The sequence below is a fragment of the Vitis riparia genome, chromosome 10 (assembly GCF_004353265.1).
Source record: "Vitis riparia cultivar Riparia Gloire de Montpellier isolate 1030 chromosome 10, EGFV_Vit.rip_1.0, whole genome shotgun sequence".
Classification (NCBI taxonomy): Eukaryota; Viridiplantae; Streptophyta; class Magnoliopsida; order Vitales; family Vitaceae; genus Vitis; species Vitis riparia.
Genome location: NC_048440.1, coordinates 19,160,955 through 19,231,849, shown reverse-complemented (window position 1 = coordinate 19,231,849; position 70,895 = coordinate 19,160,955). Strand labels below are relative to the sequence as shown.

The 70,895-nt window shown below is 38.1% G+C and overlaps 7 protein-coding genes and 1 pseudogene across 10 annotated transcripts; all 8 read right to left on the bottom strand.

Moving 5' to 3' along the window:
* Positions 1-11,023: 11,023 nt before the first annotated feature.
* Positions 11,024-14,264, bottom strand: LOC117922876 (G-type lectin S-receptor-like serine/threonine-protein kinase At1g11330). 2 transcript variants are annotated; one of them, XM_034841072.1, is made up of 8 exons: positions 14,073-14,264; positions 12,971-14,039; positions 12,661-12,774; positions 12,375-12,583; positions 12,089-12,299; positions 11,710-11,947; positions 11,474-11,624; positions 11,024-11,393 (listed from the first exon to the last, which is right to left on the bottom strand). In XM_034841072.1, exons 1-8 carry the CDS (start codon positions 14,247-14,249, stop codon positions 11,085-11,087), a joined length of 2,478 nt encoding a protein of 825 aa, XP_034696963.1. In that variant the 5' UTR covers positions 14,250-14,264; the 3' UTR covers positions 11,024-11,084. The 2 variants fall into 2 exon arrangements, with proteins under 2 accessions (XP_034696963.1, XP_034696961.1); XM_034841070.1 differs by having other exon boundaries at positions 12,971-14,264.
* A 415-nt stretch (positions 14,265-14,679) lies between these two features.
* LOC117923761 (G-type lectin S-receptor-like serine/threonine-protein kinase SD1-13) lies at positions 14,680-18,467 on the bottom strand. Its single transcript, XM_034842201.1, is given in 8 exon segments — positions 14,680-15,132; positions 15,135-15,252; positions 15,367-15,517; positions 15,598-15,835; positions 15,973-16,183; positions 16,258-16,466; positions 16,555-16,662; positions 16,779-18,467. Coding segments are annotated over 8 exon segments (2,571 nt in total). The 5' UTR covers positions 18,127-18,467; the 3' UTR covers positions 14,680-14,944.
* A 3,991-nt stretch (positions 18,468-22,458) lies between these two features.
* On the bottom strand, positions 22,459-26,394 carry LOC117923760 (G-type lectin S-receptor-like serine/threonine-protein kinase At1g11330). Of its 3 annotated transcripts, XM_034842198.1 has the most exons (9): positions 26,305-26,394; positions 25,935-26,027; positions 24,437-25,811; positions 24,200-24,307; positions 23,930-24,111; positions 23,645-23,855; positions 23,275-23,512; positions 23,038-23,188; positions 22,459-22,941 (listed from the first exon to the last, which is right to left on the bottom strand). In XM_034842198.1, exons 2-9 carry the CDS (start codon positions 26,019-26,021, stop codon positions 22,633-22,635), a joined length of 2,661 nt encoding a protein of 886 aa, XP_034698089.1. In that variant the 5' UTR covers positions 26,022-26,027; positions 26,305-26,394; the 3' UTR covers positions 22,459-22,632. The 3 variants fall into 3 exon arrangements, with proteins under 3 accessions (XP_034698089.1, XP_034698090.1, XP_034698091.1); XM_034842199.1 differs by lacking the exon at positions 26,305-26,394 and having other exon boundaries at positions 24,437-25,815; positions 25,935-26,014; XM_034842200.1 differs by lacking the exons at positions 25,935-26,027; positions 26,305-26,394 and having other exon boundaries at positions 24,437-25,304; positions 25,418-25,489.
* Positions 26,395-29,472: 3,078 nt separating this feature from the next.
* LOC117923763 (G-type lectin S-receptor-like serine/threonine-protein kinase At1g11300) lies at positions 29,473-30,677 on the bottom strand. The gene has a single exon (XM_034842203.1). The coding sequence runs from the start codon at positions 30,658-30,660 to the stop codon at positions 30,181-30,183; it is 480 nt and encodes a 159-aa protein (XP_034698094.1). The 5' UTR covers positions 30,661-30,677; the 3' UTR covers positions 29,473-30,180.
* Positions 29,517-34,534, bottom strand: LOC117923762 (G-type lectin S-receptor-like serine/threonine-protein kinase At1g11330). The gene is made up of 7 exons (XM_034842202.1): positions 33,095-34,534; positions 32,812-32,919; positions 32,521-32,723; positions 32,235-32,445; positions 31,841-32,078; positions 31,608-31,758; positions 29,517-31,504 (listed from the first exon to the last, which is right to left on the bottom strand). The coding sequence occupies exons 1-7, from the start codon at positions 34,371-34,373 to the stop codon at positions 31,220-31,222; spliced, it is 2,475 nt and encodes an 824-aa protein (XP_034698093.1). The 5' UTR covers positions 34,374-34,534; the 3' UTR covers positions 29,517-31,219.
* Positions 34,535-36,213: 1,679 nt separating this feature from the next.
* Positions 36,214-42,241, bottom strand: LOC117923175 (putative inactive G-type lectin S-receptor-like serine/threonine-protein kinase SRK). The gene is made up of 5 exons (XM_034841410.1): positions 42,070-42,241; positions 39,980-40,176; positions 37,338-37,434; positions 37,149-37,213; positions 36,214-36,294 (listed from the first exon to the last, which is right to left on the bottom strand). The coding sequence occupies exons 1-5, from the start codon at positions 42,239-42,241 to the stop codon at positions 36,214-36,216; spliced, it is 612 nt and encodes a 203-aa protein (XP_034697301.1).
* Positions 42,242-43,129: 888 nt separating this feature from the next.
* On the bottom strand, positions 43,130-50,289 carry LOC117923174. Its single transcript, XM_034841409.1, has 16 exons — positions 48,884-50,289; positions 48,600-48,707; positions 48,302-48,504; positions 48,015-48,225; positions 47,624-47,861; positions 47,391-47,541; positions 46,980-47,287; positions 46,840-46,845; positions 46,604-46,694; positions 45,114-46,434; positions 44,902-45,009; positions 44,599-44,813; positions 44,312-44,522; positions 43,965-44,202; positions 43,738-43,888; positions 43,130-43,633 (listed from the first exon to the last, which is right to left on the bottom strand). Exons 1-16 carry the CDS (start codon positions 50,244-50,246, stop codon positions 43,328-43,330), a joined length of 5,229 nt encoding a protein of 1,742 aa, XP_034697300.1. The 5' UTR covers positions 50,247-50,289; the 3' UTR covers positions 43,130-43,327.
* Positions 50,290-53,263: 2,974 nt separating this feature from the next.
* On the bottom strand, positions 53,264-60,797 carry LOC117923173 (annotated as a pseudogene).
* Between the last annotated feature and the right edge of the window lie 10,098 nt (positions 60,798-70,895).

Below are 70,895 nucleotides of genomic sequence, written 5' to 3'. Positions count from 1 at the left end.
GTCCATCATGAGATCCCTAAGCCACTCAGCTTCTTTTCCAGTTGCAGCTAGAGCTATAAACTCTGCCTCCATGGTTGAGTGTGATATACAAGTCTGTTTCTTGGATCCCCAAGAGACAGCCCCACCACCAAGTGTAAACACCCAACCTGTGGTAGATAAATTATCTCCCACACTCGATATCCAGCTTACATCTGAATACCCTTCAAGTATAGCAGGAAACTTTGAATATTGGAGGCTTAGTTCTTTGGTATTCTTTAGGTAACCAAGAACTCTACCAGTAGCTTTCCAATGTTCCACGCTTGGATTGCTAATATACATTGAGCAGCATACATAAGACTTCCAATTGCACTTGCATACTTAAGTTGAGCCACCGATCTACCATCATTCTTTTCAAGTTTTATACTTGAATCAAATGGAGTATTAGCATCTTTAATCTTGAGATGACTAAATTTGCTAACTACTTTCTCAATATAGTGGGTTTGGTTCAAAGCATAACCCCTACTATTTCTTTTCACTTTGATACCCAATATAGTATCAACTTCTCCAAGATCTTTCATCTTGAAGGTTGAGGATAGAAACCTTTTCGTTTCTATTATTCCTTTCACGTCATCACTCAAGATTAACATGTCATCCACATATAGACACACTATGACCACATAGTCATCACAAGTCTTAGAATATAAGCACTTGTCCACATTGTTGTGTCTAAATCCATTCGAAAGAATAGCATGATCAAATTTTTCATGCCATTGTTTGGGAGCTTGTTTTAAACCATATAATGATTTGACAAGCTTACACACTTTGTTTTCATTCCCCAGTAGAACAAAACCTTTCGGTTGTTCCATGTAGACCTCCTCATTGAGATCCCCATTCAAGAATGCCGTTTTGACATCCATTTGATGAACAAATATATTATGAATTGATGCCAAAGCAAACAATATCCTAATCGATGTTGTTCTAGCCACTGGCGCATAGGTATCAAAATAATCAATACCTTCTCTTTGTTTAAACCCCTTAGCTACTAATCTAGCCTTAAAGGTTTGAATCATGTCATCGGTATGATATTTCCTTCGAAATACCCACTTGCACCCTATTGGTTTAGACCCTGGTGGAAGGTCTACCAATTCCCATGTTTGGTTGGACATAATTGAATCCATTTCATCATTGATAGCCTCTTTCCAAAAAGCAACATCTCTAGAAGCCATAGCTTCTTTGTATGTTTTGGGATCCTCCTTTATTTGAAGTACTATAGGAAATTTTCTTATAATATCTTCTTTATTTCCTTCTACTAAGTAAAAGGAAATTCTTTGAGAGTCAATCTCATCCGATCCCAACACTTTCTCTTTTCTAGCTCTTTGGCTTTTCCGAGGCACAATGGGTTGCTCAACAACCTTTGAAGGTGTCTCCTCTTGAGACTTTCCAACACTAGTAGGTACTTGAGAATTGCTATCACTCAAAAATTCTCAAAGAACTCTACCTCTCTTGATTCAATTATCACATTAGACTCCAAGTCTAATAGCCTATAAGCTTTGCTATTTGAGGGATAGCCTACAAATGCACACTTAATGGCTCTTGGACCCAATTTTGTTTTATTTGGATCCGTTTTCTTGCAATAAGCAAGACACCCCCACACTTTGAAGTAACCTATATTAGGCTTCCTTCCTTTCCATAACTCATATGAAGATATCTCATTTTTCTTTGGTTCCGGTAACAGTGCCAAGGTAAAATCAAGGATGTAGAAAATCTTGAGTGCTGTGAGAAGGAATCTCACATTGTCTTGCCACCTAGTGAAGTTGGAACCATCAAAACGATCCAACCTCACAAGATCTTGGTTCATAATCTTGATAGTCTCTCCTTCCATTGAAAATAGAGTCTTTGATTAATAGAAAAATTTGGATACAATGGAGAAAAGAAACACTCTCAAACACTCACTTTGATACAATAAAACTCTCAAAGTTACAAAAAAAGAACAAGAAGAAGAAGAACACAAGAAAGGCTCAAACAAGTTCTTGGAACTTTGTCCAAAGACTCTATTTCCTCCCTCTTCTAGAAATCTTTAGGGAACTAAATGGAAATAGTCTTGGGATTGATCAAGCCTTTTCACTTTTCTGCATAAGATTTCAAAAAGAAGAAAAGTCATATATAACACTCTTAGGGTTGAAAAATGGTTACAAGGATGAGAAAAAACCCATTGTCTTCCTCAATCTCTTCATCTTTGTAACATTCAAAAAATTAAATCATATGTTTAATTCACATATTAAACATGATTTAATCTCAAATGTGTAACTCTCTTACACTTAACCTCTTAAGTTTTATAAAGTTACAAAGATGAGAAGACTCATTGTCTTCCTTAACCTTTCAAGTTTTGTAACATTTCAAAACTTAATCATATGTGTAAATACCTCTTAAGTTTTGTAACATTCCAAAAGTTAATCATGTGTTTAATTCACACATTAAAAGTGTAACCCTTCTTGCACTTTATTTTCAAAAGTTATTTTTTAAAAGTGTAACTCTTCTTACACTTTATTTTTAACCAACAATATATATATATATTTATATAAATATAACAGAACATACCCACAACCGCATCTAAAGTCTATAGGCTTCAATGCCAATTACGGTGAAGACAGTGATAGATGGAGGAAAAAGGTCAATTATGGAAGTATGGTGGCATCAAATTGGATAATTTCCCAGCGAAGACAACGGTAAGCTGAGGATAGAGGACTCTACAGAAGGATATAGAAGGTCGGGTTGTTCCTTATTCACCTATATTTGACAGGTTCCTTCTGACATATCAAATGTGCTCCATCAATAGTTTTGAAGAAAGACCAAAAGGGCAAATGTGAAGGTTGACAAGATTCTGTGAGTGTGTCATTTTCTTTGTTTTCAACACTTCCCTTCATTCTTTCTGAAGAAGTTTTTGTTGTTGTTCGAAAAAAATGTGCATATTAGATGTATGATTTAAGAGTATCGGCTTCTTAATTTATATTTAATGATGATGATTGTGGGGGTTTCTCCCACGTGGCAATTCACTCTTGACCCACGTGACCTCCTCCTATCTCTACCCGGACGATCATAATCAGACCCGGAGAACCCATCTGACCTATATATATCAACAGCTAGCAACATTGCACTTCTTTAAATGTGCACAATGCATTCCGGATAGACATCTTGACCCACTCCAGCAAACAATCATTCCCCTTCGTTAGGAGCAGGAGTGAGGGAATGTCACCCTGCCTTTGCAGGTGTACTGCCACACACTGCACCATACCTTCTGCAGGTCGAGGTGACAAGCAGACCATCATGACATCCCTATTGACAGCCTTTGTCAACCGCTTAAATGGTCATGATTACCCTGCCACATAACTATGCTGCCATCATGACTACGAGAGTCAAGATGCCAGCTCAACATAGATGTGACCTTGCTCCAGACACTATAAAAACCCTCCTACAACCAAAACTCAGAGGGAGGTAATAGAGAAGACTATCTTTGTTGTGGTTAAAAAAGTAGCTCTTCTTGCTTTCTCTAGGAACTGACTTGGACTTCGGAGGGTGTGTCCGGACAACCTGTCCGGACATCTTTTTGCAGGAAACGCGATAAAAGCCAATCTCTAGTCACCGGAACCAACCTTTCACTTCTGAAACGAGGATGAGTATCATTCCCGGTTGATCCAACATCAACATTGGCGTCGTCCGTGGGAAGCTCAAGACAAATATGTCAACACCCTCAAAGAGTCGCTCATCGGCCAGGGGTAGTGAAGGTTACTTTGACTAGCGTGAAAGCATGGAAAGATGCCAGCGAGAGAATGAACGATAAGTGCAAGCCTTGCTCCAAGAAATAAGGAGACTTAGGGAGGAAAACGAGGTATTGCGAATTTAGGTGTCTTTGACAAGCCCTTCTCGTAGTTGACAACCAAGGAGTCAATGAACGAACTCCAAGCAGAACGAAGAGGCAATGTACCTTGGAAATGCAGAGTCCCCTTTGATGAGCATGAGGTGCGGCCTAATGAAAGACCCCTACCAGCCTGTTATGCGCCATAGGAAGAAAGCTCTGATTCCACTCGCATCTCATAAAAAATGAGACGAGATAAGAAATCTCAGCTATTGGATGCGATGTGTGCAAGGTTAAGGCCTCAGGCGCCCGGTGTGGAGGAACCGCGTGCAGCACCAACCCAGGAGGCATATCTTGGTCCCTCAGCTACACCCCTCATAGATGATTGGCCCCCACACCCACCAATACAATAGCTGAGAGGGGACATGACAAGTAGAGGTCCTCCCGGTTCTATCAGCAGGCGGCCAGGTGACATGCTCTCCACACCTTTCAGTTCTCGCATTATCAATTATGAACCCCTGAGAGGGTTCATAGTGCCAAAAATTTTCACGTACGACGGATCTAATGATCCATTTGATCACATCATGCACTACAGATAGCTCATGACTCTTGACATAAGGAATGATGCGCTATTGTGCAAAGTCTTCCCGACCAGCCTGCAAGGTCAGGTCCTCTCGTGGTTTCACCGCCTCCCGATGAATTCCGTCAACAACTTCCGGGATCTATTAGAGGCCTTCGTGGGACAATACTTATACTCAGCACGACATAAACAAAACATCAGTACCTTGCAAAACATAAAGATGCAGGAGAATGAATCGTTGAGGGAGTTTGTGAAACGATTCGGACAAGCTGTACTCCAAGTGGAATCTTACAACATGGAAGCCGTCCTCCAAATCTTTAAAATGAGTATCTGCCCAAGCACGCATTTCTTTGAATCTTTCGCTAAGAAACCCCCTGTGACTATGGACAATCTATTCAGACGGGCAAACAAGTATTCCATGCTCGAAGACGATGTTCGCGCAACTACCCAGCAGGTCCTGGTCACCAGTCGACTTGCCAAGAACAACTCGGCCATGAGTTCTAAAACCCTAAGCCAACAAAAGCAATCGAGTAAGGGGCAGGGCGAACAACGCTAGTCGGACCAGTTCGACCTCACCCTCCTCAACGTTTCATACGAGAAACTCTTCCCCATGATCTGCGAGCTGTCTGACTTCAAGTGGCCGAGCCTATAAAGATGGATCCTGCTAAGAGAGACCGCATCAAGAAATGTGTCTATCATAAATAGCACGGTCACACCACGGAGCAATGTAGAAGCCTCCATTACTTGGTGGAAAGGTTAATAAGAGTCGGACATCTGAGACAGTACGTCTATTTGGAAGGGAAAAATTGGGGAGCATCCCAGGAACCAATAACCACGACCCCCGCAACTTCAGAGGCCCCTAGGGCCATGATCAACTACATCCATGGTGGACCCATTGATGAGAAATACAACTCTAAACGAAAAAAACAAAGGCTATTTCAAGTCGCCTCTGTACGATAGCAGATTAGCTCCATTCGACTTGGACTAGTCGGTAGAAGCGCGCGCCCAACATATGGAGTAATCACCTTTCCCCCAGTAGACTCCAACCGAATATTACAACCACACCGAGATGTTCTCATCCTAACATTGGGAATCACCGATTTCGATGTAAGACGAATATTAGTCGATTTGGACAGCTCAGTCGACCTCTTACAAGTGTCTGTAATTAAACAAATGGGGTTTTCGACATCAACTCTGGAAAATCCTGGGCGGATATTGTCAGGTTTCAATGGAGCTTCTATAACATCTTTGGGCGACATCGTGTTGCTCGTCAAAGTTGGCCCGGTTACTCTAAATGTGCAGTTTTTAGTAGTAGAAGACCTATCCCCATTCAATGCCATATTGGGACGCACATGGCTGCACGACATGAAGGTCATTCCTTCTACATATCACCAAATTGTGAGTTATCTCACTGAAGACAGATAGATTGACCTCTATGGGAGCCATCTGGCAGCCCGCCAATGTTATCAGGTAGCATAGGAAGTTGGATCCAACAGTGATAATGAGTTTCCTGCAGAACTTGCAGATGCGGCCAAACAATAACAATTACAGTATCTAGCGGAGAAGGATCCACCGATAGCTAACCCTCTGCAAACCATACAAATCTCAAAGGAAAATAACCATTTTACCTATGCTAGCTCCCTCTTGGGAACCGAACGAGGTGCGGGGTCTCAAAGGAGTACTTCAGCAGAACAACGATGTCTTCGCATGGACACCAAGACTTTTGGGAGCTGCCTAGGGATGATAGGGAGGACGTATGGTTGGGGCTCGTGAATGATTGCAAGCAAATTCCGAGCAGATAGAAGTGTCTGGTGGTTCCTCTCGTCCGAAGTAATCATGAACAGCTTGTTCAAACGGTCAAACGAGGCTTTCTCTACCCACTCAACCAATCGACCCCTTCTGTCCTTACTTGTATCAATCAAAGCGAAGAGTGTTAACACTAAAACTACATCAGTTAAACATCAAAGAACAAGTAAAAGAGCGCACAAAATCATCCCTACCGGGGATTATCAGTGAGAAACATGGGTAGAAATCCCTATCATGAGGCTCGACTAGACCAGCCCACGAGCCCCAGACCAAGACGTGTCCCTTAGCTCCGCCTTTATTCAAGTCCGAAAGGCCAGTCACTAGTTGGAGAGATGGAATAGACAAAGAACACCTCTAACAGGGAGAGGTCCAAGTGAAAAAGCATATCTAGGATGTTGCATCCCATCAACACCCGGACGATATTAGGATGAATGAAAGCGAGAGGAATTTTGGTGTAGTGCAGAAACTGCTTGAAGAGAGACAGAAGAGGGAGACGGAGACCCGCATTAAATAGTTCCTTGTTGAAGAAGATGGCGCTCGGAGCTTCCTTCTCTATGAACGTTGGATCTTCGTCCACTAAGTGAACGGAGATACCATTCAAAATATAGAAAGGCTCGCGAAACTCCCGTTCAAAAAGAAGCTCGGTAGGCTTTTTTGAATTGGAGCAGACGGAACTTGCTTCTACCCGGCCACCATTCTTACCATTTCCAGCCGCACTGGTTGAGGTGGCATCCTTTTTTGCCGGCATATTGGAACAATGGGTCGAGTAGGACTTGCACAACACAACGTTGAATGTTAGAGAGTAGCCACCCGACCATACCACCAACAAGCGATGTCCCAAAGACATGCAACAAGCAACTATGCTAGACTCGGGACTTGTCTTATGCGAGGCACTCGACCCCGCCTGTCAACAAAGTCCTAATTGTAGGCTTTTTTCGCCATGACACCACAAACAATCGAAGAAAAGGCAGATCTGGGCATGCCTGATGAAACCCCAACAAAGCAAAAACATGGCAAACCTTAACCCTGATAAGTGTTAACAGGCTACACTACTGACAAGACCTGCCAACCCAAATAAGCTGCAAAACTTAATTCTACAGACCTCAGAGCGACCATTTTGTTGCCTACTAAGGCCTCCAGACACCGAAACAACCGCTCAACGACACTAAACAAATCAATCAAGAAAAACAAAAAAGTGGGGGCAACATGGGAAATAACAGACTTATTGAAAAAATGTCCTCAGCGAATGACGAAACCGGTCCACGAAGAGCGAGAAATCTTGAAATTTTCACTAGAAAAAGAAGACTGCAACACGATAGGCAAAAAACAGTGTTTGCTACTTTGGTGTGGAAAGCACAGAATGAAATGAATGGAAGTTCAAAAGTAAAACGTTGAGACAGTGTACCTCATGGGAATTAATTCCCTATTTATAGAGACAAGCACCCTTGGGATCCCAAAGGACAAGACGCCTGGAAGCGCACTCTCCGAAGCGGCGTGCCGCCTGACGATAGTCTCAATAAAGGCACCCATTTTTAATACCCTCGGATGCCACGTGTCCTAAGGCCACTGAGAGGGTTTGAAAAAGTGTTTTAACCCGCCATTTCTGTCCGGACGAAATGTGCAAGTCAAAAGGAGGCATTGTGGGGGCTTCCCCTACATGGCAATTCATTCTTGGCCCACGTAGCCTCCTCCTCCTATCTCTACCCGGACGATCATAATCAGACCCGGAGAACCCTATCCGGCCTATATATATATCAACAGCCAGCAACATTGCGCTTCTTTAAATTTGCACAACGCATTCCGAATAGACATCCTGACCCACTCCATTAAACAATCATTTCCCTTCATTAGGAGCAGGAGTGAGAGGATGCCGCCTCGTCTTCGCAGGAGTACTGCCACACACTGCACCATACCTTTTGCAGGTCGAGGTGACAAGCAGACCATCATGACATCCCAATTGACAACCTCTGTCAGCCGCCTAAATGGTCATGACTACCCTGCCACATACTATGCTGCCATCATGACTGCGAGAGTCAAGATGCCAGCCCAGCATAGATGTGACCTCGCTCCAGACACTATAAAAACCTTCCTACAACCAAAACTCAAAGGGAGGCAATAAAGAAGACTCTCCTTGCTGTGGTTAAAAAAATAGCTATTCTTGCTTTCTCTAGGAACTGACTTGGACTTCGAAGAGTGTGTTCGGACAACCTGTTCTGACATCTTTTTGCAGGAAACGCGGTAAAAGCCAGTCTCTAATCACCGGAACCAACCTTTCACTGCTAAAACGAGAAGGAATATCATTCCCGGTTGATCCAGCATCAACAATGTTTCATACGGATTACGTTAATGATGATGAATTTTTAGTATTAAAAACAAGTTTTCTTTGGGAATACATCAATTCGGATTAACCTAAGCAAAATAGTTGTCTCTTCAAAAATGATGATAAACACATGGCAAGATACAATTATCTGCTTTGAAACCTCAAATAAAGCAGTAAAATTTAAACATAACTTACAAAAAGACCAAATAAATGTCAGAAAATTGCTACCAGTCTTGAATGGTAGTAACAGAGTTTGTTTACCAAGAATTTATTTTGGATTGGTTGAGAGAATTCTGTACTTATAGCAATCTGCCTGTCAGTGAATGCAGGTTGCTTTGGGTAGGAATTTGTGATTTTTCACTACAGGCATTGAGATGAGAGTTGAAATGGATGACCTACTTTCACAAAATCTTGTGGGCACAAGAGTCCTACATGTATGCATCTTAGTATCTCCTCTTGGAACCATGGTTCTGTTATAGCCTGATCAATTAATTCTTCAATGTTGTCTTTAGTCCATAGTTTCCATGCTTGACATTATTAACATGATATGGTATAAATTAGGGCTAAAGTTGAACATTTTATGGATGATGACATGGAGCTTTACATAACTGAGGTGATGATACATGTAATATTTACATATCCGGTATCCCAGAAGGCTCAAAGATTGCTCATCACCAGGAAAACTAGTGTTCCTTCTCCCCCTTACAATCTCTAATAATAACACCTCAAAGCTGAAAATGTAGGACCTTTTTTAAAATCATACTCAGGGGGCATGTAGCCACTGCATTTGGTTGTTAGAATAGGCATAAATAGTGGAAACTTTAACTCACATCTGTCTCTGCCTCACGATCTTGGAATATTCATCAAAATCATAACTAAAACATGGGACCTGCTTGAAATACAAGCCATGCCCAAGTATTATAAACTTGATCAATAGATTATTCTATTCTGTTCACAGCAGAAAGATAATGGGGAACCAGAAAATGAAGACATAAAGAAAACAAGAACATTTTACTTAGTTAAGTATAGGCAATGCTGATGTAAAGAGCTACCTCACCTTTGGTGAATCATTGTGAATCACTGAAGTTTTCACTCCATGACATAAAACTGGTGCTACTCTAAATATAATATGCATAAATACAGGAACAGTTTGTCAAGCACTGCTCTTTGTGTTCATCTTCAAGATCGTGTGATCACTCTGCAAAGCCTGGCACTTTCACTATCATTAGCCTAAAAAATCCATGTATTTTACCTTTGCCACTGTCCATTGTTTTTTTTCTTTCACATTGCAATGGTGTCTTTCTCACACATCCATTATACCAATTTCCTTTACTCCATTCCTCGATGTACTTTGGATCAGAGCATCTCAGAGATCTGCATATGGACAAATTCTGTGGACTACAGATCCCAAATGCCCCACACTTGTCATATTCTCACACTAGTTTCCTGGGCCTGCCATGTAATCTCCCAATTGTCCTTTGTGTAATACCTTACATTTCTACTAGTGTTCCTTGAGGAGTTGAGAGATAGTATAATAAGATGGATGGATCTACATGAGCAAAAGTTATAGAAACTATACCTTCCTTACCTTCAGCTATATGAAATCCATTAAGATAAACTGTATTAATGTTGGATACCCTGACAAAGTTCTGACCATTCCATGGACCACTGAGCCAATTTGGATGACTGCCATTCCAGGTGAAAATCCAGGAATATTTAGAGGATTGATTCCTAAGAGAAACTTCATATGGATGGATCATAGGGATTTTTTCATGATGTTTGTACATGCTTTTCACCAGTATTTAGGTTCGTACTATGTCTCATCTTTGGCAAAAATAACTTAGAATGATGTTGGAAATTCTCCCATATGATCCTTCCACTGTCATGATCTTGCAAAACAAGGTTTCCTGAATCCAAAAGCTGGGCAGTCAAATTTGATATAGTATTGGAATCATTTGACCACCAGAAAACATCTTTCTGGCCTTTCAGAACTTGAAGATACCATCTTCAGATATCATAACAACGCCTTGTAACACATTTTATTCTTTCTGCAAACTTGGAGAGGATCTTTTGTTGTATTTCTTTTTCATATAGGAAAGTTTTCTTTCTACTTTCTCAAGAAATTATGTCAGGAAATCACCATACCATGTCTAAATATCAGGTGCAAAAGGAAAGTAGCGTACCTTTGCAGCATTAGAGATGAGCATGTGAGCAGAAGCTAGATAAAAGAAATTGTCTAAGCAACATGTCCCAAGGTGTTGGTGGGGCAATAGAATTGTCAAAGAAGAAAAATAAAAAATAGAAAATAGAAAACAGCATAACCTTGCCCATGAGGATTTAATCAAGGCATAAAGCTAGTCTTCTTTCATAATATATCAATTTGGATGAAGCTATGGATATCGGTTGCCTATTCAAAATATGATGCTTATCTATGAGGGCCATGGCATAAAACAATTGTCTGTTTTTGAAGCCTCCGCTGAAGTCATCCAGTTGAACGTTTATTACAAAATACATAAATAAATAAATAACTGTCTCAAAATTGCATGCTACCGGCCATGAATGACTGTAATAGTGGCTCTGTCCACAGAATACTTCCTTTGGCGCAGTTGAGAGGACTCTGTATCCTTACCAATCTGCCTCTCAGTAAATGCAGGTTGCTTTGGGGGAGGGAGATGTGCAATTTCACTGCAAAGCATTGGAACAACAGTTGAAATGGATGGCCTATCTTTTGCCAACTCTTGAACACATAACAGTCCCACATGTATGCATCTCAATATCTCTTCTTGAAAGCATGCTTCTGATATACTTCCATCTATTAGTGCTTCCATGTTGTCTTCGTTCCATAGCTTCCATGCCTGAAAATATTAACACAACATCACTGGAAAATGACAGTGGAGCTTTATATAATTGACATGATGATAAATATGATACTTACATATCCCAAAAGGCTCAAAGACTGCTCATCGTGATAAAAACTAGAGTTCCTTCTCCCGCTTACAATCTCTAATAACAGTACACCAAAGCTGAATACATCGGATTTTTCTGAAAATCGCCCTTCAATTGCATACTCAGGAGACATATACCCACTGCATTTCATCATTGAGATAGATACAAATTTTGGGAGATCAAAAAGGTAACTCAAGGGGACTAAGGAAAGCAATGACTACTTACTATGTTCCAACCACCCTTACAGTATTGGCTTGATCTTGTTTTCGTCCAAAAATCCTGGCCATACCAAAATCTGAAATTTTAGGATTCAAGTCTTCATCCAACAAAATATTACTTGCCTTTAGATCTCGATGAATAATTCTTAATCTAGAATCCCTGTGAAGGTAAAGGAGGCCTCTTCCAATCCCTTCAATAATGCTAAACCGTTTCCTCCAATTTAGAGATTCTTTCTTGAGAGGATCTGAAATATTAGCATCCAAAGAAAACCAAGACAAATTTGATAAGAATGGCAAACATAATTTTGCATTGAGTGGATATCAATGCCGATGCTGTGAAATTGTCATGAAAAATAATAACAGAAAGAGCAATAGCATAATCTAACCGAAGAGAAAGGCATCCAAGCTTTTATTGGGCATGTATTCATAGATCAATATCTTTTCCTCTCCTTTAAAGCAGCAGCCGAGGAGTCTCACAAGGTTCCGGTGTTGGAGTTTAGAAATCAGCACCACTTCATTCATAAATTCTTCCAACCCTTGTGCAGATGCTCTTGACAGTCTTTTTACTGCTATATCTTGTCCTCCTGGAAATTTTCCCTGCAAACAAGTAGTGATTTAGTAATTGGTTTTCCATTAGAATACCCCATATATCTCCAGACAAACGAGCATTACCCTGTATACTGAACCAAAACCACCCTGCCCGAGCTTATTGGCCTCGTGGAAGTTGTTTGTTGCACTCACTAGCTTCTCAAAATCAAGAAGTGGTAGCTCTTGAAGTTTAACTTGGTTCACATCGTCTCCAAGTATTTGTGAATCTGGAAAGTTTGGATATATATCCCCTCTACACAATGATAGCATCTCTTCCCTTGTTTCCTTCTTTGCTGATTCAGAATGCAGTTGTGAATAACATGTGGATAGCAACTTAAAATATATCCTAGCTCTTCAATATGCATATTACCTCTTTGTTTGGAAATCCACCTTCTTGAGAAATATGTGCAGATGGAAATGGCAATTGCAATTGTTCCTATAATCAATGCAATAGCAACAATTACTTTCATGCATCTCTGTTCGGCTGCAAGGGAAAATGAAAGGTAAATTGACTCAGAGCAAATACACTAGAGAAATTTGATCTGAGAGATCACAAGATTCTCTGTTCTACCTTGAAAACCTAGTCTAATTGAAATTCAACTGAAATAGAATAAGCTAATGTTGTGTAGACTTGAGGATTGGATTGAACCAGAGAGATAAAGGCAACAAGAACTTCTTACCTAGTTCAGAGTATGCAACACGAATATAAAGATCTGTCCCACTGCTACCGAATTTTTGTACATCAATTAAGTTGCCACTCCATGACATACACCCAATGCCAGTATAATATGAATAGGCCATGCAGGAACAATTTTTCAAGCACCATTCTCTGCATTCATGTTCAAGACCAGGTAACCACTCTGCAAAATCTGGCACTTTCATGTTTGTTAGCCTAATAAATCCATCCACTTTGCCGTCTTCCCTGCTACCATTCATCTTCTCACATGTCAATGGTTTCTTCTTCACACATCCACCAGTCCAATCCCTGCTATTCCATTCCTCTGTATACTTTGGCTGATACCCTCTCAAACAGCTACAAATTGGTGAATTCTTTGAATTACAGATGCCAAATGCCCCGCACGTACCATAAACATCACACTTGGATTTCTTGTTCTGCCATGTAACCTTCAACTTATCCATGCTGCCATCCTTAATTATTTCCAATAATGTTCCTTGAGGAGTCAAGATATAGTACCACAGGATAGATGCATATTCATGAGAGAAGGTTGCATAAACATCACTTTGATGATTGAATAGATGAAATCCATAAAGAAAAACTGAATTCATGTTGGGTATTCCAATAAAGGTCTGACCATTCGATGGACCACTGCGCCAGTACAGATGACTTCCATTCCAGATACATAACTCAGGAAGGTATGATGGAGAAATTCCTGCAGAGAAGCTTCCGATGGATGGATCTGAAGGACTTTTCCATGATGTTAGTAGTTGCTTCTCACCTGTTTTTATGTTGCTTCTAAGTTTCATGTTTTGCACAAATGAGTTAGAAGGATGTTGGAAACTCTCCCACATGATCCTTCCACTGTTTTTATCTTGCAAAACAAGGTTTCCAGAATCTAGAAGCTGAGCACTTGAATTTAGGGCTGCACTTGAAACATTTGAAGACCAGAAAATCTCTTTCATGCTGTTCAGAACCAGAAGATTACCATCTTCAGATATCATCACAATCCCAGAAGAATCATTGAGGGGTTTGTCTCTATTAGCTATCCATATGACAGTGAATAAAGAAGTGGTGTTGTACCAGATTCCAACATAGCGATTAGTTGAACCATCAGGGCTAAAGAAACCCAGTCTGAAGACACTTCTATTGGAGACTATAGTTTGGGGATCTTTGATGAACTTGACAGATGTAATGGTGTCTAAGGCGCCACAAAACTCAAAGCGAAAACAAGAAAGTAAGAGAAGTAGATATATTACACTAGTGTTGCAGATGATTGCCATAACTGCTTGAATGCTGCTTGTTGGTTTGAAAGTGGACTCCATATGGTATTTAACATATTGGTCTATTGAAATCTCATCTCTTAATTTCCTCATATCCACTGAGTCATCGTCCACTCTTATTTCCAAAGTCATTGCACTCCTTTTCTAGTAAAAAAGGAATCATCTATACTTTCTAGTGGTTCCAAGTTCCATCAACTTTACCTTATTACTTTCAAAGCTTACATGGTAGTCATTTTCTTCACTAGCCCCACCAATCCCTAGGTGTCCATAAAACGGGCCTTGCATTCAGTCTGGGAGCTGTCAGACATCCATATTGGATGGCCAGACAATAAATTGGAAGCCCTTCCATCCATAAAGCATACAAATTACTAGTATCTTTAACCGCTCCAAATTTTATTGTTATTTCTCTAGTCTGTATTTTTCCAAAAGGTTGTTAGTCAAGGTCTATAGATCTTTATTGAGAAATAAATTATCAAAATCAACAAATCGGATGGTTTCTTGTAACTCTACCCTGATGAACTCAATCGTTCACACTAAAACCATCAAGTTATACAGATTACGAAAAAATCAACTAATTCTTCTACACTAAAACAATCAAGTTCAATATAGATTACAAAAAAATCAACTAATTCTTCCACACTAAACAATCAAGTTCAAAATGGATTACAAAAAATCAACTAATTGTCCCCTACATCCTACCGGGCTTGGATGATTGTAATACTGGCTCTGTCGACAGAACAATTATTTTGGCTCTGTCCAGAGGACTCTGTATCTTTGGAAATCTGTCTCTCAGTAAATGCAGGTTTCTTTGGCGTAGGAAGACGTGCAATTTCACTACAAAGCATAGAAACAACAGTTGAAATGGATGGCCTATCTTTAGCCAATCTTGCACACATAACAATCCGACATGTATGCATCTCAATATCTCATCTTGAAAGCATGCTTCTGATATACTTCCATCTATTAGTGTTTCAATGTTGTGTTCGTTCCATAGTTTCCATGCCTGAAAAAATTAAAAAGAAAATAAATTTAAATTTAAAGTCCATCATTCACTGAAACAAAAGGATGGAGTTTTATGCAACTGAGGTAATGATACCAACAAAAAAAAAAAACTTACATGTCCCAAAAGGCTCAAGGATTGCTCATCATGATAAAAACTATTGTTCCTTCGCCCACTTACGATCTCTAATAATAACACCCCAAAGCTGAATACATCAGATTTTTCTGAAAATCGCCCTTCCATTGCATACTCAGGGGACATATAGCCACTGCATTTAGTCATTGACATAAATATTGGGAGATCAAAGAGCCTACTTAAGAGAACTTGGGGAAAGCAAGGGCCACTTACTATGTTCCAACCACCCTTATTGTGTTGGCCTGATCCTGATTGCCTCCAAATATCCTTGCCATTCCAAAATCTGAGATTTTAGGATTCAGATTTGCATCCAACAAAATGTTACTTGCCTTTAGGTCTCGATGTATAATCCTTAATCTAGAATCTCTATGAAGGTAAAGAAGACCTCGACCAATCCCTTCAATGATGCTGAAGCGTTTTTTCCAATCTAGAGTTTCTTGTCTGAGAGGATCTGAAGGATTCAGATCCCAAACAAAAACCAATAAAAGTAAGGAAAAGTTAAATGAGATGGACAAACATGATATTGGATGTGGATGCTTGAAAATGTCATGACTAAATATTACAGAAAGGGCAATAGCATGATCTAACCGAAGAGTAAGGCATCCAAGCTTTTCTTTGGCATGTATTCATAGATCAACATTTTTTCATCTCCTTCAATGCAGCAGCCAAGGAGTCTAACAAGATTTCGGTGTTGGAGTTTGGAAATCACTACCACCTCATTCATAAATTCTTCTAGCCCTTGTGCAGATGCTCTTGACAGTCTTTTCACTGCTATTTCTTGTCCTTCTGGCAATCTTCCCTGCAAGCAAGCAGTGAATTAGTAACTGATTATCCAGTAAGTACCCCGTGAAGCTCTAGATGAGCAAGCATTACCCTGTATACAGAACCAAAACCACCCTGGCCAAGCTTATTCGCCTCATCAAAGTTGTTTGTTGCAGTCACTAGCTTCCCAAAATCAACAAGTGGTAGTTCTTCAAGTTTAGCTTGGTTCATTTTGTCTCCAAGTATGTTTGCATCTGAAACGTTTAGATGCACATTTCCTCTGTCTGACGATAGCATCTCTTTGCGTTTCTTATTCTTTGCTGATTCATAATATAGTTGTCAGTGATGTCCGAATAAAAACTTGGAATATATCATAGCCTGCTGAAATACTGTCAATAAGCATATTACCTCTTCGTTTGGTAATCCACCTTCTTGAGAAATATATAAAGACTGCAACGAAAATCATTCCTATAATGACCGTAACAGTAACAGTGACTTTCATATCTCTACTTTTATCTGTAAATTAAAAGTTAAAGCAAGAACTAAATCAGCTTGGTGAAGACATAATATGGAAAATAGATATTTGAGTGAGAAAGATGGGGAGAAGAGCAATGACAGCAATAACTCTTTACCTAGTTCTGAGTATGGAACACGAATGTAAAGATCTGCCCCATTGCTGGAGAACTTTTGCACATCAGTTAAGTTCCTACTCCATGACATACAACCAATGCCAGTATAATATGCATATGCAATGCAGGAACAATTCTTCAAGCAAAATTCTTTGCAATCATTTTCAAGAGCTAGCGACCACTCTGCAAAATCTGGCACTTTAACAGTTGTTAGCCTAATAAATCCGTCTGCTTCGCCCTCTTCCATGCTACCATTTATCTTCTCGCATTGCAATGGTGTTTTTCTCACACATCCACCAGTCCAATTTCCTCTACTCCATTCCTCTATATTCCTTGGCTCATACCCTCTTAGACAGCTACAAATTGGTGAATTCTTTGCATTACAGATTCCAAATGCTCCACACTTTCCGTAGACATCACACTCAGTTTTACGACTCTGCCATGTAATCTCCCAATTCTTCATGCCGTCATCACTATATATTTCCACTATTGTTCCTTGAGGAGACAAGACATAGTACCATAAGATAGATGAATATGCATGCTCGAAAGTGACGGAAACATTACCTTCTTTATCATTAACTATATGAAATCCATTGAGATAATTCATGTCTGGTACTCCTATTAAGGTCTGACCATTCCATGGACCACTACGCCAGAATGGCCGACTGCCGTTCCAGACAAAAATTTCAGGAATATCTGATGGATCAATGCCAGTTGAGAAGCTTCCAACAGATGGATCCGAAGGACTTGTCCATGATGTTAGTCCCTGCTTCTCACCAGTCTTCATGTTTTCACTCAGCTGCATCTTCTGCAAAAAGGCGTGAGAAGGGTGCTGGAAACTCTGCCATGTGATCCTTCCACTGTTTTTGTCCTGCAAAACAAGGTTCCCAGAATCTAAAAGCTGGGCCCTTGAATTTAGTGCGGCATTTGAAACGTTTGATGACCAGAAGATGTCTTTCTGGTCATTTAGAACCAGGAGATTACCATCTTCAGATACCATCACAATCCCTGAAGAATCATTGAGAGGGTTTTCCCTGTTAGCTATCCATATAACAGTGAATAGGGAAGTGGAGTTGTACCAGATCCCGAAGTAGCGTTTAGTGGAATTGCCAGGGCTAAAGAAACCCATTTTGAAGAGACTTCCCTTGGAGACCATAGTTTCGGGATCTTTGATGAACTGGGTGGATGTAATGGTGTCAGTCGCAGTGCAAAACTGAAAACAAAGACCAGAAAGTAATAGAAGTAGAGGAGTAACACTGATGCCACTGATGATTCCCATTGCTGCTTCAATGCTTCGTGTTGGTGAGAAAATGGACTCCCTCTGGCATGCCATATATGGGGATGTTGACATGTTCCATCTCTCAGAAAGATATAACCTTGCTTGACGAAGTCATTGTCAACTCTCTCTGCCCACATCATTTGGACTACTTTGCTCCTCAGGAAAGGCATATATGTATTTTTTTAATGAATCGTATTACATCACCTAGATCAATTTCAAAGCTTACATGGCAAGCCTCTGTCTGTACCACCACCCACTATGCCTGGCAGTCAAAAAAAAGGGCTTGCATTCACTCTGGAAACCATCGCATATCCACACACCTCCACATAAGATGTCTGGGCATTAAAAGCAAAACAGAAGCAATTCAATCCAGAAAGAGTACAAAGTGTTAATATCTATTATCGTGACCCAGTCCAATTACCAATGAGATTTCTCTGTTCTGCATATTTTTATTTCAAGGTGTATAGATTTTGCTTGAGAAATAAAGGATCAAAATCAGCAAAACTGATTTCTTGTAACTATAGCTTCATGGGCTCCGTTCAATGAGGACAGTCAGTCTTTCCTACAAACATCATCAAAAATAAAGATTTAATTTTCTCAAACCTAATTTCTACCCGGCTTGGACGTTTGTGTAACGGTTAGTCGGTTCACTGAATGCAGGTGAACTCTGTACTTTGGCCAATTCTTGCACACGTAACAGCCTCACCTGTATGCATCTCAATATCCCCTCTTGGAAGCATTCTTCTGATCTACTTCCATCTATAAATGCCTCCACGCTGTCTTCATTCCATAGTTTCCATTCCTGGAAAATTTAACAAAAAATAAATCTAAACTTATCAGAGTCCTACATTCACAGGAAAAGTTTACGTAACTGAGGTGATGATACAGAACAAATTTGCATATCCCAAAAGCCTCAGTGACTGCTCATCATGACAAAAGTCAGCACTCTTTAGGCCGCTCATAGTCTCTAATAATAATACGCTGAAGCTGAATAGACCCTACTTCTCTGGAAAATCCCTTCCCTTGCGTACTCAGGAGACATATTGCCACTGTAGTTTGTCATTGACATAGAAATAAAAATTGCAGGTAAGTGAGGGAACCTTGGAGCAAGCAAAGGGACACTAGGTTCCAGCAACCTTGACTCTGTTAGCTTGATCCTGCTTGCCTTAAAATATCCTGGCCATACCAAAATCTGAAATTTTGTTGGATGAAGAAATTTTGATATTCATGTTTCATCCAACAAAATGTTTCTTACCTTAAGGCCCCGATGAATAATTCTTAATCTAGAATCTCTGTGAAGGTACAGGAGGCCTTCGAGCAATCCCTTCAATAATACTAATCTTGGAAGATCTTGCTTGACAGGATGCAAAACAGACAACAAAAGGTAAAGTTATGTTTGCTTCAATAAGGAAAGAAAAAAATATATATTAACAAAAATGATTTTCTCATGTTCCAACATAAAAAATACGAAAAAAAAAAAATCATATATAATTAAAATTAGCTAGAAATTTATATATATATTTAAATTATTTAATTTTTTCATAAAAAATGAAAAATAAGTAAAATAAATTTGAAGTAGTGTATAAAAATTATTTATTAGTTTTAAATATATTTTTTCTTTTTATTTTCTTTCACTTTTTCTCATGGTTTTAAAAATCGGACCGGATCGACCGGTTCAATTGGTCTAACCGCCAGTCGGTCACTGTTCCGATCCGATATGATTAATTGGGCTGGAAATAAGTTGAATCGAAATTAGATCGTTTAAACTAACAATCCAACTGGTGAACCGAATGAATCGAAAGGTTCAATTAATTTTTTTTTTTAAAATTTTTATAGTATCAAAACAATGTCGTTTTGGAGGATATAAAAACACAACCCCTTCTTCTCCATCTGCACCGAAGGTGTAGAAGCTGCCGCCCTCAATGCGCCACGACACCCACGCCAGTTCCCACCGGCGGTCTCATAGCCGTTACACCACCTACTCGCCCGTTCGGCCGCCCCGGCGCAAAACTCGTTGCAACCATCCCCCTCCTTTTCTTTTCCCTGCTACAAAGCCCCCTCCCGGCACCGCAAACCCCCGACCACCCCAAACCCACTGCAACCATCCCCCCCTTCTTCTTCTCCACGCTACAAAGCCCCCTCCCGGCACCACAAACCCGCCCCTCTGACGATCAAAGCACCCCTCCAAAACCCGATTGTGTGCGCCTTCATAATTTTAATGTAATTTTTATTATTATTATGATATTATGTTTAATATTTCATTTTTATAAATTTTTTTTTTTGTTTATTTATGAGTCTTCACAACAACGGTGGGTGGGAGATTGGAAGCTCAAATTGATAAAATAAAAAATACCTTTTATATAGATTTATATGGATGGTATGAGATATTATTTAATTATAAAATTAAAAACATTACAATTTTAAATAAATTTTTTATTTTAAAATAAGTTTTTCATTTAAAAATAAATATTAAAATTTTAAATTATAATTATGATTTTAATTTTAATTTCTAATTTGAAACTAATTTTTTTTATTTTTAAATAAAATTTTAATTTTTAAATAATATATAAATTATTATTTTTATTTTTATAATTATTTTAAATTTTAATAATTTATAAATTGTATATTTATGACGTCACTGTTCGATCACGGTTCAACTACCGATCTGATCAATAAACTGTGAACCGGTAACTTTCCCGCTTCGATGATGGGTTCGATTATGAAAACATTGCTTTTTCTATCTTCATACTTTTTCTTTCTATTTTTTTTCCCTTACATTTTCTAAAATCCAAACATATTCAAGAAGACTATTGATGTGGTGCCACGGAATTTGAGCAACTACAGATAAAAGAAGGGACAGTGGCATGATCTAACCAAAGAGAAAGGCATCCAAGCTTTTATTTGGCAGGTACTCTAGACCAACGTCTTTTCATCTCCTTAAGTGCAGCAGCCAAGAAGTCTGACAAGATTTCGGTGTTGGACATTAGAAATAACCATAACCTCATTCAAAAATTCTTCAAGCCTCTGGGCAGATGCTCTTGAAAGTCTTCTCACTGCTACTTCTTAGCCTCTCGGCAACTTTCCCTTCAAACGAACATCAAACCAGTAAATAATAGTTCAACATAATCCTCGATAAAATGCTATAGATGAAGAAGCATTACCCTGTACACTCGGCCAAAACTACCCTGCCCCAGCTTATTGGCTTCATGAAAGCTGTTTGTTGCAGTCACCAGCTTCTCAAAATTGATAAGAAGTTGCTCTTCAAGTTTAACTTGGTTCACATTGTTTCCACACATATTGGCATCAGAAAATTTCGGATGTACTCTCCCTCTTTCAAACGGTGACACTTCTTCCTTGATTTTCTCCTTTCTTTGATTGAGAATTTAGCAGTGAGAATGTATGGATAAAAACTACAAATATATCCCATCCTAGTAGACTACGTTAAATGCTCCACATTTACCATAAACATCACACTCCGTTTTCTTGTTCTGCCATGTAACCTTCCACTTCTCCATGCTGTCATCCTTGATTTTTTCCAATAGTGTTCCTTGAGGAGTCAAGATATAGTACCATAAGACAGATGCATATTCGTGAGAAAATGTTGTATAAACATCACTTTGATGATTAAATAGATGAAATCCATAAAGAAAAACTGAATTCATGTTGGATATTCCAATAAAGGTCTGACCATTCGATGGACCACTGCGCCAGTATAGATGACTTCCATTCCACATACAAAGTTCAGGAAGGTATGATGGAGAAATTCCTAAAGAGAAGCTTCGGATGGATGGATCCGAAGGACTTTTCCATGATGTTAGTAGTTGTTTCTCACCCATATTTATGATGTTTCTAAGTTTCATGTTTTGCACAAATGAGTTAGAAAGATGTTGGAAACTCTCCCATGTAATCCTCGCGCTGTTTTTATCTTGTAAAACAAGAATGATTTCCATAACTGCTTGAATGCTTCTTGTTGGTTTAAAAGTGGGCTCCATATAGTATTTAATATATAGGTTTGTTGAAATTCCATCTCTTGATTACCTCATATCGATGGGTCAACTCTGTTTTCCAAAGCCGTGCACTAGTTTTCAAGTCAAAAGAGGATCACCTATACATTCTAATGGTCATAAGTTCCACCAACTTGGCCTAATTATTTCAAAGCTTACACGGCAGTCATTTTCTTTGCAAGCCCCCATCCATGCCTAGTTGCCCATAAAACAAGGCTTGCATTCAGTCTGGGAGCTGTCAGACATCCATATTAGATGCCTAAGCAATGAACTGGAAGCAATTCCATCCATAAAGTATACAAATCAATAGTTTCTTTAACCACTCCAATTTTCATTGTTATTTCTCTAGTCTGTATCTTTTCAAAAGGTTGTTGTTAGTCAAGGTCTATAGACCTCCATCAAGAATAACAAATCAGGTAGTTACTTGTAACCCTACCCTGACAGGCTCAAATCTTCCACGCCAAAACTGTCAAGTTCAATACAGATTACAAAAAATCAAGAAATTTTTCCACACTAAAACCATCAAGTTCAATAGAGATTACAAAACATCAACAAATTGACTTGAGCCAGCGTCCTACCGGCCTTGGACAGTTGTAATACTGGCTCTGTCAACAGAACAATTATTTTGGTTGTGTTCAGAGGACTCTGTATCCCTAGCAATCTGCCTCTCAGTAAATGCAGGTTGTTTTGGGGGAGGAAGATGTGCAATTTCACTACAAAGCATTGAAACAACAGTTGAAATGGATGGCCTATCTCTCACAAATTCTTGCACACATAACAGTCCCACATGTATGCATCTCAATATCTCCTCTTGAAAGCATGCTTCTGATATACTTCCATCTATTAGTGCTTCGATGTTGTGTTCGTTCCATAGTTTCCATGCCTGAAAAAAATTAACACAACATAAATTTAAATTTGAAACAAAATGATGGAGCTTTATGTAACTGAGGTAGTGATACCAAAAAGAAAAAAAACTTACATATCCCAAAAGGCACCAAGACTGCTCATCATGATGAAAACTAGTGTTCCTTCTCCCACTTATAATCTCTAATAATAAAACCCCAAAGCTGAATACATCTGATCTTTCTGAAAATCGCCCTTGCATTGCATACTCGGGGGACATATAACCACTGCATTTAGTCATTGATATAGACATAAATATTGGGAGGTCAAAGAGCCAACTTAAGAGAACTTGGGTACAGCAAGGACTACTTACTATGTTCCAACTACCCGTATGGTGTTGGCTTGATCCTGATTGCCTCCAAATATCCTCGCCATACCAAAATCTGAAATTTTAGGATTCAGGTCTTCATCCAACAAAATGTTACTTGCCTTTAGGTCTCGATGTATAATCCTTAATCTAGAATCTCTATGAAGGTAAAGAAGACCTCGACCAATCCCTTCAATGATGCTGAAGCGTTTTTTCCAATCTAGAGTTTCTTGTCTGAGACGATCTGAAGGATTCAGATCCCAAACAAAAGCCAATAAAAGTAAGGAAAAGTTAGATGAGATGGACAAACATGATGATGTGGATGCTTGAAAATGTCGTGACTAAATATTACAGAAAGGGCAATAGATGATCTAACTGAAGAGTAAGGCATCCAAGCTTTTCTTTGGCATGTATTCATAGATCAGCATTTTTTCATCTCCTTCAATGCAGCAGCCCACGAGTCTAACAAGATTCCGGTGTTGGAGTTTAGAAATCACTACCACTTCATTCATAAATTCTTCTAGCCCTTGTGCAGATGCTCTTGACAGTCTTTTCACTGCTATTTCTTGTCCTTCTGGCAATCTTCCCTGCAAGCAAGCAGTGAATTAGTAACTGATTATCCAGCAAGCACCCCATGAAGCTCTAGATGAGCAAGCATTACCCTGTATACAGAACCAAAACCACCCTGGCCAAGCTTATTCGCCTCATCAAAGTTGTTTGTTGCAGTCACTAGCTTCCAAAAATCAACAAGGTTAATGTTGTGTCCAAGTATTTTTCCATCTGAAACATTTAGATGCACATCTCCTCTGTCTGACAATAGCATCTCTTTGCTTTTCTTCTTTGCTGATTCATATTATAGTTGTCAGTGATGACTGGATAACAACTCTAAATATACCATAGCCTGCTAAAATACCATCAGTAAGCATATTACCTCTTCGTTTGGGAATCCACCTTCTTGAGAAATGTGTACAGACTGCAATGAAAATTACTCCTATAATGACTGTAACAGTAACAGTGGCTTTCATATCTCTACTTTTATCTGTAAATTAAAAGTTAAAGCAAGAATTAAATCAGCCTAGTGCAGACATAATAGGGAAAATTGACATTAGACTGAGAAAGATGGGGAGAGGAGTGTTGTGTAGGGGTAATGGTGGCAAGAACTCGTTACCTAGTTCTGAGTAGGGAACACGGATGTAAAGATCTGCCCCATTGCTGGAGAATTTTTGTATATCAATTAAGTTCCTGCTCCATGACATACAACCAATGCTAGCATAATATACATAAGCTATGCAGGAACAATTCTTCAAGCAAAATTCTTTGCAATCATCTTCAAGAGCAACTGACCACTCTGCAAAATCCGGCACTTTAATGGTTGTTAGCCTGATAAATCCATCTGCTTTGCCCTCTTCCATGCTACCATTTATCATCTCGCATTGCAATGGTCTCTTCCTCACACATCCACCATTCCAATTTCCTCTACTCCATTCCTCTATATTCCTTGGCTCATACCCTCTTAAACAGCTACAAATTGGTGAATTTTTTGTATTACAGATTCCAAAGGCCCCACACTTTCCATAGAAATCACACTCAGTTTTATGACTCTGCCATGTAATCACCCAATTCTCCATGCTGTCATCACTATACATTTCCATTATTGTTCCTTGAGGAGACAAGACATAGTACCATAAGATAGATGCATATGCATGCTCAAAAGTGACAGAAACATTACCATCTTGATCATCAATTATATGGAATCCATTGAGATAATTCATTTCAGGTACTCCTATTAAGGTCTGACCATTCCATGGACCACTGCGCCAGTATGGACGACTGCAGCCCCAGACAAAAATTTCAGGAATGTTTGATGGATGAATGCCAACTGAGAAGCTTCCAACAGCTGGATCCGAAGGACTTTTCCATGATGTTAGTGCTTTCTTCTCACCAGTCTTCATGTTTTCACTCAGCTGCATCTTCTGCAAAAAGGCGTGAGAAGGGTGCTGGAAACTCTGCCATGTGATCCTTCCACTGTTTTTGTCCTGCAAAACAAGGTTCCCAGAATCTAAAAGCTGGGCACTTGAATTTGGAGCAGCATTTGAAACATTTGATGACCAGAAGATGTCTTTCTGGCCATTTAGAACCAGGAGATTACCATCTTCAGATACCATCACAATCCCTGAAGAATCATTGAGAGGGTTTTCCCTGTTAGATATCCATATAACAGTGAATAGGGAAGTGGTGTTGTACCAGATCCCAAAGTAGCGTTTGGTGGAATTGTCAGGGCTAAAGAAACCCATTTTGAAGAGACTTCCATTCGAGACCATAATTTCGGGATCTTTGATGAACTGGGCGGATGTAATGGTGTTGGTAGCTGTGCAAAACTGAAAACAAAGACAAGAAAGTAAGAGAAGTAGAGCAGTAACACTTGTGCCACTGATGATATCCATAGCTGCTTCAATGCTTCGTGTTGGTGAGGAAATGGACTCCATCTGGTGTGCAATAAATGGGAATGTAGATAATGTTGCATCTCTCAGATTTATCCAACCCTGCCTGTCGAAGTCATAGTCAACTCTCTTTGCCCATACGATTGGATCAATTTGGACGTCAAAAAAAGGAACCAGTGTATTTTTTTAATGAACCCCATCACATAGATCAATTTGAAAGCTTACATGGAATGTTATTTTATCTGCAACCACCCACCATGGCTGGCAGTCCAAAAAAGGGGGCTTGCGTTCACTCTGGAAACCATCACACATTCACACCTGCACATTAGATGCCTAGGCTTTAAAACAGAAACAATTCAATCCATAGAAGAGTATAAAGTATTAATATTCTAATTTCCAATGAGATTTCTCTGTTCTGCATGTTTTTATTTAAAGGTGTATAGATTTTGCTTGAGTAATAAAGGATCAAAATCAATAAAACTGATAGTTTCTTGTAACTATAGCTTCATGGGCCGCTTGAAAAGAGGACAAGCAGAGTCTTCCCACAGAAATCATCAAAATATACATTACAAATAAAGATTTAATTTTCTCTAACCTAATTTCTACCGGGCTTGGATGTTTGTAACAGTTACTCGGTTCACTGAACACAAGTTTTGGCTCCTGGAGGACTCCGTATCTATTGTAATCTGCCTCTCACTATATGCAGGTGGCTTTGGGGGAGGAAGATGAGCAATTTCACTACAGAGCATAGAAACAACAATTGAAATGGATGGCCGATCTTTGGCTAATTCTTGCACACATAACAACCCCACATGTAGGCATCTCAATATCTCCTCTTGGTAGCATTCTTCTGACATACTCCCATCTATAAATGTTTCCATGTTGTCTTCATTCCACTTCCATGCCTGAAAAATTTAACATGACATAAATTGAAACTTATTAGAGTCCAATATTCGCCGGAAGAGGATGATGAAGCTTTACAGAACTGAGGTGACGATGCAGAAAACACTTACGTATCCTAAAAGGCTCAAAGATTGTTCATCATGACAAAAGCCCGTGTTCTTTATCCCTGCTTATAATCTCTAATAATAATACTCCAAAGCTGAATACATCGGACTTCTCTGAAAAAATCCCTTCCATTGCATACTAAGGAGATATATAGCCACTGCAGTTCGTCATTGAGACAGAAATAAATACTGGATCCAAGTTAAGGGAACTTGGAGAAAGCAAGGGCTATTTACTATCTTCCAGCAACCCTGACCATGTTGGCTTTATCCTGATTGCCTTGAAATATCTTGGCCATACCAAAATCTGAAATTTTAGGAGTCATGTCTTCATCCAATAAAATGTTACTTGCCTTAAAGGTCCCGATGAATAATTCTTAATCTAGAATCCCTGTGAAGGTAAAGAAGGCCTCTGGCAATCCCTTCAAGAATGTTGAAGTGTCTCCTCCAAGTTAGAGAATCTCGCTTGACAGGATCTAAATGAATAGCATCCAAGACAGAAAACAAAAGGTAAGAGACAATTGATGTGGAGCTATGAAATTTCAGCAACTATAGATAAGAGAAGGGGCAGTAGCATGATCTAATCAAAGAGAAAGGCATCCAAGCTTTTATTTGGCAGGTACTCATAGACCAACGTCTTTTCATCTCCTTCAGTGCAGCAGCCAAGAAGTCTAATAAGGTTTCGGTGTTGGACATTAGAAATCACCATAACCTCATTCAGAAATTCTTCAACCTGGGCAGATGCTCTTGAAAGCCTTTTCACTGCTATTTCTTGTCCTCCTGGCAATTTCCCCTTTAAACAATCATCAAACTAGTAAATACTAGTCCAAACATAATACCCAATAAAGCTCCAGATGAAGAAGCATTACCCTGTACACTGAACCAAAACTATGAGTGTTTAACTAGGTTGGCAATTCCGGACAAAATTCCTAAGTGTCCCCTAACTCGGCTTTCCAATTCCTATTTGGACTACTTGACTTTGAAGACTAAAACTTTGCTAAGAGGCCAAGGTATGTAGCCGAGTGTGTGGTGATTGGATGTGAATCAACCCAGTTTTTAATCTTTAAATGTGTTAGAAAGTTAGGAGAAATGGTTTTTGGTGCAAGACTTTCATTCCCTTGTTTCTGGATCGATCCAGGTGCAAGGGTGGATCGATCCAACTAATTCTTTTTTTATCAAATCTCAGCCATTAGATTAAGGGTTTCTTTTTACACTTTAAAAAGCAATCTTCTCTCATTTTTGTTTGGTGTGACTGCAGAAAACGTGGAGAGAGTAGCCACACTCCTTGTGTTCTTCATTTTCTCATTTTGTTTTCCTAATTTGGGGTTTTTTATTGCAAAGAAAATCCACTTCTCTTAATGTTTTCCAAACTAGTTTTTGATGGATTTTCTTGAGCAATAAATGAGTTAATTCATTCCTTCATTCACATCTCAATCTCTCATTCTATTTGGGTTTGGGTACATACCCATTTTCTTCTTATGTGGATTCAAGAAGAGGCCGGGATTGAGCTTGGTGTGGACTCCAAGTGTGCTCCGAAAGAAGAAGGTGAGAAGTTGAGAATGAAGGTACTAGTCAAGTAGTCTGGGAAGGATTGGTCGGCTTGAGTTAGGTAAAATCTTATACTCAATTTTTATTCTTTATAGTGGAGTTTTTCTATTGGTGATAGGCCCGTGGTTTTTTATCTCTTCAGAGGTTTTCCACGTTAAAAATCCAGTGTTCATTGTCTCTTTCTCTCACTCTACATTTTGATTTATTTTCTGTTTTTGATATCATTAATTACTTGGGCATACTTGTTGAATGAAAAAAATATGAAGTGATTTAAGTGTGATGATCCATTGAATGTCTTTAATAATTCTTTTGTTCACTTTGTTTAATGATATCATGGAGTCAATTGTTATGAGTTGAGGAGATGATTGTTCTTTCAATTTATTTTTTAGTGTTGAAGCATTTGCATGTGTTTTGCATTGATAAATTGTTGGGAGAGTGTTGATGCATACATTCTTGCTTGTGGATGTTATGCTATGTTGAAAAATTGTTGGAAGAAAAGTTTCTTGACATTGAGATAGTCTAAGGTTAGGTAATCTTTGTTGGGAGAATTTTTAAATTGTTCTATAACATCTATTCACCACCACCCCCCTAGGTGTAGTCCATTATTGAGATTCACATTTTCAATAACCACCCTGCCCCAGCTTATTGGCCTCATGAAAATTGTTTGTTGCAGTCACCAGCTTCTCAAAATTGATAAGCAGTTGCTCTTCAAGTTTAACTTGCTTCACATTGTTTCCAAGCATATTGGCATCAGAAAAATTTGGATGTACATTCCCTCTTTCAAACAGTGACACTTCCACGATTTTCTCCCTTCTTACACTTGCTGATTGTGAATTCAGTGGTGAGAATGTATAAATAAAAACTACAAATGTATCCCATCCTAATAGACTATGTTAAATGGGAAATATTACCTCTTTGTTTGGTCATCCAACACCTTCATGAGAAATATATGCAGATGATAGTAATTGTTCCTATAATCACTACAACAGAAACAATTACTTTCACATTTCCCTTTTCATCTGTAAATCAAAACAAGAAGTAAATATTGGACTGAAAATTTATCAAAATATAAACCAGTATCTAAGCAGAGAGAGAAAGAGGTAAAGGAAACAAGACCATTTTACCTAGTTCCGTGTCTGCTACACGAATGTAAAGATCTGCTCCACTACTAGAGAACTTTTGCATATCAATTAAGTCGCGACTCCATGACATACAACCAATGCCATTATTATTGGAATAAGCTATGCAGGAACAATTCTTCAATCACATATCTCTGCATTGATTTTTAAGAGCAGGGAACCATTCTACAAAATCTGGTACTTTCACCATTGTTACCCTAAAAAATCCATCTATTTTTCCCACTTCAATGCTACCATTTGTTCTCTCACATTGCAGTGGCGTCTTCCTCACACACCCACTAGTCCAATTTCCTCTATTCCATTCCTCTACAGACTTTGGCTCATACCCTCGCAAACAGCTACAAATTGGTGAATTCTTTGGATTACAGATTCCAAATACCCCATACTTACCATAAACATCACACTCAGTTTGCTTGCTTTCCCATCTGACCTCCCAATCTTCCTTCTGTCTATATATTTCCTCCATTGTTCCTTCAGGAGTCACGGTAAAGTACAATGATAAAAAATCATCAGTAGTAAAAGATACAGAAACGGTACCTTCTTCATCATGGTCCATCCGAAACCCATTACCAACAAATGAATTCATGTTGGCTACTCCAATAATGATCTGGCCATTCCATGGACCAGTGCAATGACATGGATGACTGCCATTCCAAATGAAAGTTTGAGGGATATTTGATGGATCAACTCCTACATAGAAGCTTCTAATGGATGGATCCAAAGCATTTTTCCATGATGTCAGCACTCATTTCTCACCAGTGTACATGTTGGTGCTGAGTTTCATATTTGCCGAAAGTGCATGAGAAGGATGTTGGAAACTCTCCCATACGATCCTTCCACTGATGTAGCCTTTCGAACAAGGCTTCCAGAATCTAAAAGCTGGGCGGTTGTGTTTAATACAGCATTTGAAACATTTGATGACTGGATAACCTCTTTCTCGCCATTCAAAATTTGAAGATTACCATCTTCAGATATCTTCACAATTCTAGAAGTATCATTAAGGGGCTTGTCCCTGTTAGTAACCCATACCACAGAGGATACAGAAGTCTTGCTGTACCAGATTCCTACATAGCGTTTGGTGGAATTACTGGAGCCAAAGAAACCCAGTTTGAAGAGACTTCCATTAGAGACTATAGTTTCAGAATCTTTGATGAAGTGCGTGGATGTAATAGTGTCTACGGCAGAACAGCAAAACTCAAACCAAAAATAATAAACTAGGAGAAATAGAGCTCTTACACTAGTACCACTGTTGATCCCCATAACTGCTTAAATGCTGTGAAAATGGACTCAGATCTAGAGGTTTTTTTGAGATGTTCCGTGTCTTAATTTCCTCCTCATATCTTTCCACGACAAGTGTAGATGTTTCTTTTCAAACAGAATATCAAAGTCATCATCAACTCTGTTTTTGGAAGTCTTAAACTGTTTTATAGTCAAAGAAGGTGTCCCAGGACTCTTCCTAAAACAATTGCCAGACACAAACGGCAAGTCATTTTGTCTGCTAGCACATACCGTCGCCATTCCATAAGAAGAGTCTGCATTGAGTTTAGAAACCATCACACCTCTAGATTAGATGACTAGGTATTAAAAAGAGAGTCAATTCAATCCAAAAATAGTAGGAAGTAATCACATCTTCACAAGACCAATTCTCATGTGTTGTTTCACTATTCCATATCATTTTGAAGAGCTCATTGTTGAAGATCTAGATACATTTTGCTGAATGATAAAGGATCTGATCAGGTTCTTCAGACTGAAGTCACCAAATTGAATATTTATCCAAATAAAAAATAAAAAATTGAACTAATTGTCACCCAATCATATTCTATCGGCCCTGAATGACTGTAATAGTGACTTGGCTTGAAGAACATTTCTTTTGTCTCAGTTGATTAGACTCAGAGAATGGAGGTTGCTTTGGGGGAGGAAGATGTGCAATTTCACTAGAGAGCATAGACAGAACAGTTGAAATGGATGGCCTGTCTTTAGCTGATTCTTGCACACATAACAGTCCCACATGTACGCATCTTGATATCTCCTCTTGGAAGCAGGCTTCTGCCATGGTTTCATCTATTAGTTCTTTGATGTTGTGTTCGCACCAGAGTGTCCATGCCTGAAAATTTTAACACAACATAGTGTAATTTTAGGTTAAATTTGCTGGAAGACAATGATGACACTATACATAACTGAGGTGATGATATCTATTATACACTTACATATACCAAAAGGCTCAAATACTGCTCATCATATTGATGACCAGTGTTCTTTCTCCCACTTACAATCTCCAATAACAATACCCCAAAGCTGAATACATCAGATTTTTCTGAAAATCGTCCTTCCATTGCATACTCAGGAGACATATAGCCACTACATTAAATCATTGAGCTATAAATATTGGGATATCAAATAGATAAGTTAAGGAAACTGTGAGAAGGCAATGACTACTTACTACGTTCCCATGACCCTCATTGTATTGGCTTGATCTTGATTGCTTCCAAATATCCTTGCCATACCAAAGTCTGAAATCTTAGCATTCAGATCTTCATCCAACAAAATGTTACTTGCCTTTAGGTCTCGATGAATGATTCTTAATCTAGAATCTCTGTGAAGGTAAAGGAGACCTCTTCCAATCCCTTCGATAATGCTGAAGCGTTTTCTCCAATCCAAAAACTCTCGCTTGAGAGGATCTGAATGATGGGCATAGAAAAAGAAAACGGAAACATAAGTCTCAATTGATAATATGGACAAAATACTGCTGCTGTGCTGCATTGAATCTATAGTGATGCAGAGCTATGAAATTGGAACAGCTACATATAACATTAGGGACAATAACATGATCTAACCAAAGAGAAAGGCATCCAAGCTTTTGTTTGGCATGTACTCATAGATCAACAACTTTTCATCTCCTTCAATGCAGCAGCCAAGAAGTCTAACAAGATTCCGGTGTTGGATTTTAGAAATCACCATCACCTCATTCATGAATTCTTCTAGACCCTGTGCAGATGCTCTTGAAAGTCTTTTCACTGCTATTTCTTGTCCTCCTGGCAATTTTCCCTTCAAACAATCAACTAAATTAATAATAATAGTTCAAAACAATGCCCCATAAAGGTTGAGATGAACAAGCATTACCCTGTATACTGGACCGAAACCACCCTGCCCAAGCATGTTGGCCTCATGAAAGTTGTTTGTTGCTGTTGCCAGCTTCTCAAGGGCAAGAAGTGGTAACTCTTCAAATTTAACCTGGTTTGCATGGTCTCCAAGCATATTCTTATCATAAATTTGATATACATCCCCTCGGTCAGATAGTAAAATCCCCTTGCTTTTATCCTTCACTGTTGCAGAATGTAGAAGTAAGTCACTTCTGGATAACAACTACAAATCTATTGTAGCCTACTGAGCTGCTTTAAATGGGGAAATTACCTGTTTGTTTGCCTCTCGACCTCCATGAGAAATATGTGCAGATGCCAAAGGCAATTGTTCCTATTACAATTGTAACAGAAATAATTGCTTTCATATCTCTCTTCTTATCTGTAAAACAGAACAAGAAATATTAAAAAGTTTATATAACCAAGCCTAATACATTAGGCTGGATTGGATACAAGTTGCCACAAAGTGTTCAATAAGCTTGGGTGTTCGAATACTCCATTCTGCAGAAGGATACAACCAGAAAAACAAGAGGTAAAGAAAACAAGAACATTTTTACCTAGTTCTGAATACGCAAGGCGAATGAAAAGATCTGCCCCACCTTGAGTGAATTTTCCCAAATCAATCAAGTTTCCACTCCATGACATACAACCGATGCCACTATAATATGAATAAGCCATGCAAGAACAATTCTTGAAGCACTGCTTTCTGCATTCATCTTCAAGAGCAAGCGACCAATCTGCAAAGTCTGGCACTTTTACCGATGTCAGCCTAAAAAAGCCATCTATTTTGCCCTGTTGACCGCTGCTGTTTGTTCTTTCACATTGTAATGGTGTCTTCCTCACACATCCCCTAGTCCAATTTCCTCTACTCCATTCCTCCATGTACTTTGGCTTGTACCCTTTCAAACAGTTGCAAATTGGTGAATTCCCTGAACTACAGATTCCAAACGCCCCACATGTACCATAAACATCACACTCACTTTTATTGCTCTTCCAAGCAACCTGCCACTTCTCCTTCCCGAACTCTCTATATGTTGTCACTACTGTTCCTTCCGGAGTCAAGACATAGTATAAAAAGATAGACGAATTTGCCACAGTAAAAGTTTCATAAACAGTACCTTCCTTATCATCAACCACCTGAAATCCATTGAGAAAAACTGAATTCATTTCGGGTAATCCAATAAAGATCTGACCGTTCCATGGACCACTTCGCCAATATGGATGACTACCATTCCAGACGAATACTTGAGGGATGTTTAGAGGATTTATTCCTGCAGAGAAGCTTCCAATAGACGGATCAGAGGGAGATTTCCATGATGTTAGTACTACCTTCTCACCAGTATGTGTATTCGTGCTGATTTTCATCTTTGGCAAAAATGAATGAGAAGGATGTTGGATGCTCTCCCATGTGATCCTTCCGCTTTTATCTCGCAGAACAAGGTTTCCAGAATCTAAAAGCTGAGCACTTGAATTCGGTGCTGCATTTGAAAGATTCGAGGACCAGACAATCACTTTCTGGCCATTCATAACCAGAAGATTACCATCTTCAGATATGGTCACAATCCCAGAGAAATCAGTGAGGGGTTTGTCCCTGTTAGCCACCCATATGACAGTAGATAAAGAAGGGGTGCTGTACCAGATGCCAACGTAGCGGTTGGCTGAATCAGCAGGGGTAAAGAAACCCAGTTTGAAGGCACTTCCATTAGAGACTAGAGTTTCAGGGTATTTGATGAATTGGGTGGATGTAATGGTGTCAATAGGAGTGCAAAATCCAAAACAAAAGCCAGAAAGCAAGAGAAGTGGAGTTATTACGCTTTTGAGGATGATGATTTCCATAACCTCTTGAATGATGGTTGTTGTTGCGAAGATGGAGCTGTATATGTTCGATGCATCTGCGTACAATGCTGTTTTGGCCTTTTGCGATCTCCATTTCTAACCTAGAGGTCCCAGTCATCTCCCTCGGTTCCCATACGGATATATAAATAAATAAATATTTCTTTTAGTAATAACATTTCCAGTCTTGCCTTGCATAGTTGCATCCAACTAATACAGAAGACTCCTCTTTTCCCGATTCCTCAACCGGCTGCTACATTAATTTTTACCAAAACCTTTCAAGTTAGGGCTCTGGATGGATCAAGGAACTGTACTTTCATACCATGACACGGTCCATTGGGTTTAATTGCGGGATGGATCAAATGTAAGCGCATGCTTGAAAATTCGTGAATGTTAAAAACCATTTTCTTTCTTCCCTGGGCCCGACGTTAGACATTGTTCAACTTCTTTTGACTGTTGAATCCAGAAATTAATTTACAAGTCAAAAAAGCCTGCCCCTGGACATGGCCTCATTCAACATATTGACCACATAGGTCTTTTTTCTCTTTTTTATTCATATATAAATGTCAGAATGTAAATATTATTCATTTTGCACGGATAAAATACATTATTGTATCAATTTTAGAACTCATCCAACAGAATCATTTTCACATCAACTGGTATCAGTTTCTTTAACCTATAAGAATTAACCGGAACTGCTTGATCATTTGAAGTCACAAGATTGTTGGGTTTATTTGTTTGTAGTCATCAGAACTTCTGACTCAGCCTGAAGATAAGATTCTCTTGGATATTTAAATCAGAATGTTCAAAATATTATTCAGGACCCGAGAAAAAATAAACTAAAATGCACCATAACAGAAGTTCTACACCCTGGACCCCTTGGGCTACAAGGAACTTGCCCAAACTCTAGAAGGAATTTTGCGTTCACCCTTGCCCACTCTCTTTCTTCTTCTGTCTAAGCTTCAGACTAAAAAAGACCCATGGCATTAATCTGGTCAATGGTCTTTAATAATAATAATAATAATAATTTAGGCATTAATGGTTTGTCACAACTGTTTTTATATAATAATTTTCTATTACTCAAAATAAATAAAAAATAAAGAAAATATGTTTGATAATAAAAATTCGTTTCCATTTTTTATCTTTAAAAATAGAAAATATGGTGTTTTCACTGTTTGAGGAATATTTAAAAAAATAATTATATAAACACATAAAATGATTAAAAATAAAATATTAGACATAAAAATAATTTTTAAAATAATTTTAAAAAATAGGTTTTCAAATAGACTTTTATTTTATAAAACATCAAAAAAACTATTTTTAAAAATTATTTTTGAATCCAAGGTTTGAAGCTTGGCATAATCCAAAACGTCTATGAATTTGGGTTCAAATTGATTTTGGTTACAAGTATAGAAACAAAAAGAAAATGATGTATGAATCTTTTTTTCTTGATAAGGAGTCCATTCTTTTGTCAACATGACATTAAGCAATATCATTTGTGGGTTCATTCAACTTGTTCATGGCTTCAATGTTGTCTTTCGTGTTGTTTCTAACTTTCTTTGTTGTTTGTACACTTTATTTTATATTCATTTTATAAGTTAATTAAATTCAATCTTTTTGTAAAAGAAATAATATAGCATATAATAAATTGCAAAGTAAATATGAGAAACAAGTAGAGAGAAAGAGATGAGCATTCTTTGGTATATTTTTTTTCATACACGCTTTAATTTAGAGAATAAAAATAATAAAATTGCTTTAATAATTTGAATAATTAATTCAAAAGGAGCCAGTTAACACATGGTCCTGAGCCACAAAATGGAGCCCAACTTGCACAGTAACTGTGTCAGGCCGAACCAGGCCATGGGCCTCCCAGCCCAATTTTCACCTCTACTCCTTGATGGTCCAAACTTCCTACACCATGATGCTGTCCAGTGGAATTAATTACAGAATAAATCAAATATTAATGCATGCTACTCCATCTTTGCCCTCAATCCTGCTTCTAAATTCCTGAATGACACTCTTCTTTTCTCAGCCAGACTTCATACATTTTTCGAATTCTTCAATTTGTTTCCAAAAATTTTCAGCTTAATTGATTTCTAGTCAAAAAAGGATCACGTATATTTTGTAATGGTTGCAGGTTCCACCAACTTGGCCTAATTATTTCAAAGCTTACACGGCAGAGTCATTTCCTTTGCAAGCCCCACCCATGCCTAGCTGCCCATAAAACAGGGGTTGCATTAAGTTTGGGAGCTGTCAAATATCCATATTAGATGCCTAAGCAATAAACTGGAAGCAATTCCATCCATAAAGCATAAGTATTGCCAGTAGCTTTAACCAGCTCAACTTTCATTGTTATTTCTCTAGTCTGTATCTTGTCAAGAGGTTGTTAGTCAAGGTCTAAAGACCTCTACTGAGAATAGAGCATCAAAATCAGGATAGTTTCTTGCAACCCTGCCCTGATAGGCTCAAATCTTCCACCTTAAAATCGTCAAGTTCAGTACAGATTACAAAAACTCAATAAATTGTCTTCGACCGGAGTTCTACCGAGCTTGAATTATTGTAATACTGCTCTGTCAACAGCATAATTATTTTGGATTTGTTCAGAGGATTCTGTATCTCTAGCAATCTGCCTCTCCGTAAACACAGGTTGCTTTGGGGGAGGAAGATGTGCAATTTCACTACAAAGCATAGAAACAACAATTGAAACGGATGGCCGATCTCTGGCCAATTCTTGCACACATAACACTCCCACATGTATGGGGAGAAATATCTACAGACTGCAATGAAAATTACTCCTATGGTGACCGTAACAGTAACAGTAGTTTTCATATATCTACTTTTATCTGTAAATTAAAAGTTAAGAATTAAATCAGCTTAATCCAGCCATAATAGGGAAAATTGACATTAGACTGAGAAAGATGGGGAGAGGGGTGTTGTGTGGAGGTAATGGCGGCAAGAACTCGTTACCTAGTGCTGAGTATGGAACACAGACGTCAAGATCTGCCCCATTGCTGGAGAATTTTTGTATATCTTTAGGCTCCTTCTCCATGACATACAACCAATACTAGCATAATATACATAAGCTACGCAGGAACAAGTTTCAAGCAACTGACCACTCTGCAAAATCCAGCACTTTAATGGTTGTTAGCCTAATAAATCCATCTGCTTCGCTCTCTTCCATGCTACCATTTATCCTCTCGCATTGCAGTGGTGTCTTCCTGACACATTCACCAGTCCAATTCCCTCTACTCCATTCCTCTATATTCCTTGGTTCAAACCCTCTTAAACAGCTACAAATTGGTGAATTCCAAATGCCCCACACTTGCCATAGACATCACACTCACTTTTATGACTGCCATGTAATCTCCCAATTCTCCATGCTGTCGTCGCTATACATTTCCACTATTGTTCCTTGAGGAGACGAGACATACTACCATAAGGCGTGTGCATGCTCAAAAGTGACAGAAACATTACCATTTTGATCATCAACTGAAGAAAATTTAAACAGCATAGGATCACATGTTGACATTTAAGCATGCATTGAACGGCAAAAACGGAAACGTTCACCTTGGTTAATTCCGTGAAAGGCCATTTCTTCCTCTTTTCTGGTACTCAGGAAACTCCTCCAGTGCTTGATGGTGCGAGAATTACGGGTTAATGAGCTCTTCCCTTCTACACTCGGATTCAGTCCAAAACGAGAGTGCGTGCTCTCATTCAGCCAAAGGAGGAAGGACCAGGGAGCTTACCAATTGAAGAAGTGCCCTTCCTTTTCTTTTATATATATATATATATATATATATATATATATATATATATATATATATATATAAATAAATAAATATATTCATATATATATCACACACATTATTTGGACCATCACTTGACTTAATGGGCCAGTCAAGTGAATTAGGGTGAGCCCATAAAAAATCAAGCAACAATATGTGTCCAGTCCCATTATGGACCACAATGCAAAAATAAATAACACTGATTTATGACATTATTAAATTGATTATGTAAGTCCACACATAAAAATTCCAACAATCTCCCACTTGGACTACATAAACAAACATTACAACATACACATAATCATAAATCAATGTCCCATAGAATCTCATCAGAAATAAATAATCAAAAGCAATCATATATGCTTCATTGCTTGATTCATAGGGAAATATACAATAGTAGCAATCCTTCCAACAATACCATAATATTATAATACCAAAAAATGGCTCCCACTAACTTAATACAACCTAGGCTTCCAACAACCCCATTTGAGATACATGTTCCTGAAACGCAATTATGGGTAAGCCTTTTGTTAATGGATCCGCCAACATACTTCTTGTGGACATGTGTTCAATATCAACAAGAGACTCTGCCATTTTCTCCTTAACAAAATAGAACTTTACATCAATATGTTTGGAGCGAGAAATACTCCTAGTGTTCTTGGAGAAAGCAACTGCTGCGGAATTATCACAAAATAATTTCAGCGGTCTAGAAATGGAGTCAACAACTCCCAAAGCTGAAATGAAATTCCGCATCCACATAGCATGACAACAAGCCTCATAACATGCCACATACTCTGCCTCCATAGTTGAGGATGCTGTAAGTGTCTGCTTGACACTTTTCCAAGATACAGCTCCTCCTGCCATCATAAAAATATAACCCGTAGTGGATTTCTTATCATCTATGCAGCCAGCAAAATCAGCATCACAAAACCCAACTACATCAAGTAAGCTGGTGCGCTGATATGTCAACATTAAGTCCTTAGTTCCTTGCAAATACCTAAGGACCTTCTTAGCTGCTTTCCAATGTTAACTCCCAGGATTGCTCAAGTACCTTCCCAACATGCCCACAATAAAAGCAATATCAGGGCGTGTACATATTTGAGCATACATAAGGCTGCCAACCAAAGATGAATAAGGAATAGTTCTCATTTCCTCTATCTCATCATCATTTTGAGGACACTGAGCCTTTGAAAAGTTATCACCCTTCACAATTGGCGCTTTAGTAGATTTACAGTTGTGCATATTGAACCTCTTCAATATCTTTTCAATATAGGCTCTTTGAGACAATTTAAGCACTCCATTAGCCCTATCACGAATAATCTTTATGCCCAAGACATAAGAAGCCTCACCAAGATCCTTCATGTCAAAATGGGTTGACAACATGTGCTTTGTCTCAATCAACAAGTCAGGATCATTTGATGCGAGTAGTATATCATCAACATATAAAACAAGAAATATGTAACTACTCCCACTGACCCTCAAATATATGCATCTGTCAACTGTATTCTCATTAAAGCCATTTTGGGTGATAATACTATCAAACTTCAGATATCTGGAACCCCTTGATCCAATGCAATAACCAACAAAGAAACCACTGATGGTTTTAGGATCAAGTTTCTTTAACTATGGATTATATGGCCTAACCTCAGCCTTACATCCCCAAACATGGAAATGGTGAAGGCTAGGTTTCTTTCCTGACCATAGCTCATAAGGTGTCTTAGACACAGACTTACTGGGCACTTGATTCAAAATATATGCCGCAGTCCTTAAGGCTTCACCCCACAAAAATTCTGGTAAGGAGGAATTAGACAACATGCACCTTACCATATCCAACAATGTGCGATTCCTCCTTTCTGCAACCCCATTCTGTTGAGGAGTGCCAGACATTGTATATCTAGCATCAATGCCGCATTCCAACAGAAACTTAGCGAATGGTCCAGAATTCCGTCCAGTCTCATCATATCTCTCATAATACTCACCATCTCTAACCAATCTCTCTAATCTTTGCCTAGAAATATGACCTAGGCGTTTGTGCCACAATATGGAAGAACTCAAATTTACTTGGCTTATCAACTCTCAAAGCCCAGTCCAAAATGTGCATAGTCATATGCACATTGAAATACTCAAAACATTCCTCAAAATTATTCCAGTAAGAGGTTTGATGGCAGACAATTGCAGAGTAATACCAGGATTGCTAGTAGCTGGAAAATAGCAAAATTAAGCAATATGCATGTTACTACAAAATCATGCATTTGCTAGTTTCCAGAATTTCTCAATTTAGCAACAGCTTGGAATTTTGAAAATTCCACGGTGGTAAGGACAACCAATTAAATATCACAACCAAGATGCACTAATTTTATTACCGAAAGGGTAAAGAAAATTAGTACGGTTCATAATATAAAATTAATTTCCTTCACCAATCCAAGCATCCTACCAAATATTATAATCATCGATAGGACAATCACAATACCCGTATGGACCTTGGTTATCACAATAATAAAACAATCAAAAGAGGGAGATAAAATATTTCAACAAAGACAATTTGACACATATAGGATCACGATAGGCAACCACACATATGTTCACAATTGTCATGAATAAAATTCAAAATATCTTAATTTTCACAATTTGACACACTTGGAATTGCGATAGGCAATCACACAAGTGTGCTTCATTGCCTCAATAAATTGAAATATTTAACAAAATTGACATAGGACAACATTATTGATATAAGGAAAAATTATACCATAAAGAACAATAATAATAATAATTGTCCCAATAAAGTCAAATTTAACAAATGTATAATAATTCTAGCATATGCTCAATCAATCCAAGAATACCAAGGCAACAAACAAAAAAAAAAAATTTGGTTTTTTTTTTTTTTTATTTTTTTTTATTTTTTTTTTATGACGTCATCACATCACTATTCATCCCCTTCTCCAGCTGAACACGGGCTGGTGCAGGAGAAAAAAAAAATTTTCCTTTTTCGGCCAAAATTTTGGGCATTTTCCAACAAAAAACGCTTAGATTTCCATCCTCAAACATCAAACCTTCAATCTAATCCCAAAATTTGCACAAAAAACGCATAATAGGAAGAACAAAAGCAAGCCCTAATTCTCGAAATCCCACCAAACAAGCTCCAAAAATCAAATAAAATGATGGGTTTTGCTCCAAACAATATTCTCTACAAGTTTTCAACAACAATCGGGCTTGAAAACAGAGAATCAACATCAAACGAGAAATAAAATTCCAAAAAAAATGGCTTCCACAACAGGAAACGGGAAACCCAAAAATTAACCCAAAATTGCAGCTCAAATGTCATCCATGCAAGCTCTGATACCAATTGAAGAAAATTTAAACAGCATAGGATCACATGTTGACATTTAAGCATGCATTGAACGGCAAAAACGGAAACGTTCACCTTGGTTAATTCCGTGAAAGGCCATTTCTTCCTCTTTTCTGGTACTCAGGAAACTCCTCCAGTGCTTGATGGTGCGAAAATTACGGGTTAATGAGCTCTTCCCTTCTACACTCGGATTCAGTCCAAAACGAGAGTGCGTGCTCTCATTCAGCCAAAGGAGGAAGGACCAGGGAGCTTACCAATTGAAGAAGTGCCCTTCCTTTTCTTTTATATATATATATATATATAAATAAATATATTCATATATATATCACACACATTATTTGGACCATCATTTGACTTAATGGGCCAGTCAAGTGAATTAGGGTAAGCCCATAAAAAATCAAGCAACAATATGTGTCCAGTCCCATTATGGACCACAATGCAAAAATAAATAACACTGATTTATGACATTATTAAATTGATTATGTAAGTCCACACATAAAAATTCCAACATCAACTACATGAAATCCATTGAGATAATTCATTTCAGGTACTCCTATTAAGGTCTGACCATTCCATGGACCACTGCGCCAGAATGGACAACTGCCGCTCCAGACTAAAATTTCAGGAATGTTTGATGGATGAATGCCAGCTGAGAAGCTTCCAACAGCTGGATCCGAAGGACTTTTCCATGATGTTAGTGCTTTCTTCTCACCAGTCTTAATGTTTTCAATCAGCTCCATCTTCTGCAAAAAGGTGTGAGAAGGATGCTGGAAGCTCTCCTATATGATCTTTCAACTGTTTTTGTCCTGCAAAACAAGGTTCCCAGAATCTAAAAGCTGGGCACTAGAATTTGGAGCGGCATTTGAATCATTTGATGACCAGAAGATCTCTTTGTGACCATTTAGAACCAGGAGATTACCATCTTCAGATACCATCACAATCCCTGAAGAATCATTGAGAGGGTTTTCCCTGTTAGCTATCCATATAACAGTGAATCGGGAAGTGGTGTTGTACCAGATCCCGAAGTATTGTTTAGTGGAATTGCCAGAGCTAAAGAAACCTATTTTGAAGAGACTTCCACTAGAGAGCATAGCTTCGGGATCTTTGATGAACTGGGTGGATGTAATGGTGTTGGTACCAGTGCAAAACTGAAAACAAAGACAAGAAAGTAAGAGAAGTAACACTTATGCCACTGATGATTCCCATAGCTGCTTCAATGCTTCGTGTTGGTGAGAAAATGGACTCCATCTGATATGCCATAAATGGGGATGTTGACAATGTTCCATCTCAGATTCATCCGACCGCTCCTGCCGAAGTCATGGTGAACTCTCTTTGTCCATACGATTGGATCAATTTGGTCGTCAAAAAAAGGAGCCTGTATATTTTTTTAATAAACCCCATTACATCACATGGATCAATTTGAAAGCTTACATGGAATGTTATTTTATCTGCAACCACCCACTGTGGCTGGCAGTCAAACAAATGGGGCTTGCATTCAACTCTGGAAACCATCACATATTCACACTTCCACATTAGATGCTTGGGCATTAAAACAGAAGCAATTCAATCCAGAAAGAGTATAAAGCATTAATACCTATTATCTTTAACCTGTCCAATTTCCAATGATATTTCTCTGATCTGCATGTTTTTATTTCAAGGTGTATAGATTTTTCTTGAGAAATGAAGTATCAAAATCAACAAAACTGATTGTTTCGTGCAACTACAGCTTCATGGGCTCCTTGAAACGAGGATGGGCACAGTCCTCCACACAGAAATCATCAAAATATATATTACAAATAAAGATTTAATTTGCTCTAACCTAATTTTTACCGGGCATGGACGTTTGTAACAGTTACTTGGTTCACTGAACATAAGTTTTGTCTCCTGGAGGACTCTGTATCTATTGTAATCTGCCTCTCACGATATGCAGGTGGCTTTGGGGAAGGAAGATGAGCAATTTCACTACAGAGCATAGAAACAACAATTGAAATAGATGGCCGATCTTTTGCTAATTCTTGCACACATAACAACCCCACATGTATGCATCTCAATATCTCCTCTTGGTAGCATTCTTCTGATATTCTCCCGTCTATAAATGCTTCCATGCTGTCTCCATTCCATAGTTTCCATGCCTGAAAAATTAACACATAAATTAAAACTTATTAGAGTTCAACAGTCACAGGAAGAGGATGATGAAGCTTTACAGAACTGAGGTGATGATGCAGAAAACACTTACATATCCTAAAAGGTTCAAAGACTGCTCATCATGACAAAAGCCTGCGCTTTTTATCCCGCTTATAATCTCTAATAATAATACTCCAAAGCTGAATACATCGGACTTCTCTGAAAAAATCCCTTCCATTGCATACTCAGGAGACATATAGCCACTGCACTTTGTCATTGAGACAGAAATAAATAACGGATCCAAGTTAAGGGAACTTGGATAAAGCAAGGGCTACTTACTATGTTCCAGCAATCCTGACGGTGTTGGCTTTATCCTGTTTGGCTTGAAATATCCTGGCCATACCAAAATCTGAAATTTTAGGATTCATGTCTTCATCCAATAAAATGTTACTTGCCTTAAGGTCCCGATGAATAATTCTTAATCTAGAATCCCTGTGAAGGTAAAGGAGGCCTCGGGCAATCCCTTCAATAATGCTGAAGCGTCTCCTCCAAGTTAGAGAATCTCGCTTGACAGGATCTGAATTAATAGCATCCAAAACAGAAAACAAAAGGTAAGAGACAATTGATGTGGAACTAAGAAATTTCAGAAACTATGGATAAGAGAAGGGACAGTAGCATGATCTAACCAAAGAGAAAGGCATCCAAGCTTTTATTTGGCAGGTACTCGTAGACCAACATCTTTTCATCTCCTTCAGTGCAGCAGCCAAGAAGTCTAACAAGGTTTCGGTGTTGGACATTAGAAATCACCATAACCTCATTCAGAAATTCTTCAAGCCCCTGGGCAGATGCTCTTGATAGCCTCTTCACTGCTATTTCTTGTCCTTCTGGCAATTTTCCCTTTAAACAATCATCAAACTAGTAAATACTAGTCCAAACATAATACCCAATAAAGCTCCAGTTGAAGACGCATTACCCTGTACACTGAACCAAAACCACCCTGCCCGAGCTTATTGGCCTCATCAAAGTTATTTGTTGCAGTCACCAGCTTCTCAAAATTGATAAGCAGTTGCTCTTCAAGTTTAACTTGCTTCACATTGTTTCCAAGCATATTGGCATCAGAAAATTTTGGATGTACATTCCCTCTTTCAAACAGTGACACTTCCACGATTTTCTCCCTTCTTACTCTTGCTGATTGTGAATTTAGCAGTGAGAATGTATGAATAAAAACTACAAATATATCCCATCCCACTAGACTATGTTAAATGGGAAATATTACCTCTTTGTTTGGTCATCCAACACCTGCATGATAAATATATGCAGATGATAGTAATTGTTCCTATAATCACTATAACTGGAACAATTACTTTCACATTTCTCTTTTCATCTGTAAATCAAAACAAGAAGTAAATATCGGACTAAAAATTCATCAAAATATGAACTAGTATCTAAGCAGAGAGAGAAAGAGGTAAAGGAAACAAGACCATTTACCTAGTTCCGTGTGTGCGACACGAATGTAAAGATCTGCTCCACTGCTAGAGAACTTTTGCATATCGAGTAAGTCACGACTCCATGACATACAACCAATTCCATTATTATAGGAATAAGCTGTACAGGAACAATTCTTCAAGCACATATCTCTGCATTGATTTTTAAGAGCAGGGAACCATTCTACAAAATCTGGTACTTTCAACATTGTTACCCTAAAAAATCCATCTATTTTTCCCACTTCAATGCTACCATTTGTTCTCTCACATTGCAATGGGGTCTTCCTCACACACCCACTAGTCCAATTTCCTCTATTCCATTCCTCTACAGACTTTGGCTCATACCCTCGCAAACAGCTACAAATTGGTGAATTCTTTGGATTACAGATTCCAAATACCCCACACTTACCATAAACATCACACTCAGTTTGCTTGCTTTCCCATCTGACCTCCCAATCTTCCTTCTGTCTATTTATTTCCTCCATTGTTCCTTCAGGAGTCAAGGTAAAGTACAATGATAAAAAATCATCAGAAGTAGTAAAAGATACAGAAACGGTACCTTCTTCATCATGGTCCATCCGAAACCCATTACCAACAAATGAATTCATGTTGGCTACTCCAATAAAGATCTGACCATTCCATGGACCAGTGCGATAATATGGATGACTGCCATTCCAAATGAAAGTTTGAGTGATATTTGATGGATCAACTCCTACAGAGAAGCTTCCAATGGATGGATCTGAAGCCTTTTTCCATGATGTCAGCACTCGTCTCTCACCGGTGTACATGTTGGTGCTGAGTTTCATATTTGCCAAAAGTGCATGAGAAGGATGCTGGAAACTCTCCCATATGATCCTTCCACTGCTGTCGTCTTTCAAAACAAGGTTTCCAGAATCTAAAAGCTGCGCGGTTGTGTTTGATACAGCATTTGAAACATTTGATGACCAGATAACCTCTTTCTCGCCATTCAAAATTTGAAGATTACCATCTTCAGATATCTTCACAATTCCAGATGTATCATTAAGGGGCTTGTCCCTGTTAGCAACCCATACCACAGAGGATACAGAAGTCTTGCCGTACCAGGTTCCGACATAGCGTTTGGTAGAATTACTAGGGCTAAAGAAACCCAGTTTGAAGAGACTTCCATTAGAGACTATAGTTTCAGAATCCTTGATGAAGTGTGTGGATGTAAAGGTGTCTATGGCATAAACGCAAAACTCAAACCAAAAACAATAAAATAAGAGCAATAGAACTCTTACAGTAGTGCCACTGTTGATCCCCATAGCTGCTCCAATGCTTCTTGTTTCTGTGAAAATGGACTCCGTCTAAAGGTTGTATGAAATGTTCTGTCTTAACTTCCTCCTCATATCTTTCCACGACAAGTGTAGATGTTTCTTTCAAAAAAATATCAAAGTCATCGTCAACTCTGTTTTGGGAAGTCTTAAATTGGTTTTATTGTTAAAACAAGGTGCCCCGTCGAAACAATGGGCAGACACAAACGGACAAGTGATTTGGTCTGCTAGCACCAATTGTACATGCCACTCCAAAAGAAGGGTCTGCATTGAGTTTGGAAACCATCACACCTCTACATTAGATGCCTAGGTATTAAAATAAAAGTTGATTCAATCCAAAAATAGTAGAAAGTATTAATATCTAACAAGTCCAATTTTCATGTGTTGTTTCTCTGTTCCATATCTTTTTGAAGAGCTCAGTGTAGAAGATCTATATACATTTTGCTGAAGAATAAAGGATCCAAATCAATAAATTAGATAGCAGTACATGATGGGGTTCTTCAGACTGAAGGCACCAAATTGAATACATACCCACATAAAAAATAAATAATCAAACTAATTGTCACCTAATCATATGCTATCGGCCCTGAATGACTGTAACTGTTACTTGGTTTGAAGAATATTTGTTTTGTCTCAGTTGAGAAGACTCAATATCTATCGCAGTCTGCTTCTCCAAGAATGGAGGTTGCTTTGGGGGAGGAAGATGTGCAATTTCACTAGAGAGCATAGAAACAACAGTTGAAATGGATGGCCTGTCTTTAGCTGATTCTTGCACACATAACAGTCCCACATGTATGCATCTTGATATCTCCTCTTGGAAGCAGGCTTCTGCTATGGTTTCATCTATTAGTTCTTTGATGTTGTGTTCGCACCAGAGTGTCCATGCCTGAAAATTTTAACAAAACATAGTGTAATTTTAGGTTAAATTTGCTGGAATACAATGATGAAACTCTTTATAACTAAGGTGATGATTTCCATTATACACTTACATATCCCAAAAGGCTCATGTACTGGTCATCATATTGAAAACTAGTGTTCCTTCTCCCACTTACAATCTCTAATAACAACACCCCAAAGCTGAATACATCAGATTTTTCTGAAAATTGTCCTCCCATTGCATACTCAGGGGACATATAACCACTGCATTAAATCATTGAGCAATAAATATTAGGATATCAAATAGATGACTTAAGGAAATTGAGAGAAGGCAATGACCACTTACTACGTTCCCACGACCCTCACTGTATTGGCTTGATCTTGATTGCTTCCAAATATCCTTGCCATACCAAAGTCTGAAATCTTAGCATTCAGATCTTCATCCAACAAAATGTTACTTGCCTTTAGGTCTCGATGAATGATTCTTAATCTAGAATCTCTGTGAAGGTAAAGGAGACCTCTTCCAATCCCTTCGATAATGCTGAAGCGTTTTCTCCAATCCAAAAACTCTCGCTTCAGAGGATCTGAATGATGGGCATAGAAAAAGAAAACGGAAACATAAGTCTCAATTGATAATATGGACAAAATACTGCTGCTGTGCTGCATTGAATCTATAGTGATGCAGAGCTATGAAATTGGAACAACATATAACATTAGGGACAATAACATGATCTAACCAAAGAGAAAGGCATCCAAGCTTTTGTTTGGCATGTACTCATAGATCAACAACTTTTCATCTCCTTCAATGCAGCAGCCAAGAAGTCTAACAAGATTCCGGTGTTGGATTTTAGAAATCACCATCACCTCATTCATGAATTCTGCTAGACCCTGTGCAGATGCTCTTGAAAGTCTTTTCACTGCTATTTCTTGTCCTCCTGGCAATTTTCCCTTCAAACAATCAACTAAATTAATAACTAATAGTTCAAAATAATACCCTAGAAAGCTCAAAATGAACAAGCATTACCCTGTATACTGGACCAAAACCACCCTGCCCAAGCTTATTGGCCTCATGAAAGTTGTTTGTTGCAGTTGCCAGCTTCTCAAGGGCGAGAAGTGGTAACTCTTCAAGTTTAACCTGGTTTGCATTGTCTCCAAGCCTATTCATATCATAAATTTGATATGCATCCCCTCGGTCAGATAGTAATATCTCCTTGCTTTTATCTTTCACTGTTGCAAAATGTAGAAGTGAGTCATTTCTAGATAACAACTACAAATCTATCATAGCATAGCCTACTGAGCTGCTTTTTAAATGGGAAAATTACTTGTTTGTTTGCGTCTCCACCTCCATGAGAAATATGTACAGATGCCAATGGCAATTGTTCCTATTACAATTGTAACAGAAATAATTGCTTTCATATCTCTCTTCTTATCTGTAAAACAGAACAAGAAATATTCAAAAATTTATATAACCAAAGCCTAATACATGAGACTGGATTGGATACAAGTTGCCATAAGGTGTTTAATAAGCTTGGGTGTTCGCATATTCCATTCTGCAAAAGGATACAACCAGAAAAACAAGAGGTAAAGAAAACAAGAACATTTTTACCTAGTTCTGAATTGGCAAGACGAATGTAAAGATCTGCCCCACCTTGAGTGAATTTTTGCAAATCAATCAAGTTTCCACTCCATGACATACAACCGATGCCACTATAATATGAATAAGCCATGCAAGAACAATTCTTCAAGCACTGCTCTCTGCATTCATCTTCGAGAGCAAGAGACCAATCCGCAAAGTCTGGAACTTTCACTGTTGTTAGCCTAAAAAATCCGTCTAGTTTGCCCTGTTGACCGCTGCTGCTGTTTGTTCTTTCACATTGTAGTGGCGTCTTCCTCACACATCCACTAGTCCAATTTCCTCTACTCCATTCCTCTATATACTTTGGCTCGTACCCTCTCAAACAGCTGCAAATTGGTGAATTCCCTGAATTACAGATTCCAAATGCCCCACATGTACCATAAACATCACACTCACTTTTATTGCTGCTCCAAGTAACCTCCCACTCCTCCTTCCCGTACTCCCTGTATGTTTCCACTAGTGTTCCTTGGGGAGTCAAGACATTATAGAAAAAGATAGACGAATTTGCCACAGAAAAAGTTGCATAAACAGTACCTTCTTTATCATCAACCACCTGAAGTCCATTATGGAAAACTGAAGTCATGTCGGGTATTCCAATAAAGATCTGTCCGTCCCATGGACCACTTCGCCAATATGGATGACTGCCATTCCAGATGAATAGTTGAGGAATGCTTAGAGGGTTTATTCCTGCAGAGAGACTTCCAATAGACGGATCAGAGGGAGATTTCCATGATGTTAGTACTACCTTCTCACCAGTATTTGTATCAGTGCTGATTTTCATCTTTGGCAAAAGTGAATCAGAAGGATGTTGGATGCTCTCCCATGTGATGCTTCCGCTGTTATCTCGCAGAACAAGGTTTCCAGAATCTAAAAGCTGAGCACTTGAATTTGCTGCTGCATTTGAAACATTTGAGGACCAAACAATCTCTTTCTGGCCGTTCATAACCAGAAGATTACCATCTTCAGATATGGTCACAATCCCAGAGGAATCATTGAGGGGTTTGTCCCTGTTAGCCACCCATATGACAGTAGATAAAGAAGGGGTGCTGTACCAGATGCCAACGTAGCGGTTGGTTGAATCGGCAAGGCTAAAGAAACCCAGTTTGAAGGCACTTCCATTAGAGACTAGAGTTTCAGGGTCTTCGATGAATCGAGTGGAGGTCATGGTGTCGATGGCAGTGCAAAACCCAAAACAAATTACAGAAAGCAAGAGAAGTAGAGGTATTACGCTTTTGAGGCTGATGATTTCCATAACCTCTTGAATGATGGTTGCTGTTGTGAATATGGAGATGTATATTTTCGATGCATATGTCATACAATGATGTTTTGACATTTTCCATCTTCATCTGTAACCAAAAGGTCTAAATCATCTCCCTCCGTTCCCACATGGATATATATAAATAAATAAATATTTCTTTTAGTAATACCATTGCAGGTCTTGCCTGGCAACTCAATTTGTCTTTTCAAGCAGCCCTGCGGCCCTTGCGTCAGAAAAATGCTATGCATTCGATTAATCTAGAAGCCACCTGTCTTCCCAATTCCTCAACCGGTTGCCACATTCGCTTTAAGTTAGGGTCCTGGATGGATCAAGGAACTGTACTTTCATACCATGACACAGTCTATTGGGTTTGATTGCAGGTTGGATCAAATATTAGTGCTTGCTTCTAAATTCGTGAATATTAAAATCCATATTCTTTCTTGTTCAAATTCTTTGATTGTTGAATCCAGAAATTAACATGGCCTCATTCAACCTGCACAGTAACTGTGTCATGCCGAGCCAGGCCATGGGCCTCCCAGCCCAATTTTCACCTCGACTCCTTGATGGTCCAAACTTTCTATACCATGATGCTGTCCAGTGGAATTAATTACAGAATGAATCAAATATTAATCCATGCCTCTCGATCTTTACCCTCAATCCTGCTTCTAAATCCCTGAATGATACTCCTTTTTTCTCAGCCAATCTTCCGACATTTTTCCAATTCTTCAATGTGTTTCCAAAAATTTTCAGCTTAATCGATCCTATGCTGAAATATATAGGCAATTATGCTGTTAACAAATTTTATAATACAAATGCATTAGATATATAAAAATGGGAGTAGAAATAAAAAAATAAAAAATTTGCTACAACTTCTGAGTTCTGACACAGCTTGAAGATAAAATTAATTGTTTTAGAAATTTGAACAGGAATCAAAATATATGGGAGCCAAGAAAATGAATTAAAATGAACAGGAACAAAAGTCATGCACAGCCAGGAAAACCCAAATCACAATGACCTCCTGAGCTACAAGGAACCTGCCCAGACTCTAGGAAGGAATTTATGTATCCCCACTTGCCTAGTCTCTCTTTCTTCTGCTATCTCAGCTTCCAACCTAAGACACCCATTGATTATAATAATGACTATTGGACAATACTACTACTTTCCAAATCACTCCCCTTGAGACAAAAGCTTTTGCTTTAAAGCCATTGAGCCACAAGTTTTTGGAGAAAAATTTGCAAATTTGAGTGGATTTTTTTTTTTTTTTTTTTTTTTTGGTTATGAATTTGTAGAGGGAAAATCATGTCATTCAGTTGAAAATAATGAAATGTTTTTTTTCATTCATAAATTCATATTCAATTTCTTAGCATGCAAGGGCATTGACCAATTGGGTTTCTTGACTCATTCAACTTTTTTCATGTTTGGGTTGGTCTTACTTTTCTATTGGTAGTCTACTCCCCATTTTCCCTTCTTGTGGACATACTGGAAATCAATTTTTTAATATGCATTTTTTTTTTCTTAAATAATTTGTTTTTAACCTCAACCATCATGTGGCCCATTCGGGTTTCTTCAATAAAATGGTTTTTTAACTCAAGACCCATCTTCCAATTATTAATCTTTCTATGTTGGAAGCTGAGGATAAAATTAATTTTGCTACAACTTCTGAGTTCTGACACAGCTTGAAGATAAAATTAATTGTCTTCCTGACACATTCACCAGTCCAATTTCCTCTACTCCATTCCTCTATATTCCTTGGTTCAAACCCTCTTAAACAGCTACAAATTGGTGAATTACAAATGCCCCACACTTGCCATAGACATCACACTCACTTTTACGACTCTGCCATGTAATCTCCCAATTCTCCATGCTGTCGTGGCTATACATTTCCACTATTGTTCCTTGAGGAGACGAGACATACTACCATAAGATAGAGGCGTATGCATGCTCAAAAGTGACAGAAACATTACCATCTTGATCATCAACTACATGAAATCCATTGAGATAATTCATTTCAGGTACTCCTATTAAGGTCTGACCATTCCATGGACCACTACGCCAGAATGGACAACTGGCGCTCCAGACAAAATTTCAGGAATGTTTGATGGATGAATGCCAGCTGAGAAGCTTCCAACAGCTGGATCCGAAGGACTTTTCCATGATGTTAGTGCTTTCTTCTCACCAGTCTTAATGTTTTCACTCAGCTCCATCTTCTGCAAAAAGGTGTGAGAAGGATGCTGGAAGCTCTCCCATATGATCTTTCAACTGTTTTTGTCCTGCAAAAAAAGGTTCCCAGAATCTAAAAGCTGGGCACTTGAATTTGGAGCGGCATTTGAATCATTTGATGACCAGAAGATCTCTTTGTGGCCATTTAGAACCAGGAGATTACCATCTTCAGATACCATCACAATCCCTGAAGAATCATTGAGAGGGTTTTCCCTGTTAGCTATCCATATAACAGTGAATCGGGAAGTGGTGTTGTACCAGATCCCGAAGTATTGTTTAGTGGAATTGCCAGAGCTAAAGAAACCTATTTTGAAGAGACTTCCATTAGAGAGCATAGCTTCGGGATCTTTGATGAACTGGGTGGATGTAATGGTGTTAGTACCTGTGCAAAACTGAAAACAAAGACAAGAAAGTAAGAGAAGTAACACTTATGCCACTGATGATTCCCATAGCTGCTTCAATGCTTCGTGTTGGTGAGAAAATGGACTCCATCTGGTATGCCATAAAAGGGGATGTTGACAATGTTCCATCTCAGATTCATCCAACCGTTCCTGCCGAAGTCATGGTAAACTCTCTTTGTCCATACGATTGGATCAATTTGGTCGTCAAAAAAAGGAGCCTGTATATTTTTTTAATAAACCCCATTACATCACATGGATCAATTTGAAAGCTTACATGGAATGTTATTTTATCTGCAACCACCCACTGTGGCTGGCAGTCAAACAAATGGGGCTTGCATTCAACTCTGGAAACCATCACATATTCACACTTCCACATTAGATGCTTGGGCATTAAAACAGAAGCAATTCAATCCAGAAAGAGTATAAAGCATTAATACCTATTATCTTTAACCTGTCCAGTTTCCAATGATATTTCTCTGATCTGCATGTTTTTATTTCAAGGTGTATAGATTTTTCTTGAGAAATGAAGTATCAAAATCAACAAAACTGATTGTTTCGTGCAACTATAGCTTCATGGGCTCCTTGAAACGAGGATGGGCACAGTCCTCCCCACAGAAATCATCAAAATATATATTACAAATAAAGATTTAATTTGCTCTAACCTAATTTTTACCGGGCATGGACGTTTGTAACAGTTACTTGGTTCACTGAACATAAGTTTTGTCTCCTGGAGGACTCTGTATCTATTGTAATCTGCCTCTCACTATATGCAGGTGGCTTTGGGGAAGGAAGATGAGCAATTTCACTACAGAGCATAGAAACAACAATTGAAATAGATGGCCGATCTTTTGCTAATTCTTGCACACATAACAACCCCACATGTATGCATCTCAATATCTCCTCTTGGTAGCATTCTTCTGATATTCTCCCGTCTATAAATGCTTCCATGCTGTCTCCATTCCATAGTTTCCATGCCTGAAAAATTAACACATAAATTAAAACTTATTAGAGTTCAACAGTCACAGGAAGAGGATGATGAAGCTTTACAGAACTGAGGTGATGATGCAGAAAACACTTACATATCCTAAAAGGCTCAAAGACTGCTCATCATGACAAAAGCCTGCGCTTTTTATCCCGCTTATAATCTCTAATAATAATACTCCAAAGCTGAATACATCGGACTTCTCTGAAAAAATCCCTTCCATTGCATACTCAGGAGACATATAGCCACTGCACTTTGTCATTGAGACAGAAATAAATATCGGATCCAAGTTAAGGGAACTTGGATAAAGCAAGGGCTACTTACTATGTTCCAGCAATCCTGACGGTGTTGGCTTTATCCTGTTTGGCTTGAAATATCCTGGCCATACCAAAATCTGAAATTTTAGGATTTATGTCTTCATCCAATAAAATGTTACTTGCCTTAAGGTCCCGATGAATAATTCTTAATCTAGAATCCCTGTGAAGGTAAAGGAGGCCTCGGGCAATCCCTTCAATAATGCTGAAGCGTCTCCTCCAAGTTAGAGAATCTCGCTTGACAGGATCTGAATTAATAGCATCCAAAACAGAAAACAAAAGGTAAGAGACAATTGATGTGGAACTAAGAAATTTCAGAAACTATGGATAAGAGAAGGGACAGTAGCATGATCTGACCAAAGAGAAAGGCATCCAAGCTTTTATTTGGCAGGTACTCGTAGACCAACATCTTTTCATCTCCTTCAGTGCAGCAGCCAAGAAGTCTAACAAGGTTTCAGTGTTGGACATTAGAAATCACCATAACCTCATTCAGAAATTCTTCAAGCCCCTGGGCAGATGCTCTTGATAGCCTCTTCACTGCTATTTCTTGTCCTTCTGGCAATTTTCCCTTTAAACAATCATCAAACTAGTAAATACTAGTCCAAACATAATACCCAATATAGCTCCAGTTGAAGACGCATTACCCTGTACACTGAACCAAAACCACCCTGCCCCAGCTTATTGGCCTCATCAAAGTTATTTGTTGCAGTCACCAGCTTCTCAAAATTGATAAGCAGTTGCTCTTCAAGTTTAACTTGCTTCACATTGTTTCCAAGCATATTGGCATCAGAAAAATTTGGATGTACATTCCCTCTTTCAAACAGTGACACTTCCACGATTTTCTCCCTTCTTACTCTTGCTGATTGTGAATTTAGCAGTGAGAATGTATGAATAAAAACTACAAATATATCCCATCCCACTAGACTATGTTAAATGGGAAATATTACCTCTTTGTTTGGTCATCCAACACCTGCATGATAAATATATGCAGATGATAGTAATTGTTCCTATAATCACTATAACTGAAACAATTACTTTCACATTTCTCCTTTCATCTGTAAATCAAAACAAGAAGTAAATATCGGACTAAAAATCAAAATATGAACTAGTATCTAAGCAGAGAGAGAAAGAGGTAAAGGAAACAAGACCATTTTACCTAGTTCCGTGTGTGCGACACGAATGTAAAGATCTGCTCCACTGCTAGAGAACTTTTGCATATCGAGTAAGTCACGACTCCATGACATACAACCAATTCCATTATTATAGGAATAAGCTATACAGGAACAATTCTTCAAGCACATATCTCTGCATTGATTTTTAAGAGCAGGGAACCATTCTACAAAATCTGGTACTTTCACCATTGTTACCCTAAAAAATCCATCTATTTTTCCCACTTCAATGCTACCATTTGTTCTCTCACATTGCAATGGGGTCTTCCTCACACACCCACTAGTCCAATTTCCTCTATTCCATTCCTCTACAGACTTTGGCTCATACCCTCGCAAACAGCTACAAATTGGTGAATTCTTTGGATTACAGATTCCAAATACCCCACACTTACCATAAACATCACACTCAGTTTGCTTGCTTTCCCATCTGACCTCCCAATCTTCCTTCTGTCTATTTATTTCCTCCATTGTTCCTTCAGGAGTCAAGGTAAAGTACAATGATTAAAAATCATCAGAAGTAGTAAAAGATACAGAAACGGTACCTTCTTCATCATGGTCCATCCGAAACCCATTACCTACAAATGAATTCATGTTGGCTACTCCAATAAAGATCTGACCATTCCATGGACCAGTGCGATAATATGGATGACTGCCATTCCAAATGAAAGTTTGAGTGATATTTGATGGATCAACACCTACAGAGAAGCTTCCAATGGATGGATCTGAAGCCTTTTTCCATGATGTCAGCACTCGTCTCTCACCGGTGTACATGTTGGTGCTGAGTTTCATATTTGCCAAAAGTGCACGAGAAGGATGCTGGAAACTCTCCCATATGATCCTTCCACTGCTGTCGTCTTTCAAAACAAGGTTTCCAGAATCTAAAAGCTGGGCGGTTGTGTTTGATACAGCATTTGAAACATTTGATGACCGGATAACCTCTTTCTCGCCATTCAAAATTTGAAGATTACCATCTTCAGATATCTTCATAATTCCAGAAGTATCATTAAGGGGCTTGTCCCTGTTAGCAACCCATACCACAGAGGATACAGAAGTCTTGCCGTACCAGATTCCGACATAGCGTTTGGTAGAATTACTAGGGCTAAAGAAACCCAGTTTGAAGAGACTTCCATTAGAGACTATAGTTTCAGAATTATTGATGAAGTGTGTGGATGTAAAGGTGTCTATGGCATAAACGCAAAACTCAAACCAAAAACAATAAAATAAGAGCAATAGAACTCTTTCAGTAGTACCACTGTTGATCCCCATAGCTGCTCCAATGCTTCTTGTTTCTTTGAAAATGGACTCCGTCTAAAGGTTGTATGAGATGTTCTGTCTTAACTTCCTCCTCGTATCTTTCCACGACAAGCGTAGATGTTTCTTTCAAAAAAATATCAAAGTCATCGTCAACTCTGTTTTGGGAAATCTTAAATTGGTTTATTGTTAGAACAAGGTGCCCCGTCGAAACAATGGGCAGACACAAACGGACAAGTGATTTGGTCTGCTAGCACCAATTGTACATGCCACTCCAAAAGAAGGGTCTGCAATCTGCATTGAGTTTGGAAACCATCACACCTCTACAGTAGATGCCTAGGTATTAAAATAAAAGTTGACAAGTGATTTGGTCTGCTAGCACCAATTGTACATGCCACTCCAAAAGAAGGGTCTGCATTGAGTTTGGAAACCATCACACCTCTACAGTAGATGCCTAGGTATTAAAATAAAAGTTGACAAGTGATTTGGTCTGCTAGCACCAATTGTACATGCCACTCCAAAAGAAGGGTCTGCAATCTGCATTGAGTTTGGAAACCATCACACCTCTACAGTAGATGCCTAGGTATTAAAATAAAAGTTGACAAGTGATTTGGTCTGCTAGCACCAATTGTACATGCCACTCCAAAAGAAGGGTCTGCAATCTGCATTGAGTTTGGAAACCATCACACCTCTACAGTAGATGCCTAGGTATTAAAATAAAAGTTGACAAGTGATTTGGTCTGCTAGCACCAATTGTACATGCCACTCCAAAAGAAGGGTCTGCATTGAGTTTGGAAACCATCACACCTCTACAGTAGATGCCTAGGTATTAAAATAAAAGTTGATTCAATCCAAAAATAGTAGAAAGTATTCATATCTAACAAGTCCAATTTTCATGTGTTGTTTCTCTGTTCCATATCTTTTTGAAGAGCTCAGTGTAGAAGATCTATATACATTTTGTTGAAGAATAAAGGATCCAAATCAATAAATTAGATAGCAGTACATGATGGGGTTCTTCAGACTGAAGGCACCAAATTGAATACATACCCACATAAAAAATAAATAATCAAACTAATTGTCACCTAATCATATTCTATCGGCCCTGAATGACTGTAACTGTTACTTGGTTTGAAGAATATTTGTTTTGTCTCAGTTGAGAAGACTCAATATCTATCGCAGTCTGCTTCTCTAAGAATGGAGGTTGCTTTGGGGGAGGAAGATGTGCAAATTCACTAGAGAGCATAGAAACAACAGTTGAAATGGATGGCCTGTCTTTAGCTGATTCTTGCACACATAACAGTCCCACATGTATGCATCTTGATATCTCCTCTTGGAAGCAGGCTTCTACTATGGTTTCATCTATTAGTTCTTTGATGTTGTGTTCACACCAGAGTGTCCATGCCTGAAAATTTTAACAAAACATAGTGTAATTTTAGGTTAAATTTGCTGGAATACAATGATGAAACTCTTTATAACTAAGGTGATGATTTCCATTATACACTTACATATCCCAAAAGGCTCATGTACTGGTCATCATATTGAAAACTAGTGTTCCTTCTCCCACTTACAATCTCTAATAACAACACCCCAAAGCTGAATACATCAGATTTTTCTGAAAATTGTCCTCCCATTGCATACTCAGGGGACATATAACCACTGCATTAAATCATTGAGCTATAAATATTAGGATATCAAATAGATGACTTAAGGAAATAGTGAGAAGGCAATGACCACTTACTACGTTCCCACGACCCTCATTGTATTGGCTTGATCTTGATTGCTTCTAAATATCCTTGCCATACCAAAGTCTGAAATCTTAGCATTCAGATCTTCATCCAACAAAATGTTACTTGCCTTTAGGTCTCGATGAATGATTCTTAATCTAGAATCTCTGTGAAGGTAAAGGAGACCTCTTCCAATCCCTTCGATAATGCTGAAGCGTTTTCTCCAATCCAAAAACTCTCGCTTCAGAGGATCTGAATGATGGGCATAGAAAAAGAAAACAGAAACATAAGTCTCAATTGATAATATGGACAAAATACTGCTGCTGTGCTGCATTGAATCTATAGTGATGCAGAGCTATGAAATTGGAACAACATATAACATTAGGGACAATAACATGATCTAACCAAAGAGAAAGGCATCCAAGCTTTTGTTTGGCATGTACTCATAGATCAACAACTTTTCATCTCCTTCAATGCAGCAGCCAAGAAGTCTAACAAGATTCCGATGTTGGATTTTAGAAATCACCATCACCTCATTCATGAATTCTTCTAGACCCTGTGCAGATGCTCTTGAAAGTCTTTTCACTGCTATTTCTTGTCCTCCTGGCAATTTTCCCTTCAAACAATCAACTAAATTAATAACTAATAGTTCAAAATAATACCCTAGAAAGCTCAAAATGAACAAGCATTACCCTGTATACTGGACCGAAACCACCCTGCCCAAGCTTATTGGCCTCAAGAAAGTTGTTTGTTGCAGTTGCCAGCTTCTCAAGGGCGAGAAGTGGTAACTCTTCAAGTTTAACCTGGTTTGCATTGTCTCTAAGCCTATTCATATCATAAATTTGATATGCATCCCCTCGGTCAGATAGTAATATCTCCTTGCTTTTATCTTTCACTGTTGCAAAATGTAGAAGTGAGTCATTTCTAGATAACAACTACAAATCTATCATAGCATAGCCTACTGAGCTGCTTTTTAAATGGGAAAATTACTTGTTTGTTTGCGTCTCCACCTCCATGAGAAATATGTACAGATGCCAATGGCAATTGTTCCTATTACAATTGTAACAGAAATAATTGCTTTCATATCTTTCTTCTTATCTGTAAAACAGAACAAGAAATATTCAAAAATTTATATAACCAAAGCCTAATACATGAGACTGGATTGGATACAAGTTGCCATAAGGTGTTTAATAAGCTTGGGTGTTCGCATATTCCATTCTGCAAAAGGATACAACCAGAAAAACAAGAGGTAAAGAAAACAAGAACATTTTTACCTAGTTCTGAATTGGCAAGGCGAATGTAAAGATCTGCCCCACCTTGAGTGAATTTTTGCAAATCAATCAAGTTTCCACTCCATGACATACAACTGATGCCACTATAATATGAATAAGCCATGCAAGAACAATTCTTCAAGCACTGCTCTCTGCATTCATCTTCGAGAGCAAGAGACCAATCCGCAAAGTCTGGAACTTTCACTGTTGTTAGCCTAAAAAATCCGTCTAGTTTGCCCTGTTGACCGCTGCTGTTTGTTCTTTCACATTGTAGTGGCGTCTTCCTCACACATCCACTAGTCCAATTTCCTCTACTCCATTCCTCTATATACTTTGGCTCATACCCTCTCAAACAGCTGCAAATTGGTGAATTCCCTGAATTACAGATTCCAAATGCCCCACATGTACCATAAACATCACACTCACTATTATTGCTCCTCCAAGTAACCTCCCACTCCTCCTTCCCGTACTCCCTGTATGTTTCCACTAGTGTTCCTTGGGGAGTCAAGACATAATATAAAAAGATAGACGAATTTGCCACAGTAAAAGTTGCATAAACAGTACCTTCTTTATCATCAACCACCTGAAATCCATTATGGAAAACTGAATTCATGTCGGGTATTCCAATAAAGATCTGTCCGTCCCATGGACCACTTCGCCAATATGGATGACTGCCATTCCAGATGAATAGTTGAGGAATGCTTAGAGGGTTTATTCCTGCAGAGAGACTTCCAATAGACGGATCAGAGGGAGATTTCCATGATGTTAGTACTACCTTCTCACCAGTATTTGTATCAGTGCTGATTTTCATCTTTGGCAAAAGTGAATCAGAAGGATGTTGGATGCTCTCCCATGTGATGCTTCCGCTGTTATCTCGCAGAACAAGGTTTCCAGAATCTAAAAGCTGAGCACTTGAATTTGCTGCTGCATTTGAAACATTTGAGGACCAAACAATCTCTTTCTGGCCGTTCATAACCAGAAGATTACCATCTTCAGATATGGTCACAATCCCAGAGGAATCATTGAGGGGTTTGTCCCTGTTAGCCACCCATATGACAGTAGATAAAGAAGGGGTGCTGTACCAGATGCCAACGTAGCGGTTGGTTGAATCGGCAAAGCTAAAGAAACCCAGTTTGAAGGCACTTCCATTAGAGACTAGAGTTTCAGGGTCTTCGATGAATCGAGTGGAGGTCATGGTGTCGATGGCAGTGCAAAACCCAAAACAAATTACAGAAAGCAAGAGAAGTAGAGCTATTAAGCTTTTGAGGCTGATGATTTCCATAACCTCTTGAATGATGGTTGCTGTTGTGAATATGGAGATATATATTTTCGATGCATATGTCATACAATGATGTTTTGACATTTTCCATCTTCATCTGTAACCAAAAGGTCTAAATCATCTCCCTCCGTTCCCACATGGATATATATAAATAAATATTTCTCTTAGTAATACCACTGCAGGTCTTGCCTGGCAACTCAATTTGTCTTTTCAAGCAGCCTTGCGTCAGAAAAATGCTATGCGTTCGATTAATCTAGAAGCCACCTGTCTTCCCAATTCCTCAACCGGTTGCCACATTCGCTTTAAGTTAGGGTCCTGGATGGATCAAGGAACTGTACTTTCATACCATGACACAGTCTATTGGGTTTGATTGCAGGTTGGATCAAATATTAGTGCTTGCTTCTAAATTCGTGAATATTAAAATCCATATTCTTTCTTGTTCAAATTCTTTGATTGTTGAATCCAGAAATTAACATGGCCTCATTCAACCTGCACAGTAACTGTGTCATGCCAAGCCAGGCCATGGGCCTCCCAGCCCAATTTTCACCTCGACTCGTTGATGGTCCAAACTTTCTATACCATGATGCTGTCCAGTGGAATTAATTACAGAATATTAAATATTAATCCATGCCTCTCGATCTTTACCCTCAATCCTGCTTCTAAATCCCTGAATGATACTCCTTTTTTCTCAGCCAATTTTCCAAAAATTTTCAGCTTAATCGATCCTATGCTGAAATATTTAGGCAATTATGCTGTTAAACAAATTTTATAATACAAATGCATTAGATATATAAAAATGGGAGTAGAAATAAAAATAGGAATACGAGTGAATGATGGTTTCAGGTGCAAGTCAAGAATCAAAATCCTAATAAGAACGCGGGGATTTTAGTTTCAATAACATTTTTTATTTATATTCTTATTTCTAATAAGAAATTTTTTAAATATATCCATTAAAACTCTTTATAAGGCTATCATTTTTTGAATGAAAATAAATTTTATATATGAAATATTTAAAACAGTCTCCTTTTCAACCTCACTCCACCCATCCTCCAAAACCCGAATCGTGATGGTTTTTCATTCTTTATTTTGATGTTGGAGGGAAAAAATGAGGATGAAGATGAAGATGAAATTTAAAAAATAAATAAATAAAAGAAGGAAAGAAAAGGATATTAGGATTTGGGATGAATGAGTGTTTGAAAGTTGAAAAAGATAATAATTTGATCTTTTTGTATAAAAAAAAATTAATAATGAATTTAAAAAAAAAAAAAATCATAAAGTCATATTCAATTTCTTAGCATGCAAGGGCATTGAGCAATATAAGTTTCTAGATTCATTCAACTTTCTTCCTGTTTGGTTGGTCTTACTTTTCTATTGGTAGTCTACTTCCCATTTTAAGGTCTTGTGGATATAATGGAAATAAATTTTTTAATCTGCATTTTTTTTTTTTTTTTTTTATGTTTTGGTTCTTAGATAATTTGGTTTTAACCTCAACAATCATGTGGGCCATTTAGGTTTGAAGATGGTTTTAAACTCGAGACCCATTGTGGACCCCGCATTTTGGCTCATGCGTTTCCCACTCGATGGCGAGTTCGATTTCTATTTTATTCGAAATTTTGATTTTTATTGATTAAGAAAATGACTTGGAGTCGCCACTTATTTTTGTTTTATTTTTAAAGGGTAAACAAAATAAGAAAGAAAAACCCTAAGTGTGACTCCTTATTTGGAAAAGGTGGTTTACGAAAAACCGGATCGGGTTCGGGGGTCAGGTTACTTATCGGGAAGATACGGTAAATACCGTAGCACCCTTCTAAGTCCCTAAAGTCAGGTCTCTACTAATAAAATGAAGCAATCATGGCAATTGATGAGGGAATCAATGAATACTCAGAGTGATCATGCACATGTGAGAATCGGGACATGCATAGACAGCGATTAGAGGGAAAATGGGTACATACCTGGGCAACAATCCACCATGCGCTATCAATAGAGGGGTTAATGCACAATTTAGGAATAATTTCTAGCATGCATGTCGGAGAGCAGGATAAATCAATCATGTATCATAATCAAATCGATCTATTAGTCAATCAATTGATCAGTCACATATGTGGGGCCCCCATCAAAACCCGTTTATTTTACATGAATTAATCTCATAAATTCCATTGTTTGGAATTACGAAAAATTCGTTCATGCTTATTAAAAACAAGAGGAGCAGAAGATTGTTTGAAGGTCAGAATGGAATTAAGCTATTTGAGAGAAAATCGGATTTTGAAATTCATTTGAAAAATTGGAGTCTCGAAAGTTATTTAAAGAAAATTGGGATTTTGGGAGTTAGGAATAAGAATTTCGGGAATTAAATTTGAAGGGAATTGGAATTTTGGAATCTGAAAATTAAGTTCGGAAATTAGGGTTTTTGGGGGAAAAAATGTTTAAAAATGGAATTTAAAAATAAATAAATAAATGAAAAAAAATAATAAAGATGAAAATAATTATTAAATAAATGAATGGGAATATTGGAATTTTTGAAATTAGAAATTAAATTTGAAAGTTGGAAATTTTAAAGAATTATTTAGAAAGAAAAACGAAATTTTAAAAATTAAATTGAAAAATCGGAATTTCAGAAAATTATTTGAGAATAGAATTTTTAGCGATTATTTGAAAATTGGAATAGAAATGGGATTTTTCGTGAAATCGGGATTTTAAGAATCATTTAAAAAGAATTTACGGAAATAAGACATTTGACACCAAACTTGACACGTAAAAAAAAAAAGAACAAAAACAAAAAAAGGTAAAAATAGTAATAAGAAAAATAATAATAAAATCCACCACATGATACACAACTGGGCCACGCAACAGTCACTAATTTATTCAAAAAGAAAACTTGAAGTGCCTGCCACTTATGAGAAATACCATGCCACCATTGACTTTTCATCATAGTTTATTTAAACTTTCTTATGTCCTTAGTGAGTGGCCTCTTCTGGAAGACGGAGAACGAAGCCCCATTTCTCCACTAAAGCAATAGCCTGCAACCCATGTACACCCGGCTAGCACACAAATCACCATGTAGAGCCTCATTCCACTTCCTAAAAGGCAGCAAGAGACTCGCGACATGCTTAAAAACATCATGACTGGGTGTCTCATGGCATTTGCATGGAGCTTCGTTTACATGGGTATGAATATGGATGGGAAGAAACGGGCATGAAATGGGCATGAGCATGGGATGAGCAAGATGCAACCATGCATGGCCATGCGTGGCCATGCAAAAGTGGTAAGTGATGGGTTTAAAGGATAGGTGAACAATGAGGAAGCTGGATAGAGTTGTGGGCATAAATGGTGATCAGTTCAATAACTTGAATTCTTGACATTCTCGGTTCATCACATTCAGAAACCACTCGGAACTAAAAACATTTTAAAGGTCCCAGGTAGTTTACAAAAGTAATGGTTGGTATTTATTTTTAGAAGCAAAAGGAGGGGGACTCAGGAAACAGAGCATATTCAAAACAACATAAGCAATACAAGTAAAGAGCAATGACTTGACTGATCAAGTAATACGTTAAATAAATAATATAAAAAAACAGTCCACACTTCAATTATTTATGAGAGAAATCAAAGAAATCACGAAACAACCAAAACGGAACAAGCATGAAATCAAACTCATATTCAGCCAAACTCAATCCATAAACACCCAAACTGATGATGCTTAAGTAGCAAAAACAAACGATGAAGAGCAGAGGATATGAGATGAGCGAGAGAAATATCCTGCAAACTCACCTGAAAAAGCCCTTAGGTAGAATTTCTTCCTTCAAACACCACCTTCCTTCTCCAGCTCCGACAGCTCGCTTGCCATTCCTCTTTTCCTCAAGTTGCTCGTCACTCTCTCGCCACCATGCTCTCCTCCCCAAGCTCTCTAAAACTCTCTCTCTCTCTCTCCCCATAACTCTCTCTCCTCTTCTTTTCCATTTCTCATATCTTGTTTCAGTCTGTTCCCCGGAAAATCAGCACCCGTTCCGTTGTTCGTCCTCAGAGGATGGTGTCACCATCCACCCAACCAGCATGGCTACGGTCAACTACTCCTCCACGCGTTCCATGCAACTCCATTTCAAGAAGCCCCCCCCCCCTCCCCCTCCCCTCCTCCTCCAAATGTCCTCCTCCGAGTGATCCTTAAAGTGGTCGGAAGGCTATTTATAAATATATACATATATATAAACAAAGCCAGAAAATGGGGTCTACACCCATATTCCAATTTTCAATCTTTCGATAAATGTTCTCTTATCCAAGCTTGTCTGGTCTTTTTTCTTTGCAACTTCTCATTTCTTTCTTTCATATTTTTCATTTATATTTGATGTTGCAAGTTTAAATGTTAAAAAGTGTCTTGAATTCCTAATTAAAGCATATTTATTTTTATGGAGAGAATATCATATAAAATATTTCTAAATTTATTTGTGATTGTAATTAAATTCATGTGAACCTCGTATTTCGGCTCATACATTTTCCACTCGATGGCGAGTTCGATTTTTATTTCGAAAAATGATTTTTATTGGTTAAGAAAATGAGCTGGAGTCGCCACTTATTTTTGTTTTATTTTTAAAGGGTAAACAAAATAAGAAAAAAAAACCCTAAGTGTAACTCCTTATTTTGGAAAAGGTGGTCTACGAAAAAAAACCGAATTTGGCTCGGGGGTCAGGTTACTTATCGGGAAGGTACGGTAAAGACCGTAGCACCCCTCTAAGTCCCTAAAGTCGGGTCTCTACTAATAAAATGAAGTTGTAGTGGCAATTGATGTGGAAATCAATGAATACTCAGGGTGATCATGCACGTGAGGGCATCAAAACACTCAATAAAGAATCGTCCGAAGTGAGAACGGGGCATACCTTGGCATCGATCGATTAATGCACTATCAAGAAAGAGGGTTAGTACACAATTAAAAGAATAATCTCATGCATGTCACAGAGCAGAATGAATCAATCATGTGTGATAATCAAATCAAATCAATCAATCAATCAATCATAAAATCACTTATGTAGGGCCCCCACCACAGCCCGTTTATTTTGCATGAATTAATATCACAGATTCTATTATTCCAGAATTATGAAAAACTCATTCATGCTTATTAAAATCAAGAGGAGCAGAAGATTGTTTGAAAACCATAATGGAATTAAAACTATTTGAGAGAAAATCAGATTTTTGAAATTTATTTGAAAAATTGGAGTCTCGAAGATTACTTGAAAATTGGAGTTTTAGAGTTTATTTGAATATCAGACTTTTAGAAATTAAATGTGAGAATGGGAATTATAGAAATTAAATTTGAAAGATGTTGGAATTTTGAAAATGATTTGAGAGTTCGGGATTAAAAAAAAAAAAAATTACGAAAATTGGGACCTTGGAAATTAAATTTTGAAAGAAATCAGAATTGAAAGTTATTTGAGAAGCAGAAACTATGGAAATTGAATTATAAAAATTGGAAATCTTGGAAATCATTCAAAGGCAGAATTTTTAGAAATAATGAATAAAATAATAGTGATAATGATAATAATAAGTAACGGGATAAATATGAGAATTGGAGCATGGGAAACTGAAAATTAAGTTCTAAAATTGGAGAAATGGAATTTCAGAGAACTACATTTGGAAATCGGAAATTTGAGGAACTATTTAAAGACGGAATTTTAAATAAATGAATAAGTGAATAAATAAATGAATGGAATAATGATGACGAAGTAATAATGATTGGATAAATAATTGCAGAAGTTAGGGGTTTCGGAAATTGGTAATTGGACTTAAGGATTGGAAATTTGATGAATTACTTAGGGATGGAATTTTAAATGAACGAACAACCGAATAAATAAATGAGTAAAATAACGAAAATAATAATGATTGAATAAATAATCACGAAGACGGGAATTTTGGAAATTGGAAGATGAATTTAGAAATTTGGAAATTTGAAGAATTATTTAGAGAGAGGATTTTAAATAAGTGGATAAGTGGATGAGTGAATAAGTAAATGAATAGAATAATAACGATGACGAAATAATAAAGACCAGGTAAATGATTGCGAAAGACGGAATTTTTAGAGATTGGAGATTAAACTTGGAGATTGAAAATTTAAGAAATTATTTAGAGATGAGATCTTTGATATATGAATAACTGAATAAATAAATGGATGGGATAACATTAAGAACGAGAATAATTATTAAACAGCGGGATATGAACGGTGGAGTTTTTGAGACTGGAAATTAAATTTGGAAGTCAGGTTCTGAAGAATTGAACATTTATTATTGGAATAAATAAATAAATATGAAATAATAATGCTAATTAACGAAAATAATATTTAAACGAATAAAAAATGAATAGCGGAAATTTTGAGATTGAAAATTAAATTTGGATGTTGGATTTTTGAAGAATTAGAATTAGACTTTAATGGATGAGATTTTTAAAAGATGATAAATAGATACATACGAAATAATAATAATAATTAACAATCATAATATTTAAACGAGTGAAATTGAATAGTAGAAATTTCGAGATTGAAAATTAAATTTAGGATGTTGGATTTTTGAAGAATTGGGCTTTAAATAAATAAATAAATATGGGATAATAATACTAATTAGCGAAAATAATATTTAAAAGAACAAGAATGAATAGTGGAATTTTTGGGATTGAAAATTAAATTAGGACATTGAATTTTTGAAGAATTAGGCTTTAATGAATAAGATTTTTAAAAGAGAACAATTAAATACATACGCAATAATATTAATAATTAACAAACATAATATTTAAACGAATGAAATTGAATAATGGAAATTTTGGGATTGAAAATTAAATTTAGACGTAGGATTTTTTGAAAGATTATTTGAGAACGGTATTTCGAAAAATTAAATTAATTAAAAAAACAAGAAATTTTGAAAAATTGAAATGTTAGAAAATTTTCCTAATATTAAAATATAAAGAAATAGTGAAAGAAAAAGCTTGGGATGGTCTTCATTTGCAAGACTTCCTCACGTGCCCAAAGTGGAAATCAACCTATTCCCTATGTTGCCAATATACTAAAGAATGCCACTGGACTACCCTCCATATTACAATAATGCCATCCAAAACCCACTTTTCATGCAAGTCTCAAACAAACCCATCGAGAGCACCACAAACCTATTTTTCTTCATGAAAAAAAAAAAAACAAACTCCACTCCACAACACAGCCACCTTCTTACCTATCCACCATTCTCACGTGGTACCATGCGCATGGAGTTTCCATTGGTGGAATGGGTTAATGGGTATTGAGATGAGTAGAGAATGGAAGTGAGAACGGTGTAGGTTGGAGGGTATGAAATGGGTAGGTTAATGGATATGGCAAGCGGGTTAGTGAGAGAAACATGGGTTCGGTGGTGTTATTCATGAATGTCATGGATGTTGGGAGGTTAGTGGAATAGGTATCAAGAAATGAAAAACATAGATTGGCATAAATGGAATGAGAGATAAAGAGTGGCGAGATCTTATGGGTTTAGTGAGTGAAGAAAACGGGTTAGAGATGGCATGTGGTGTAGAGAGAGAAAGCTTGCGAATGAGAAATGGGAAGGATGGAGAAAGATGTGAAGGGAGTGGCGGGTGGCGACATGCATGTACAGTCCCATGCACGTGGAAGGGTGGACTTTGAGACTTTAGTAATGGCTTTGGAGGGGGCTTGGGTAGCCATGCACGTGTGGAAAATGGGTATGAATAAAATGGATGAGAATGGTGATAGGTATGATAGGTGGTGGGTTTTGCAAATGGTTTCATGGGTCAAGCTGGAGATGGTGAGCATGGATGACATTGAAAGTGATGGGTATGAGGATGAAAAGAAATGGAGTGTGGTGAGTGTGGTGTCATGCATGGGACCTTGTTTGCATGAGAATGGACGGATGACAAGTTGATGGGAGGAAAAGGAAAATCCACAAAATATTTATTCAATCATCCAATCCCAAAAGAAATATGCAGTCATTTATAGAAGAAAAGAATGTGAGCATCAAAAGGAACTAGAACAGGGTATTCCAGAATGACAAAACATGTTCCATTAAAACTCATACCTGTGACCCTTAATGTCCACAGCAAGCAATAACCATATCCATAGATCAATAGAAAATGAAGCAAGGCATTAACAAACGGACACATACCAGGTTCAAGATAAATTTACCTGAAAGTTCGGAACGCGACCTCCCTCTGATTTTCCTTCTTTACTGGTAAGCCTTCTCTCCCAAAACCGCCTCACTCCCAGATCCTCTTCTCTGTATATAACCGGAAAATGCCCTTCTCCTTCTCGAAAATATATATATATATATATATATATATATATATATATATATATATATATATATATATATATATATATCTCTCTCTCTCTCTCTCTCTCTCTCTCTCTCTCCCCCCCCCCCCCCCCTTTTTTTCCCCCTCTATCATCAGCTTCTTCCTGACCTCCAAAACCTTATCTCTATAACCCACTCTCCTGTGTCTTCATCAGCAGACATGGCTCCCCCAACTATAGGGACCCCTCCCCCTGATGACACGTGGCGCGCATCGCTATCCGGAGCAAACTCCATCCGGACTTCCCCAAGAGGACATGTGTCGCGCTCCCCTATCCGGACTTCCTCAGGGAGAAGCAACGGCACTCGCGAGCGTCACGCCCTGGTGACAGCATGTCCCTATCCGGATATTCTGTCCGGATCATTGACTGAAGTGAGTAAGCCTTGCTACGTCATTCCGACAGCCTGCCACAGCCCACGTTCCGCCGCCTGCAGAGCGAAAGGACAGGTATGATGGCAAGTCACCTCCCACGATTTCTGATAGCTGCCCTTAGGGTGATGATGGCCTTGCCACCACCTAGAGGCATCATGACGAGCCAAAAAGTCTTCCCACCATTAAAAGGGAGGCAGAGCTTCTGACACTATATAAAAGGGCATTCACACAAGGAGGAAGGTAAGCTTGCTATCCCTGAGAAAAAGACTGATAACTTAATCTCTCTAGCCATGGTTAACAAAACCATCGGAGGGTGTGTCCGGACACCCTGTCCGGACATTTTTTGCAGGGAAGACTGAACTAGAACTCAATCTAGGTTGAAAGCGTGCGTCCACTTGGCAGCTACGTGGATCACTGGGACGCAGGGCATCAACACCAACCACCAACATGGTCATCCCTGCTCCTTTTTCTCTTTCTGCAGCTGGTCTTCCCGGGAGAAAAGGGGTCTCCCCTTGTTTCAAAAAGAAATGCCAAAGAAGAGAGAAAACTCTCCCCCCGGGTCCCTCCATAAAAGGGGTCTACAAATCCTTATAAAATAATGAAAGTTAATAGAAATATTTTTATAAATACTGTAGGTCATAAGAAGAAAAAGTTATAAGAGAAAGATGAGCTTATGAGAATTATACGTGATAGATAGAGATTTGAGTAAGAGTGAGAGACACTTGATGGAGTAAAAGGATCCACCAAGGTGTAAATATATCTAGGTCATATTAGAACCTTAGTTGAAGATGTCTAGAAGAGCCTAAGTTGAAGAGGACCGAAAGAAATTAAGTATATTTAGAAAAGTTTTGGTTGAAGATGTCTAAAAAAACCTTATTTGGAAATCTCATGAAAAGCAAAAGAAATAACGCTTAGAAAATGATTACCAAAAGAAATTTAGTTTAAGATAAAGTTGAGTTTTCTCTCATCAATGATACAAAAAGAAGGGGTTATAGTGTATGATAAGACCAGAGAGCATGAAGGAAAAAGTGGCACACAAGGAGAGCGAAATGCATAAGGAAATCATAGATTATGGGGAGGTAAAAGATTGACTTAATAACATTTGATTCAAGATAAAAATTGTTTAGAAATATTATATATAATATTTCCTAAATTTATTTGTGATTCTAAGAAAAGTTAGTAAGAATATTTTTATAAATATTTTAAGTTAGAGAAAAAAATTATGAGAGAAAGATGAGTTTGTGAAGATTGTACAAAGTGAATAGAGATATGGGGAAGAAAAATACACTTAGTGAAACAAAAGAGCTTATTAGAATATAAATATAAGAAAGAGTGAAAGACACTTGGTGGAACAAAAAGACTCATGATTTAGGGTAGAGATATAAAGAGTAAAGAAAAGTAGTGTTTCGAGACTCAATA

Bases quoted from the DNA above. Each gene is read 5' to 3' on its own strand.
- LOC117922876 (XM_034841070.1), bottom strand. From the start codon at position 14,249: ATGGCAATCATCTGCAACACTAGTGTAATATATCTACTTCTCTTACTT. The intron at 12,300-12,374 runs GTAATGCTCGTT...ACTTGTTTGCAG, and splicing joins GTTTTGGTTCAGTATACAGG to GGAAAATTTCCAGGAGGACA. The intron at 11,625-11,709 runs GTAAGTAGTCAT...GATGAAATGCAG, and splicing joins GTAAGGGTGGTTGGAACATA to TGGGTATATGTCTCCTGAGT.
- LOC117923760 (XM_034842198.1), bottom strand. From the start codon at position 26,021: ATGTGTGATGGTTTCCAGAGTGAACGCAAGCCCCCTTTTTTGGACTGC. The intron at 25,812-25,934 runs GTAAGCTTTCAA...TTCGACAGGCAG, and splicing joins CAGATAAAATAACATTCCAT to GGTTGGATAAATCTGAGAGA. The intron at 22,942-23,037 runs GTAAGTTTTTTT...AATTTTTTTCAG, and splicing joins CTTGGTGCCTTTTGGGATAT to GCATGGAAACTATGGAACGA.
- LOC117923763 (XM_034842203.1), bottom strand. From the start codon at position 30,660: ATGGGGATCAACAGTGGTACTAGTGTAAGAGCTCTATTTCTCCTAGTT.
- LOC117923762 (XM_034842202.1), bottom strand. From the start codon at position 34,373: ATGGAAATCATCATCCTCAAAAGCGTAATAACTCCACTTCTCTTGCTT. The intron at 32,920-33,094 runs GTAAAAATGTTC...TCTGTTTTACAG, and splicing joins CCTTGCGTATTCAGAACTAG to ATAAGAAGAGAGATATGAAA. The intron at 32,446-32,520 runs GTAATGCTTGTT...GATTGTTTGAAG, and splicing joins GTTTCGGTCCAGTATACAGG to GGAAAATTGCCAGGAGGACA.
- LOC117923175 (XM_034841410.1), bottom strand. From the start codon at position 42,241: ATGGAGCTGATTGAAAACATTAAGACTGGTGAGAAGAAAGCACTAACA. The intron at 40,177-42,069 runs GTCAGACCTTAA...ACAAACGCCTAG, and splicing joins GCGCAGTGGTCCATGGAATG to GTCATATTTCTAGGCAAAGA. The intron at 36,295-37,148 runs GTCTGTAGATAT...TCCACTGGACAG, and splicing joins TAGGAGTAATTTTCATTGCA to CATCATGGTGTAGGAAGTTT.
- LOC117923174 (XM_034841409.1), bottom strand. From the start codon at position 50,246: ATGTCAAAACATCATTGTATGACATATGCATCGAAAATATACATCTCC. The intron at 47,542-47,623 runs GTAAGTGGTCAT...GATTTAATGCAG, and splicing joins GTGAGGGTCGTGGGAACGTA to TGGTTATATGTCCCCTGAGT. The intron at 46,435-46,603 runs GTCTGCCCATTG...TACAACCTTTAG, and splicing joins CAAATCACTTGTCCGTTTGT to ACGGAGTCCATTTTCACAGA.